Source organism: Passer montanus, unplaced genomic scaffold (genome assembly GCF_014805655.1).
Source record: "Passer montanus isolate IOZ18808 unplaced genomic scaffold, ASM1480565v1 scaffold53, whole genome shotgun sequence".
In the NCBI taxonomy this organism is placed as follows: Eukaryota; Metazoa; Chordata; class Aves; order Passeriformes; family Passeridae; genus Passer; species Passer montanus.
The window spans coordinates 8,571,807-8,643,558 of NW_024370263.1; the positions used below are offsets into that span (position 1 = coordinate 8,571,807).

General features: G+C 39.3%; 1 protein-coding gene and 3 long non-coding RNA genes across 6 annotated transcripts in view; 3 read left to right on the forward strand and 1 right to left on the reverse strand.

Moving 5' to 3' along the window:
- Nucleotides 1-12,613: 12,613 nt before the first annotated feature.
- LOC120509769 lies at nt 12,614-14,686 on the forward strand. The gene is made up of 3 exons (XR_005629334.1): nt 12,614-12,702; nt 12,809-12,878; nt 14,305-14,686. It is a non-coding gene; the product is annotated as an uncharacterized LOC120509769 (long non-coding RNA).
- Nucleotides 14,687-20,231: 5,545 nt separating this feature from the next.
- LOC120509597 (splicing factor SWAP) lies at nt 20,232-53,584 on the forward strand. 3 transcript variants are annotated; one of them, XR_005629297.1, is made up of 19 exons: nt 20,232-20,596; nt 23,041-23,210; nt 23,724-23,861; nt 25,247-25,332; nt 28,072-28,297; nt 28,733-28,848; nt 29,265-29,400; nt 31,229-31,466; nt 31,788-31,919; nt 32,286-32,379; nt 34,584-34,758; nt 36,597-36,830; nt 38,372-38,562; nt 44,892-45,157; nt 48,041-48,327; nt 49,218-49,343; nt 50,490-50,660; nt 51,230-51,302; nt 53,170-53,577. XR_005629297.1 is itself a non-coding variant. In XM_039724423.1 (19 exons), exons 1-19 carry the CDS (start codon nt 20,343-20,345, stop codon nt 53,233-53,235), a joined length of 3,048 nt encoding a protein of 1,015 aa, XP_039580357.1. In that variant the 5' UTR covers nt 20,232-20,342; the 3' UTR covers nt 53,236-53,584. The 3 variants fall into 3 exon arrangements, 2 of the variants coding, with proteins under 2 accessions (XP_039580357.1, XP_039580356.1); XM_039724423.1 differs by having other exon boundaries at nt 48,172-48,327; nt 53,170-53,584; XM_039724422.1 differs by lacking the exon at nt 48,041-48,327 and having other exon boundaries at nt 53,170-53,584.
- Nucleotides 53,585-63,114: 9,530 nt separating this feature from the next.
- On the forward strand, nt 63,115-65,828 carry LOC120509659. The gene is made up of 3 exons (XR_005629314.1): nt 63,115-63,281; nt 64,034-64,200; nt 65,714-65,828. It is a non-coding gene; the product is annotated as an uncharacterized LOC120509659 (long non-coding RNA).
- The window catches only part of LOC120509660, a 7,995-nt gene continuing 214 nt past the window's right edge, over nt 63,972-71,752 (reverse strand). Inside the window, exon 2 of the long non-coding RNA XR_005629315.1 lies at nt 63,972-64,354. This is a non-coding gene — a long non-coding RNA (uncharacterized LOC120509660). The remainder of the gene's footprint in view (nt 64,355-71,752) is intronic.

The window sequence follows — 71,752 nt, forward strand, 5'->3', positions numbered from 1 at the left end:
GCTCTGAGCTTTGAGCTGTTTTCTCTATGCCCAACATTTGCAGGTAAATCCCTTCATCAATACAAGATCACAATGACCTTTCAATTTCCTACATACCTTTACACATTCCTAACTTTCTTGTTCAGCTCAGCTTGTTTCTGTTTCATCTTCACCACCAAAGATAGAAATCACAGAGAGGTGGAGGAACAGAGCCTTGGTGTCAGTTTTCAGGGGTTTAGTCCAGCCAGATACCAAACACTCAGGAGCTGCTCCATGTCTTGCAGACACAGCTTTGAGTCCTTTGGCTCTGCCCACACATTGTTATTTTTGGACTTGCTCCTGCCTGGCTGCTGCAGTGTCATAACGATGCAGTCTCTAAAGGCTCTCTCTCTTCAATCACTGCCCTGACACTCATAAGAAAAGAAGCATTTTTAATCATCTTTTGATTCTGAGCTGTCTTTTTGCTTGTTAATGTTGCCTATTTCTGTGTGACTAGGGGAAAAGAAAATTATATATGCATATGTACCAACAGTCATGTGGAAAACTGCCCATACAAGTCACATTTCTTACATGTCACTGACAAGAATATTAACTGGCTAATTTTCAGCTGTATCAAAACTTTAAATTACAATGGCCATGACTTCATTGATTTTCAAGGCAATTTTTTCCCCCCAGAGGCTTGGTTTTCATTCAACAAACCATGAACATTCATGTATTACACAAACAAATCTAATGATTGATATCTTCCAATTGTCACCTTGCAGTTGGAGGTCTGTGGTTTACTCCTTCCTATTTGAATAATGATTAACATAATAATTAGATTTTTACCTAAAGCCATGATATTCCCAAAGGAACTGCAGATATTCTGTTGAATATAAGCTATTCAATTCTCCTTTAAACAAAGGGCAGAGTTTGCAATTAGCCGTAATAGACCAGCTGATTTGTTGGACAATTTAGAAGAGCATCTCGTTATTCTTCTTAATATTCTTTCTACAGACAAATTTTTGGGTATAAAAGGCTAATTTTTCCCACTTCATCACCTGATCTATTAAAAGTTTTTGTATCTGTATACATCATTTTTTCTTCATATATTCTTAAATAAACAAAATGTCTAGTGCTATCACTAAATAAAAGCATAACCTGAAAATCAGACTCCAGACTCTTCAAAGAAGATATTCTACATATTTACTTCATGTGATTGCTCAGTCTTTAAAAACACTTTAAAAAAATGCATGATGATGCAGGGAATTGTGGAGAAAGTATTAGCAGCACACAGCCAGATTGCAGCAGAGCAATGTCACTACCTCGTGCACAGCTCTCAACAAAGAGAGGTTTTAGATAGGTGTGTGAAGGGTTCTGGAAATCCAGGATTTCAGAAAGATTATGAAAATCCACCCAAGATAGATTTTAGGGGATAAGGGCAGACACCACCTCCCCAAAGTCTCATCATTTGCAGTGATGTAAACTTTATGGAGGATTTGGAAATGTCTTGTTTGACATCATCTGTCCTGTTTGACAGACAGGGTGAATGTTGGACACCTAAGAAATAGTGGGAAAGATTTAATTGTTGTCCTTTTACAGCACAACACCAAAAAGCAGAGGAAAATGGAAGAAAAAAATTTAGCAAAGCTACTATACTCATCTGAATTTGTACTGCAACTAATAACACTTTCTTAGCTTTCTTTCAAGTTATAAGGAATTACCTTGAACATTTGGTCAAATGAGTACTTTGGAGGACAATTTTGGTAGGAATTAATTAATCAGAATCTTGCTCCTGGGTAGCTATTAATTACTTTTGGTAATTAGAAAGGAAAGCTTGAATGCCTGCTGCAGTTGCCCTGTGATAGCTCAAAATATGTCTAACTACATCATCCCAGTGTTAGTAATTGTTTCTGTCTTTCCCAGTCTCATGGAATCACAGCAAAAGAAGCCAAAGCTGAAGGACAGGGTACCATAGGGGCAAGGACACAAAAAATTGGAAAGTCTGGCAGATGAAGGAGAGATTAAAGATTTGCAGAGACTCATATTTAGTCTGTTGGTGTTGCTGTAGATCTTCACGTGACAAAACAGAAGACATAGATAATTTAAGTGACTTTTAAAGAGATGGAATTAATCTTCCCAGGCTGTCTTTGTATGGGGTGGATTCAGCATGGAACCTCATCAAGGCTGGTGGCAGCATCATATCCCCTGGCACAAAATGCCTCACCATGGGGCACAAGCAGTATTCTTGAAGAAGAAAACAAGCACCATCTATAAAATGCTTTACTAGCTGACAGGTTATCTTCACATGGAAACTGAAATAAAACCAGTTATAAGAGTACCCTAAAGAAACGTGGTTGATATTGTTGGAAACATAGGAAGGAGGTTTAATAAGACTGAAAAAAACTGCAGTTCGCCCCGGAAAACCATGTCAAATGTAAAACTCAATGGAAGAGATGCAGGGAAAGCTGTACCAGTGAAAGAAATGAAAAAACATAAAAAAGACAGAAAATTAGGCACAACATTCTATTATACAGAAATGGAAAACACTGGAGAATTTAGGGCCACAGAGAGGGATTTCAATCACAGTTTCCTCTCTCTCCAGCCTGCTACAAGCCCTCCATTTTATTATCATCATTACTATCTTTCATTACCACCGAAGTGGAGAAAGACTGTAAGTAAGTTGAAAGTACTTCTGACGGGCTAAAAGACTTATCTAATTGAAAGTAGACATCAAAGAGAACAAAAAGTTGTTCACTATGAAGCACAAAGCAAAATGGATCAGTTAGAGCATGGGAAGTACAGGGTGAATGCGTCTACTCCCCTCAAGAATTTGTAGAAACTTTAATCTGGGATACCACAGATCTTCACTGCTCCCTTGATGGACAGGAGAGGCTCAGACGCGCTTCACTCAGTGGGCTGTGCCAAGCTTCACAGCAGTGTGGTCCTGGACAGAAGGCAAAAGTGCTACTGGGCAGCATTCATGGAAAAATATACCACTTCATATGAGGGTGGGAATGGCACTTTAGTTTCCCTGAAGCTATAGGCCATTTGGAAAATGTACAAAGCACTGATTGGTGTTTGTGTACCTGCTCCTCTTCACTGCTCCACAAAGTCAAACAGATGGCATTTAAATTGATTTTTTTTTTTTTAACATCAATAGAAGTTGTTCAGTCATTTTCTGGTTAATGTTCAGGGATTTTGTTTTAAAGGGATTAGGATCTTAGATTTGATGTAGCTTTCACTTGAAACTAAATCCCATCTCTATGTATGATTAAGCTATTTAATAACTTCTGCACAGGACCCAGTTTCCTTTGTTTTCCCCAGCTCTATACTGATTTACAAACATCTGTTCAGCTTCCTGCCCTGCCATTTATTATGCTCACATTTTCATTAAAATTTAATTAAGTTTTAATATCAAATATATTTGTGTTGTGTGTCATCTCTTTTATCTTTAAAATCCTGTGCCCATCAGTGTATCTTTGGAATCAATTCTCCTAAACTCAGCTTTAGTGAGCTGGAGAATCTGAAGCTGTAGTCATTTCCTAGCAGCTCAGTCTTCAGGGTCTTTTACTGGGATGAAGCCTGTGAGTTTTGTTAATTCTCTTCTATGCCAGAGACTTCTGACTAGGAAGAACTGTCACTAAAATATCCCAGATGTGGAGCCGGGATTCTCTTGAAGAAGTTCCAGGCCAAATTTGGCTCTCCTGCCTTGCTAGCAGTTTTGTGGTATACCTTTCCACCCATGAATCCTCAAGGAATAATTAGCAAAGAGAAAGAAGATCCACAAGGACAAAACAGCTGTTGTTTTCAGAGAACAGAGGGACAGCCCCTCACCAGGGCTCCAGGAAAATACAACACGCACTAATGGAGCCTGTAGCAGCTGGATTACAGGTAAGACTTCACAGGTTAAAACCTGTAACAAGCACATATCTTTAATGTGAGATAGGAAGTAACCAGCTTTTTATCCTTTCCTCTGGGACTAGACTACTGAGAGCCATGAACAAGCTTTCTTCACTGTGAAACTAAATGGGTTTCTATGGGGAATAAATCATTAATGTAACAGAAAGGAAAAGAATTATTCCCCAATTAATCCAAATTAGAAGCCTGGAGGTATTTTGTGGAATTTAAAAAACACCTCCTAACCTTCTACAACAAATCCAGTTGACCCTGATCTTGAAAACACCTCCTTGCCTTTGGCAATTGATTTTATATAGACTAACAATGTCCCTCTTGTTCATGCAGAAGTAATTGGCGTTTATTTTCATGATGACGTTAGAGCAGCACAACATTCCGCTACTGACATTGCTTTTTGAAAGATCAGAAATAGCTGAATGCAGAAAAAGCCTCAAGAGAAGTGGTAGTGGCTAAGCTGACTCTCATTCCAGGGTCCACAGGCAAAGTGAATCAAATGTCTGAGATGTTCACAGCTCTCTGGGTCAGGTTGAGGATGAATGTGAGAAGTTCTCCTGCACATACAGTTGTCCAAAGTCTCCTTCTCTCCCCTTGGGGTGCTTTACAATGTTTTGACATAGCATCCACAGTAAAAACAAGAGCTGATTCACACTGCAACATGAAAATAAACCTTCTGATAAAGTGACACTGCCATACAGTCCCCAGCTGGCTGCCTTCCCACTTGCACACCTTGATGATGTCCCCAAAACTGGCCAGGAGGTCAGGGGAAGAAGGTCAAGTCACCATCCAGAATTCCCGATATGTTCCATCTAGACCATGAGAGTCCGGATCTTTTGTGCACACTTGGTGACGAAGGCAAAGGGTGGGCTTTGCCCTCCTGTTCAGTCTCCTACCTTCTATCCATTGTTGTCGTCAGCAGAGATACCCCCTTACAGAGAAGGCACTAAAACAGAGAGACAGCAGGACCTGCCAGTAAAGTGGAGCATTTTTAGCTGAAGAGTTAGAGAGCAAAACACAGGAGATCAGTAGACTGCTAACTCTATGTATTAAAGAGAGACTTATAGATGTGTTTTAACATTATCCCTCTTCCCTCCCCAAAATGGGAAATCCCATTAGCAGCATAATTAGCCCTCCTTTAAGTAGCTAATTACACCTAACTCAGCCATAATATCTAATTACTGGTTTATTCACTCTGAGTGGTTTATAACATGAGAAATTACTGAGATGAAATTAGATCAAAGGGTAACATAAAAGTATTTGCCTTTCAAACTGCCTTTGAAGGCAGAGGTAGAGCTGGAAGGGAGCTGAGGCGGTGGAAGAGAAACTGCAACTTGAAAGTAAAGCTACATTTCCACGGTGGTCAACATCCATATCCATGTGGAGATGTGTGCTCTGCACCACAAAAGAACAGGCCAGACCAAAGCTGTGAGAGTGTTTGTTACAGCTTCTTCAAGTGCCAAGAGATGGATGCAATTACTCTCACTGCCTTTGGAAGATCATGGGAGGAAACCTGAAGCAAAAAGCTCCAGGAGAATCATAGGGAGCTTCACTAAGACAAACCTGCAAATTCTAAGGACCTCTGTGGTGTTACCATAATAAAAATATATTACTTTAAATGTCTGAACAATGGGTGAGAAACAAGATTTACCTCATTATCTCACAGCAAAATAATGTGGGGTTTTTGATTATTATTTAAAATTTTCCTTATAAATTACAAATGCAGCAACTAACACTCCCAGTATGGGAACTGATGTTGAGATAAGGATGGAAATGGTGTTATGCCAGGAGATGGGTGGGGTGGAGGGGCTTTACTAGATGCTAGTCTAAAAGTCTGAGGAGTGCTGAAATGATAGAAAAAAAGCATTCCCGAGAATGCTCTGCTTCCTTTCTCACATTCTTTTCATTTGTAGTCATAAACAGCAACAAGTTTTCCTTTTTACGCTTACCAAAGTTGCATAAAAGGCATGTCAGTACCAAGGAAGTATTTCAGAGAGGGATGCAACACTCATTCATGTCACTAAATTCTATGAGAATTCTGTGGTCAAATCAAGAGTGATAACATCATGGAGGCAATAGCTTATGCAAGCAGTATCTCTTTTGCTCATTATTTAAATCAGGGAGGCATTGCACAATAGTTAAAGAACATTTTGCCCATCTCACTTCTGTCACAGCATACAATATCCTCATCCTTCATCACTCTGTCCTTTCAGAGATGCATCAGTACAGAGTTTCAATGACTGCTAGGAACCAGGTGAGTTGAACTTCATGCATGACAGAATCAAATTAGTAGAGACAAGTCATAAATTATGCAGATAGTTTGTCACCCATTTCCTATCGTCTGTACAGCTAATTATGGATTCTGCAATTACTGTGGCATATGCTAAGCAAGCATCCCATCCCTCACTAGTGTTATGCTCCATTACAGAAAGTTAAAGATGGCTTGTGGTTCTGAACCACATAAACTAATAGCTGAAAACTGGTGTGATTCAGGATCCCCTCCCACAGTCTCTTGCTTGCATTTGTTAAAAACAGACATCTTGCTTCCTGAGAAAGACTAAATTCATTTGAAAGGTAGCCTCATCTTATGGTTAGTTATTAACATTATCAACATGATTCAAATACAGTCATTGAAGAAAAATGTTTCTCTTTTGTGTGTTCATGGTTTCTGGAAACTCTACACATTACCAGTACACAAACAATGAGAAAGTACAAAACCCAGAAAGCTGATGGACAAGATGGACATACAAAGTCAGATGAAAACTCGGCTTAAACTGTAGTTTTGTTTCCTATGTTAGTGGAATTCTTCAAATAAAACCATAAACGTCAATCTAAATGTATATATTCAACAGTTAGTGAGAAATTCAAGGAGATTAAAGAGCAGAATTTGGCCATTGAACTGTCTGTCATTGTTAGACTCCCGGAACAAGTAGCCCACCGTGACTGCTTAGTCTTAATATTAGAAGACAGGCAATCAGAAAAAGAAAATTATAGGTACACACGGTTCATCTGTAAGCTGAGCTTTCAAGTGAAGTTATTTTACATCTAATTCTGTGCTTCCTTTTGTGTTTTGAAGAGGTGAGAGGAATGCAATTTTATTCAGTACTTGAAAAACACATTTTTTTGGGGCAACTTCTGAAACAACTGAGAAGGGGACACCAAAATTTTCTTGGAATATGTATTCTCTTCTGCAGTGAATACTTGCATAGACTTCAATTTTGACAGCTAAAGTTGTATTTCAGCAGCAGGTACCCATCTGGATAGTAATCTGAAATAACATTAAATCTATTACAACATTTCTGAATATACTGATGCACTCATTATCTAATGTTCTGCTGCTTTATACCTCACCATAACAGTTGAGAAATAATGGAGAAAATCTTTGCCTATATTATGAAAAATGAAGTACCGAGATCAAGAAAAATGCTCCATATATCCTTGACTCATAGATCAGATGGGCTTAATAAAAACTGAAATTAGGTGGTTATCAATAATTTGAGGATGTGATCTTCTTAGTTTAATTTTCCAAGCTGTTGCTTTTTGATCCTTCCCTTCTCCCCTTCTGCTTCTCCTTCTCATTAGGAGGTTGAGGTTCTGGTCAAGCTCTTGAAGAATTTGTTGCTCTGAAACAAAGGAAACCATGTAATAATCATCTTCTGAAAAAATATTTCCTGCAGAAACAGCCACTTTTGAGTATTATATGAAGCTGGGCATTTTAAGACATTAATTTAATTGCTAGTACACATTTTAATTAGCAAGAGTTATGTTCCTACCACAATGAGCAATTGCATAGAATAACACAGTGGAAAATTTCAAGAGGATTTTTTCCACTTTGTTGAAAGCACTGAAGATATATGGTGTGTCTTCAAGAGCTGAACACTTAACCCAGGGCCGTGACAACAAATTACAGCATGGTATCAACCCAAATGCCCCATCACAACCCCCTGCTTATTTCCTGTACAGCAACACCGAGTCCTCTGGGACAGAAACTTCATCTGCAATGCCCTTAGTGACACAGATTTAATCTCAAGTGCAATGTATAGGACTAAATTTACAGTAATACATCTGCAACTTTTCTATAGTTTTCCCATGTTCATGTTAGGCTTAGCACAATGATAAAGGATCAAGCATAATAAACAAACAAACAAACAAATAAATAAATAAATGAAAATATAAAAGAGAAATATAAGAAATTGTATAAGAAAATGTGGAGAGAATGAAAGCAATTAATCACTGGATATGTACAGCATATAAGCAGTAGCAGCAGGTACTTCAAAATGAACAGCACAGAGCTGAATTTTCATGGAAGGATGTTCCTGCTGTTTCATACATCAGGGCTCTTTAATGTTAAGTTTTACATTTCATGCAGGCATGACACAGTCTGATCTTCACCACTTTCCAGCTCTTTTCAGCAATCCTAAATGTGGATTTGGATAGCCTGCATAGACCCTGGGAATATCCAGTCCTAGGCTCTGAGGGAGCTGATCCCTCCGGCCTGCTCTCAGACCTTTTTTCAAGGACCTTTAAAAGTTTTCTGGAAGTCTGAGGACAGGGACATGGGCTACACAGGCCAGATGAGCAAACTGCAGAGAGTTAATTTTATTGTCCTTTGCCCATAGGCTGAGGAAACACACCAGAATTGGAAAGTGTCTGTTCAAGTCAGTGGACTAACATTCAGAGAGCTGCCATCCAACTGCAATCCAACTTTTCATGCTTTCAGTAGTCAGCCAAATGGGCCTGGGGAGGAGGATTTGACCCTTTCAGAGCAGGAAGAATGCTGTAATTACTGTGAAAGTAGAAAGAACTTGTCCTTTAGGTTACATAACCCATGTTCCTGCTGTCTTACATAACTATGGGGTACTAAATAACATGTAATTGAATGAAAGCTGCAACACTGAGCTTGAAAATTTGCTGAAATAATTAATATCACCAGTCATTATATTGATTTATACAGTCGGTATTCCAGACAGAGCCAACCATGGTAGGTTATTATCCTTGGGAATAAATGTATTCAACTGCTGTGCACAAACAAAGGGAAAAGTCAAAGAATATAATTTGTAACATTTGCAGCTGAAAAAACGGAGATGCTGAATGCATTGTGTGTGCTGCACGAGGAAAAGTCATGCTGAAAAATGAATGGAGAAAGAAAGAGAGGCAGACATGAAGGATTGCTTAGCACCCAGCCTAAAGTATAAAGTGATACTGACAGCTTGAATATATTGTTATTTGCACAACCCTTTTATTTTGCCTCTCTGGTATTACTCACAGTCCAAAAGTAGAGTTTCTGCTGTGTATGACTGTGTCAATACATATAAAAACACACATACATGTACACATGTAAAATAACTTTACAAGAATGGATATTGGTTGTCGGAGGACTTCAAAGTATGAAGTGATACAACTTCTGTATGTAACTTTATCGTGGTAACAATATTGCCAGCTAAGAATAAAGTTACAATTTGTATTATTATCCATTGTAATGAAACTGTTATTTTTTACCTGCAAATACAAGGCTGGCTTTAGCTCAAGTGCAGGATGAATGCTAAACCAGAGTTAATGAATAATTCATAAATGTTACATAATGCAGTGGCTCATTCTGGGATTCATGTTTGAAGAATGGCTTCTGCTGGTTAGACGCTGTTTAGATTCTGGACTAGTGACACCTTGGCGTGACCTGCCTGCAACGAGATAATGATGAAAGGGTTGGTTTGCTGTCTGGGGTTTTTTTTCACCATTAAAATTTTATTGAGTTTTCATTACACAGACGTATCTACAGAAGACTGAAAAAAGCATATACGCAAATTCTGCAAGCGTGATCCAGTCCCCGAGTTGACTGCAGAGCCAGCAACTGCCTGGAGTAAACCAAGGGCCTGTTCCCACCACGTCCTGTGCAAAACACAGAACAGCAGGGAGAATACCATGCTTGGCATTGGGAAATCTGGGTCCATCCAGATGCCTAGGACATGACAGAAGCACGGGTGTGATTTCCCTCCATGGCCTTGAGCGGGGAAGAGGAAAGGAAGGAAGACTTTAACGCTCACAGGACAGGGACTGAGCCTGTTACAACTCGACCATATACTTGTCTGATGTCCTCTCCAAGGCACTCAAACAAAGATACACAGAGTTCACTAAGGGCTCTTCAGCTGCATAGTTCCAGCATTATGAGAGAGTTTTATCCACAAATATAGAAGGAGCAGGAATCAGAGGGTTTAGGGAAACTTTGTATAGTAGTTTTGGAGACAAAATCGGTTCATATATCTCAGAGAAAAAAAACCCAAAATCATAACTGCTGTGGGCTGAAGGGTTGTACTTGATCCAAGTTAGTCCATGCTGAGCTGCTGTACTCAGTTTTAGTGCCTCTCCTTCCATTTCATCTGCTATTGAACACAATATTAATCTAAAGGTCAAAACAATAAAACAGTTCAACTGTTTGTTTTGTTTTTTTCTTTTGATGGCCTGTATCTATCAATGGGATATAGCAAGAACACTACACAGAACTCTGCTTTCCATGCAGGTGAAGGTGCAGTTCAGCATCCTGGCTCTAATTCAATATGGGCTCATGACTCTCACTCTCCTTTTCCCATGACCACAAAACAGTATATTTTCTATCTCTCTTCCATACCTGCTATTTAAGGGGTCAGCGTTGAAGTGACTGGTTTTCTCATTTGAAGTGATTACACAGAACAGGAGAAGTAATTTCTTTCCCATCTCCTTGATGACCATGAAAATGTATATGATTCTTAGAGCTCCTGCATTTCTCTGATTCAAAATAATTAGAAAAGAGATACACACAGCACAAAACTAATTTACACATACCTCACACCTCTTGGAATGCATTTATAACCATCGCTGGCTTTAATAAATTCTGCCTCCCTGTAGTTGTTACTTGCCAAGAGAACTTGATAAAAGCCAAAGTGTCAAAAGGAAGACTAACAACTCACTGCCTGTGTCACTCCAACTGCTCCTAAAAATGAGGATAAATGCGAATTATTCTATTAAATTTAAAATTTATTTGCTACTCTGAGATTTAGTAAAAACCTCTGTTCCTCTGAGGGCCATCCCTGTCTGCTTCTGCAACGACCACTGAGAAGCCAGCCTACACAGTCCAGAACAGCAGCGTGCACAAACACTGCTCTGACTCCCAAAACCATCACCACGGTGTTCGTAGGTGGGAATAGGGAGCTCACAGCAGGAGTCATACACCCAAAAGCAGCAGATTTTGTGCTATTGCTCTGAACCAGTTCCCCAGCATCCACACAACCTTCAGACATGCAAGCACTGAGAGCAAGACTGAGTAAGCAGGGCTGCAGGGTGGAAGCGTCCCTGGGTCCTCCCATTAACACTGCTCAAACACCATTGGGAGGGTGCAACTACTGTCCAGATAAATATCACAGCAGGTGCAGACAGCACATGCACTGGTGCAAGCTGCTGCCTGGAGTTATTCCCACAGTATTTTCACTGGATACTGACTAAACTATTGTTAGATCAAGTACATCACATGTGTTGCTGCAGTTTGATCAGTGCTCTCTGAGGTCAGAGCTGTGACAATTGAAATCACAACAGGGATTAAGCATTTCTAGTTTAACCTGTTCCATTTGAGAAAAGCCCTTAAACAACTACATGCATTCTTGCAAGTCTCTTAGTTTTGTAAAGAATCACGATTAGCTGATGGCATGTTTTTATTCAGCTATGCTGCCATCTAAGAATATGCAAGGCACAAGTGTAAAATGACTAATCAAAAAAATAAATCCAATTAAAATTTTCTATTGTTGCATTGCTGTCTCCAGTCACACGAGAACCTGCAAGCAAACCTTCAGCCTAGGGAGCCTTTTGCTTTCTAAGGAGCACATAATTTCTTGATTTGAATACAAGGTAGAGGACTTAAAATATGATCTCTACATCTGAGCAAGCAGCTGCTCTGTGGTGTTGCTCCAGCGACAGGGCAGAGAAGGGATGATTACAGTTGGATATGGATATGAGACAAAAAAGCATATTGTTTAGGTTCAGCAATACTGAAATATACTTAGCGCTGTCATTTGAATGCAATGCTCTTTTCCATTTAACCACAATGACAAAATGGTAATTGCCTGGCTACAAATTCTATACCATTTAAAAAGGTATAGAAACTGACAAACAGGCAGAATTCTCTCCAAAAGTCAGAGACTAACCTGTCTAAACTGTGCAGCTTACTGCTGAGGGTAACAAATCACTCAGAACACCCCACCCCACCCCACCCCACCGAGCAGTTAGACAATACCACTGAGTGAGTAGGAGACTCCTCTACTACGTGTAAAGCACTTTCTGGAACTGTTAACTCACTGGTTATCTGCATGTTCCTGTATGTTGTGCTAATAATGCTGTTTCCCAATGAATGAGATATTTGAGATGTCCATTAAAGATCTTACATTACTTTAAAAATAGTAGATCTATCAAGCAAAGTATTCAATGAAAAGATTTAAATAGTTGTATGCAACAGCTCATACACTTAAGTTCGTCGTAATGTACAACTGCATTCTAACAAGATCTTAAATTTCTAATTAAGAATTATCTGCTATTTATCTGCCCACTTTTCCTTTGAGTATAAGCAGCTGTGCTGGCTGCTACACGGCACTTTTATAATACTGCTAATAGCAGCTAAGCAGCTGTCAAGCTTTGCTTGACAGGTGACAACAGTTTGATATCAAAGTCACACTACCATATTCTTAAAGTGCACAAAGTGTTTTGCAAATCCTCAGGAAGAAAACAGGCTGGTACAGAGCACAGAGCCTGTGACAGAATAACCTCCTAGCAGTGATGAAGGCAGTGCTTTTTCCAAGTCTGTTCTATCTGTTTGTAAGTTTGCGTAGGTGTCAGTGTAGAGAGTGATGACATATCCCTATCTCTCCTCTTGGCATTAATACAGCAACAACTGGAACTCATCTGTATATTTTGTTCACAGGAATTCAGTTACAAATGCTGCAGCAAAGAAGTGGGGAACTGTGATGTTCAAGTGCCTTAATGAATTTCAGGTTTGTTCCTATTTGTGTTAGTCTGTGACAGTGTGTGCCTGTTCAGTAGCTCTCTCTTCTGCAGTTAGTAATAGGCTAGGTACAAATCTAGCTAAACTGAGTTTCTATAAGACAGCAAAATTAATAGTTTAAAAATTCAATTAATTTCTGTCCATATCTTGAGATTTTACTGCAAGATTTTAACATTCTTGTTTCCTGAATGCTGACAGGAACAACTTACACTGATTTGCAGTATTCACCCTCTATATGACATCACTGACAGCTTCATTACAAGGGATGACAATTTTTTTTCCATGTGGTTATCCTTAATGCAATTAAATACACTTTGTATTTTCAAGCTATTTATTTGGAAGGGATTGTGATTGGATTGTTATCACATCAAGGTTATTTAACCTAATATATAGTACGAGTCACAAAACAACCAATATGCTTCTGAAAGAGAGGTTATCAACTGATACTATTTAGAATAATTTTTGTGAGATATTAAAGAGGTATTTTATTTGCAATCCTATGCCATTTGAGTTATCCAGAGGTGCTTATAATATGCCCCCTTAGGACAACTCATTTCCTACTTGGAAATGCAATTCAGGTCCCACTTTTTTCAATGAGAATTTTGCCATCAACTTTAATGAAATCAGGATTTTGTTCTTACTATATACAACTCAGCTTCAAACTACTCCAAAATGCTGGCATGAATTATCACTGTCTTCTGCTCCTGCTGTAGAATTGCAAACACAATAATCAGGCTGGAGGTGTAAAAGTAGCAACAGAGAGAGAGAGAGAGACACAAGAATTGAGGGAGAGGGTCACAGCAGCACCACACACCATGTAAACACTGTCACCCATGTTGTCATGTAAATCTGCATGAGTTTCCAGATTAATCCATCTTCTCTAATTAAAGTCGTTTAATATGTAACCCACAGGCATAGAACAATGCTTAGTTTCAGCCAGACATACTGCTATAATCAGCATATTTTCAGAAAATTCATGCATAATAAATGTCAGTGTTATATGAATTTATAATGTATACACAGAAAGAGATTATACCTATTGCAAAAGCTTTTCTCTAAGATAGCATAAAATTCTGTACCTCAACTGGTACTTCAAATAATGAAATCTTTTCCTGATCCACTGCATAAAGCAATTATGCAAATTTCTGCTAGTGCTCTATTTCTATAATGCTTATGATTGAGACTTTGACATGATCATAATTCATCTGGCTGGAAGATTGTACAAGAGGCACAAATAAAGCATAATTTTAAAGAAAAAATCCATAGATAGTAAGCATTTCAATGTCCAATAGTAGCTTTTTCCTCTGAAAAGATTCCACCAGCCATCAAAGACTCTCAAGCTCCTGTTTCAAAGGAGTTATGTGTGGCTGATGCAGACTCACGCTAACTACCTCAGTTAATTCTGTTTCCCACAGCTCAAGCATTTGAGGCTTTGCTGAAACCCTGCAAAGGCAGAGATTCTGTGGAGCCAGTCTCGTTCAGCATGGACACCTCCACAAGCTGCTGCGTGACTGGCAGACCTGCAGCAAGGCACAGTGACCAGCAGCAGTGATGGCACAAGTGGGTGACATCACCAGCTTTTGATCTCCGGTCCAGTGATTGAGTCACAGGTCAGGCTATCTTCTATTGACCATGCCAGCATCTACGGAGCTCCTTAGCAGTACAGACTAATGGAAGTGGGTATCTGTGCTTGCAATTGTGGCTACAGAGGTTATTACTTTGCTCATCAGAAGAGCCTTGTAAACAGTGCTACAAGTCGCTGATGCGTGCTTCATTTTAAGTCAGCTCACAGTAATGCCACACGTGTGTGGCAAGAATGAAGGAGCCTAGAGTGAGTAGATTAGCTTTTAGATTTGTTTTTTTTTTATCCCAAAACTAGATAATTAAAAAAGGAAATAAGCAGGTTCTCAGTAAATTTGGATGGTTCACACCTGTTATGAGAAGCAGCATTACCTCAGTGGAGAACTCCCTGCTTTGTGAAGTTCAAATGAAAAATCTCTCACAAGCTCTGGTGTGTCTGCTTCTCCACTGGTGCATTAGAAACAAAGTGTCAAAATGAACTGACAGCTTTTCATTTCTTTCTCCAATTAACAATCCCAGCAGCTGCTTGGTGGAAGAATAATAAGCTTCCTTCTTATTTTTTATCTCATTTAAGCAAAATGTTATTCTTGTTTGATGCAAATTTCTGTGGTTTTTTTTTTCTTATGACACTACACTTGCTGCAGTCAAGAGCTGGTTTTGTGTTCTTGTTTTAGCTGAGGCAGTGCAGAAAACAGATAATTTGATACATCAGTGCAGACACAAAATTAAATACTAGGTGTCAAGAAATCTCCCCTTTTCATGTGACATTAGCTTTTCACTGCAAAAAAAGGATCAAGACAAAATGATCACAAAATATTTTTTGTATTTTTGTATAATTTAACCTTGAACAGAAGCCAAGTTTTATCACTCAGCTTCAGCTCACAGTTACATTAATTACATTAATTTCTGTGCTCTTTCTTCAGCAAATTCAGTGTTTGACATATTCTTAAACTTAGTAGTAATCAACGTAGCTCAAAATCTTCCTAGGAAAAAACCTTTATGTGGACTTCAAAGAGGGACAACTAGCTTTAAGTAGCTTAAAAATTTGTGCTTGCGCTCAAAAGACTAGACTAGGGCTTAAAATCTGTAGCTCCTTTCTGGTTTTACTACACACTTCATGCATTACTCAACATAATCATCTGACCAAGGAAGACAATAAAAGTCCCCCTTGAGTCATCAGTACATTTTTACAAGAGCCTAATTTCCACAAGTTGTGCAGTATAAATGAAACAAACCTTAAAAGAAATTATATGCTTCAACTATTGGGAAATTTGGGGTTTGTAGATGGCCACAACATGTTCTTAAGCGACTCAAATGATACATTTCTCCTACAGGAAGAACAAAACAGCACACAACCACAGATGCATGTGTCCATGCAGTAAGGCTGCTTCTATGTATCACTTAAATAGATGAGAAAAGTTGCCAGTAAGTATGGCCAACTGTTCCTCTAATAAACAATATTTCTCTCAACAGAAAGCCAGCACCATGTGCCAATTCATAGGAAATGTGCCATTCTTTCCCTGTGCTATCACCACTGAAGATAATCAAGAGTAGCTCAGAGCACAAAAATACATTTTTATAAAAATGAAACCATGGGTGTTGGCATAGCACCTTATCTGCTCTGTGTGAGTATGGAAGCATTTGGATTGCTGCAGTGGACACTTTAAGAGCCTTTATTTCTTTTACGCTGTTGGCTTCTTGAGTACAACTTTGAGAATGCAGCCCAATAAATCAGTGAATGGTGCTCAGTGATATATTTGATGTGTTTGCATCCATGGACATGAAAGTCAAATCAAAGGTTGTGAGGAGGCAGCAGAGGTTAGGCCCTGTTTCAAAGGTGAGCGATCTATATACTCTGAGTCAGCCTGAACACAACACCAGCAGAAGTCAACAATTGAACAAATGCTCTGGATGGCACATAAACCTGTACAAATTTCTTCTGTGTCTTCTGAATGCCTGCCATTCAATTACTGCAACTCGTAAAGGGAAAAGGAGTCTCAGGAACAGTACGATTCCTCTTCACCATTAATGGCTGATGGGGAAGCATCCTGTTTTGGAGACTGAATTAGTTGATACATGTGCAGCTGCAATGTTCCTATCACCTTCAAGATGTTTTCACAGCAGGTTATTAGTCTGGTAGCTGTGCTCACATTATTTCTGCATGGCGTGCAAAATATACATTGCTCAGCCTCCCCAAAATGTTCATTGATTAGCTACTTCCGAACACACAATATTGTCTTGGGGCCCATCACTTCTTCCACTCACGCTTTACTCAAATCTAATACGAAACCTGCTTTCCATTCAGAATTGTGCAGGTGCCTGACACCTCTCCGGCCCTCTTGGAGGCAGACACGCTCCTGGAGCCAGCTACACAGAAGGTCAAATCAAATGGCTTAATGGGTAAGTATCACTCTTTGACTTGGTGTAATTATTTACATTTGACTAAAGCCTAACACGTACTTTGCCAAAGTTAATATCCTAAAAAGATACTCAAGCTTAGCTCAAAGGCATTTCAGGACATCAAAATATAGATCTATTGCAGCAGTTGTTACGTATCTTCAATCTTTCTGAACAGGCATATGTCTTGCTTCAGTTTCCATCTGCTGATCCTTACAAAAATACTGTTTAGGACACAATGCATCCTTTCCCATGAAAACACTACTTCATTGCAATTGAAACCTCTTTCAATATTTTTAATAAGCACATACACTAAAAATCAAGAAGCGGAGCCCATTTCATATTACACTTGCAATCCTGGCTGCTCTCATTTCCAAATTATACTCCTGATCCAAACTGGGATTAGGCAAATATGTTTTTTGTTTTGCTTTAATTCCCTCAAACAACAACTTTCCAACTGATGCCTAGCAGCATTCACAGCAACCCTGCAGCAAGTATTTTTGTGATTGTAATCCCCTCTGGCAGACACTGCTGGAAATTTTAGGGAAACCTTCAATTTTTTATCTTTAAAGCTATGCAGAGACAGAGTGGCTGCAAAATAACTACTGATTATTTCACTCTTTTTCAGTGACAAATACCCAGGGTGAGTAAGAGAACGTTAAAAGTATTTTGAAGAGAGATATTTTGTCCTACAGATTCCCATGGAGAGAAGGGGGTAGATTACTGTAGACAACTGGACAGACAGGGCCACTTTCAGCAACATGGTAAGTGCTGAACACTAGCATTTGCGTGAGCTCAGGTCCCAAGCTGTAAGCATCAGCTGCAGTGTGGTAGATGGGAACCCCCTTATCACAGAACAGATCCCGCTGGAAGGGACCAGCACCCTCAGGTCCTTCTCTGCAGAGATGCTCTCCAGCAGGTCATCCACAGCCCGAGCTGGTGCCTGGGGTAGTTCCTCCCCAGAGGAAGGACCGTGCATCTGCCTTTGTAGAATTCCAGACTGTTCCTCCCTGCCCATGGCTCTGACCTGTTGAGATCCATCTGTAGGGCTGCCCAGCACCCAAGGGTACTGGCCACTCCTGCCACCTCTGTCCAAAAGCTCTGTATTGTGGGTTTGTGCATAATGGCCACTACTCCCATTGCCAGCTGACAGTAAAAAGGAGGCTTTCAGAGAGACAAGGAAGAATAATTTTCACATATTACTTTTAAAAGGAACTGCTTCTAACAACAGAAGCTTTTTACATTACATTGTCAGGAGAGAGGTTTCTGCATTTTTAGCAAAGGCTTTTTTATTGCTCAAACATGAAGAAGCATTTAATTAATGAAATAACATGTTAAGGATGAAATCCAGTTCTATTCATCCAAAATCAAAAAAGGCCATGTCAGGCTAATAAGCTACTTCTTCCTAGTTGGGAATTTTATCTGGTGTTTTAAAAATTATAAGCTGAAATTTGAGTCTATAAATGTATACATTGAAGCATAATCATGAAAACATTCACTATACAAATGTTAATTTGTTTGAAAACACAATTGATTCTGTCCTTAAATTTACATTTAATGGAAAAAAAATCAATTAATTACAGGGACACATGTTTGTATGGGACCTACCCAAATAGCTAACAATAGCTAATTTCCCTGCCTATAGCAAAATGAAACTAAATATAGTGAGTGGATAGAGATTAATTTTGTAAATTTTCCTCATTACACCTTCCCTCTCTGCAACACAGTCAGAACAGCTGGGACTAATCAAGGGTCTGAATGAAATAACATGGTCCTAACATCCTATCATATAAAGATTTTACAATCTATAGTAAGCTCAGTGTGGTTTTTTCTAACTTGTATATATTAAAACTGGTTGTATTGCTAAATGTGGTAAAAAAGCACACCATGTGCTATCATCAGCACCACATTTTCTTCCCAGAGTTGGTGTAGAGTTAAAAAAAGGGGAAAATGTTTAATTTTTTATTCATGCTGGGCAAATAAAGGAAGGGATGGGTGCTTTTTCTATGTTTTTCTCCTAGTTTTTTTTTTTTTTTTTTGACTCCAGGTGTTTTCCAGATGGTATCAAATTGCTCCATAAAATGATCAAGTGTGTTCCCACCTGTACACTTGGTATCCTCTGATAAGTTCACACGGTAGGATGTATTTCCAAATGCTGATACAAACTATCCAGTGCTCCTGCATTTCTTCCCTCGCTATTTTACATATTTTAGCCCTTTCTATACAATGATGCCAAGAGTTTTTCACACATTCCACCAGGTCTACCAGCATTTATGGGCACTCAGAAACAAAGGATGTGGAATAATTCCCACCGTGAATCACAAAACACCATGTGCTTCCTTACAGAATTTTATTATAAAATATATAAAATAACACGTTTCTTCATACTTCTTGAAAAGTGTGAAAAATGTGTATTTTATGATTGGCTTTTCGCAAGTATTAAAATGAATATTGTATTATGCTAGAAAGTTATGCTATATTAATTTTCTTAAGTAGTGTATTAAATATAGTTTTAGGTTATAACATAATGTTAAAATAGAAACTATGCTATTCAAGATATTTGTTTAAAAAAGGACTCGCACCAAGACAGGAGCCACAGGACACCTAAATCTTTCAGAGAAAGGGAATTTATTGCTCCCTTATCAGCAGAAAACTGCTTCCCATCTCGCTCTGACTGGAAGACGGCATGAGGATTAAGAGGAAGAAGTTGACAGTGACCAGACAGAATCCTGTGTTTGAATGGAATTTATGCATCATGCATGAGATGTATGAATACGCATCAGGCGATTGTTTTTAAGGGTTAATCCTCTGTTAATGGGTGTCCTTTTTCGGGCTTGTGTTGCCCAGAAAAAGGTACCCGGACGTCCGTATCTCTTTGTTTTTATTGTCTCATATTGTCCTAATCTCAAAGGTTCAAATTTTATTATTCTAATTATATTACTATTTTCATAACCATTTTATTACTATTAAGCTTTTAAAATTTCAAAAACAAGTGATTGTCGTTTTTCACAGTGGACACTGGGAGGGCGGGCACGCGTTTCGGGGCTGTTTTTAAGCCCGCCGAGCCCGGCGCCCGCCCGCCTCGGGCGGCCCTCAGAGCGCCCGGCGGCACCGCCCCGTCCTCCGCCGCGCCGCGCTTTCGTCACGGCTGTGCCCGCGGCTCCACCGCCCCGCCGGGCCTCCACCGTTGTCACCGAACGCGCGGTGTCCCCGCCGGTGCCGCGCAGTCACGTTATCCTCGGATCCAACACTCGGGCTGCCGGAGCTCGGCTCGAATCTGCGGCCGCCAAAAGGCGGCCCGCGCCTGCCCCTGTGCCTCCAGCGGAACCGGAAGCATCGCCATTTTGTTTCGGGTGATGGCGGCTGTGGTGCTCCACGGCCGGGGGCTTTAGCGCGGGCCTGGCCGTGTGGGGACTCGCTGCTCGGACAGTCGGTGCTCCTGCGAGCTGCCTCCGCCTCGCTGCGCTCCCCGGTGATGTACGGAGGGCTCGGAGGGTCTCGACGGACTGCAGAAGAAGCAGGCCCGCCGCCCCTAATGTTGTTGTCAGGCGGGGGAGCGGTGCCCGGCCCCCCCGGAGGAGGTGGAGGTGGAGGCGGGAGTAGCCGTGTGGAGCTGCTGGTGTTCGGCTATGCCTGCAAGCTGTTTCGGGATGATGAGAAGGCTCAGTACCAGGAGCAGGGGCGACACCTTATTCCTTGGATGGGAGACCCCAAGATCATGATCGATAGGTCGGTGTAACACAACCCCCAGACTGTGCTGCGAGCTCTCCTGTGATAGCCTCTTTCTGTTCCCCCCCTTGTGCTGTGGGCAGTGCGGGCGGGGGTTGAGCAGGCGGCTCGCTCTGGCAGGCGCGGCGGGATCTTGGTGACGAGGCTGGAGGCAGCTCCTCCCGGCACGGCGCTCCGAGGGCGCTCTGGGAACGCTGCAGGCCCCCCCCGTCCGCGGGAACTTGGGGTTCCCCGCTCTGGCAGCGCTGGGAGCTCCCTCCTGGCACTCAGCGTGTGCTGGGTCTTTCTGCTCCACTTGTCCAGGCAGGGTGGAGAGTGGGAATGATCTGTTCCTTTTCAGTGCAAACCACAAACACCCTCTTTTTTCACTTGGAATCCAAGGGTGCCTGTTTCTGGGAGTATTTATTAGGCACATTGTATGTTCTGTAGGTGAGAACGGGGCTGTGTTGGGAGTGCAGAGGTGTTTATCCACCTTAAAGGAAATGGGAATTTCCTGTTTGTCCTACATAATCTGGCTGCAGGCTGTTGATGGGACACCCCAAAATCAGTTCTTCGTCTCTTTACTTTTCCCGCTGCTATGATTTACTGTATTAGACAGAATGGTTTTGATTTTGGGTGCTTGTTCTTGAAATTTTATGTCAGGGCTGGCTTCTTTTGGTTGTTCTGCCATAGGTCCAGGTTTGTGGCCACAGAGAGTAATAGAATCTGCTTTGATGTTCCTTCTGATCTCTTGAGTTGTTTCAGCACTGCAGGGTGGGATTTGGAAAGAAACTCGTTTAGAAAGGGTTACCTGAGTGTTTTGTTGGACAAAGTGAAGATGAGAGATCAGGTTGGTTATGTTTGAGTGGAGCACTGAAAGAATAATTAGGAGTTGTCGCTGACCCTGAAAACCTCAGTGCGAAAGACGGGAGGATTTTGGTTTGAAAAGGGTCACATAACATACTATAGATATTTGTTCCCTCAGTTTCATCACTGCTTTGGTGCTAGGCAGAATTTTCTTATTTTGACTTAAAAGCTGTATTTCTCTTGGAAAAATGTCAGTAGGGGAAGGTCTTTTGATTGCCTTCCATAGGACTGGAGAAAAAAGAAATGCCTTTGCACTGTTTTGGTGCTTACACCATTAATGATCATTGTCATTGAAATAAATTTGTTAAATTGGAGTAGACATGAAGGCAGGACAGAACAGCCATAAAAATATTTGTAGTTTTGTTTAATATCTGACACAATAATAGAAGTGCTGTGTTGCACACTTCTAATTAAAATAATTCCTGTGATTGATCTCATTCAGAGGTAGAGGCTGGTTTTGGGGTGCTCTGCAGCAGAGCCCCATTCACAGGTGTTACGGAAATTGTAGGGAGCAAACACTAAGTATGTGCATGTCTGTGCACATGTGCTGTAATGCCAAATAACATAGATTTGTGAGTTAAGATAGATTGAAATTGCTAATCTTATAAACTCCATTGGAAGCTTAGATTCCTTTTATCTCCAGCAGCAGGAAGTCTTCATTTTCACCATTTTGAGAAAAGCACATTGCTATGAGAAGACTTGGGTTCAAGTTTGCCTGTGGACAGAGCTTGATTAACCAGACCTATGTTTCATTTGCTTTCTGCTATAAGAATATTTACTTTCTTTGTTTTTGGTCTAGCAAGTTGCCACAAGTCAAGAGTTGTGTGTGGGAAGACACCTCAGCGGAGTCGAGCTTACTGTCACTTTACTTTCCAATCAGTTTCTCTTACTGATGCATAAACATTATCCCAATGCAGTGCTTTTCCTGCAAATAAAGTGGTTTCTTAGTAGAAAGGAACTGTACATCTTTGATCTTTGCCGATTTTGCGGTGAACCTCCTTAAATTGCATGTTTATGTTACTGTTCCTATGTATGTGTGTCTCTCTATCACATAACCCAGAACTTATTTCCTCAGCCAAATGGCTAGGGGCCGAGCCTAGCCATGATTTTACCTCCAATGGACGCAAGTTTCTATGGTGAAGATTTCTCCTGAGAGTTCGGGACTAGCAGAAAGAAGCGAGGAAATTTCGACCGTTTGGTTCTTACGGATAGGTATTTATGTACTCGGGTTTGTGTGAATGTAAGCTATTTGACTTTCCAGAAAAACGTATTTTGCAAGTGGCATTGATTGGTTGGTTGAAGCACGTACGGTAAGAGCTGTTAAGGAAGTGGATCCCACTTAAACTATTAAAGGATACCTTTGCCTTTAATTGTAATAATTTATTAGTTTCTTTGAGAGGAATTTAGACTATTAAACAAATTTTCGATAGTTGGTGACAAATGATTAGCAAAATTAATTGTAACTTCTAAAAGGAAGTATGCATTAACATATAAGTTGTTGTTTTGGTTTTTTTTCATTTTTATTGGGTAAGTATTTAAGTAGTCGCATAAACCCAAGCCCTAAGTTCTTTGCATTGACCAGTTGTTTCATCCTGCAGGTATGATGGGCGTGGTCACCTGCATGACCTTTCTGAATATGATGCTGAGTATTCCACCTGGAACAGAGATTATCAATTGTCCGAAGAGGAGGCTAGAATAGAAGCCCTCTGTGATGAAGAGAGGTATTTAGCCTTGCATACGGACTTGCTTGAGGAGGAGGCAAGGCAAGGTATTGCTCAAGGAATAACATGTTTTTTTAAGAAAGCAGGTTTAAATAAATTATTATGAAACTAAATTTACTCCTAATTTTATACTCTCTTTTTCTGATGTTATCTTGACAGTACCCAATGGATTTGAAAAGCAGCAGTCTTTGTGTATATGAGAGGACCTCAGGATAGTTTAACTGTAGATCCACACAGAAGTTGCCTAGATTCTGAAGGCAGACTGGGATTTCAGACCCCCCAGAATAAACACATTCTGCTTCATTTTTAGTGTTGTTTAAAGGAAATTCTGTGCTTTTATATGCATGATTACATTAAAGTGTCTTAATCCACAGCCTGTGTCTCTTCGAGAAGAAATAAATAGTCAGCATGTGTACATGCTGTGTTTTTTCAGTTTTTAATGAAAGCTAAAATCAGGACAAAACTTCTTTTTTAAAAACTAAAGTAAGAAATATTACTTCTTTTTTAATAAATTACCTTCTGAATATGTTCTAATGTTAGCAATTGCATTTTTGTTCAAGAGGAGGAATATAAAAGACTCAGTGAAGCTTTGGCAGAGGATGGTACCTATAATGCAGTGGGATTCCGTTATGGCAGTGATTATTATGACCCTTCAGAACCCACTGAAGAGGAGGAGCATCAGCCTTCAAGACAAAGAGGTAAGGGGTTAAAATAACAGGGGTTAATTGAGAGGGAAGGCCAAAGCATTTCTGTCTTGCAGTTGAGGGTTTAAAACATATGTGCTATTAAAGAGCAGTAAGAATTCTGAGAGCATGTCATCAAACTCCTTTACTGAGTTTTTGCAGACTTTGTTCTTGATGAGCTTAAAAATGTTTTCCTGCTATGGCACAATCAATACTGCAGTAGTCAAGGAATTTAATTCTGCTGTTGTGCAGATTCTTAATCAGAAAAAAATAGTAATTCCTTACATTGGCTGTCTGCTAACACTGTGTTTCTCAGTCAAGATGAAAAATATCATTGTAAGCATAAAATAGTAATTAATAAGAATCTATATTTTGAAGTTCAGATTTTTCATCTTAACTGCTATAAATGAGTCTGTTTTAAGCTTAGTGTGCCCTGCTCCATGACCTCAAAAATACAGAATTCAGTTGTCATATTCTCATCTATAGTTGCAGTAACTTCATATTTTTATCATACATTCTTAAGGAAGGTTTCAAATGTTGTTGAACTATGTCTTAGTATAGTGAAAATTGTTAATTAACGATTGGATTACCTAACTACATCTTGGTGGGTTATTGTGGTATGAAATGTGGGTTTTTTCCCCCAAGTTGTTGTGTTGCAGTGCAAGATCATTTTAGGTATTAAAGTTTATTTGGTGTTTTTTGCTGTGTCAGAGAGATTGTGTACTTTTGTACTGAAGCAGAATTGATTGTCTTTTGTGGGGCTTAATTCATTTGCTTAAGATCCTGTAATCAAATACTGCTAGCTGGAGCTGCTGCCAAAAGAAACAGTGTATTCTTCTTGTCTGCTGCTCTTTCCTTCTTTCTTTGCTGCTAAAATTTCTCTGTACCTTTGTGGAGTTACACTATTTGAGTTTATTACAAAACCAAACCCACTAGAAAGTAACTAAACAAGTGAATTCCCTTTGTTGCATGGTTTGTCCTCAATAATCACTGCAACATCTCATTCCTTACGAGGTTGTTCTGCTGTTTTCACAGCTCCCGTGGTCAGGTGTTCCTGCACTTGTTCTAATCTGTCAGGGGAAAAGGGGAATACAATTTCTCTTAAGGCTAATGGAATAGATAATACTATAAGTTACTTTAAAAAGTAAACTTTTGACTTCAATTATTATAAAAGTCTGTAAAGCAGAACATTTTCGGAGAAACATTTCTGCTATAGCAAATAATGGAATGTAATACAAATGATTCTTTTTAACCATATTTAAATGTCTTCAGTATAAATGCTGTTTATATAGCTGCATTTGATTGCATATCATTTTAGAAATACTTTATTTCTATATTTTTTAAACATTTGTGTACTTTGGTTTTTTTTCCTAAATACTCTGTTCTGGCATTTCTTGCAGAAACAGTTCAAACAGAAAGTACGGAGGAAAATGAGGAACCTTTTGTTGCCCCCCCAGGGCTGAATGTACCTTCTGATGTGGAACTGGTATGTGTACATGTCATGCAGCCTACACTTCTGTCAGCTTTTGAGCAGTTGATGGTGCTCTGTTTGGTGGTTGGGTTTGGTTTCCTTTTTTTCCAATTAACTTTTATTGTGGTGCATTTTAAATTATTCTGATATAGTAAGTTAATTTCAAATGTTGTGCCTTGAACTCTTTGAATTCTATGAACACCCTTGAATCTTCTTTTCCACACTGAAATGATTGCTTATGCTAAGTGCATTTGGTATCACTTGTGATATTAGTTTAGCTACTGCAGACAAGCGGCAGTTGTTCTTGGAATGGATACTTGCTGAGATGTAAGGTTCAACATTCCAAACATATAAGGACTATTAAACCAAACATCTGCTTCTGTTCAAGAATTCTTTTCTAGAGTCTCTTTAATTGGATCCCAGTCTGAACAGGATGGGAACTGATCAAGTATTAATGCTGTATATAAAACTAGCATATTCAAGGAGAAAAACAGTAATTTATTTCTAGCAAAGACTGAAATACCTTCAGAGCATTAGTACATAGAAGCTTCTTCCTTCATGTGATGTGGCTAGAATTTGCTAAGTGTTCTGTAGACTTAATTGGACTTGTGAATTGTTCTTGAAGGGAGCTGAACAGACACCTGCTTGTGTACAGGTCTAACTGTAAGGGTTTCCAGTGTATTTCAAGTTTCATAAAAAGTGCTGGAAAATCAGGTGATTTTCTTTCTTGTATAACTGTGGTCATGAAAGTGTTAATTTAGCTGTGGGCTCAACTTGGTATTCTCACCTTGGTAACCTTGGCCAGTGAAGATTCAGAACACTCCATTAGAATAAGTAATAGTGAGTGCAGAGTATTTGTGTAACTGTTTCTATTCTTCATTAGCTTTATTTAAAGAACCTTGAGTTTTCAGAGAAAAGCTTCTTTTTTTTGCATTTTGATACTGTTTCCAAAATGTACCTGCTGGTGAAAGAGTCTTGGTTTAGATAGCTGCCTGGCTTGAGTTTTTTCTGAAATTTAGGTTATATTTCCTATGTGCGTTGCATAGCACAGCGTGGGGCTTACTGAAGGAATTTCTCAGTCAGCTGTTGGACTCCAGTGTATTCACATAAACAGAAAGCAAATATAGGTGTATTTGGTTTTGATTAAAACAAAAATAAACCCAGTAAACATGAAAATGTCTAGACAGCAGCTCTGAAAGCAGTGTATGCTTAACCTTGGATTGGGAATTGTGAGAATTTTTTTGTAATCCTTGATTTGTTGTTGCTGTTCTGTTCTAGTCATTCAGCTTTACCATGGAAGATACTTATTCTGTTTAAATTTAAGAAATTTGAGAATCAGCTTGCTAGACTGGGGGAGTGCTCCCGGTCTGCAAGGTGTAGTTCAATAAAGACAGATATTTTATATCTCCTGTAATACAGATCAGTGCAAAGTGGAAGTATTTGATGAAGACAGGTCAGCCAGCAAAAAAAACGCCATCCAGAACTATGGAATGTTCAGAGTATGGCAGCTCCAATTGCAGCACTAATGTCATTCTGGAACTTAGAATAAAAGAACTGTGAGAAGCAGGCCAAAGGTCTTCCACTGTTTAAAACTGATTATGGGCAAAGATGATTGTTCTTCACCCGGGCACTTTAAGAAGTCTGTGGATGCTCTTGAAGTGGGCTGTTAGAGGAAATTTTCACTTAATAACTTCTGAGGAGAGATAGAAACAGAAAAACTTGATACATGATGTGAAACTAATAATGCACAAAATACTATCGGTTTAAGAACCTCATTGCCTCTCATTAAAATAATCTTTGCTGGGGTTTTAGTGGGAGAAGTAAAACTTGAAACAGCTAGTTATTTTTCATATTGACCATGTCCTGGTAGAGGGTCCAATTGGCAGAAAACAGCTTTTAAAATTGGGCTGTTTGATAGTATTCAGGCTTTTTTCCCCCTATTTGGAGCACCATTGTTCAAGTGTTTCCAATCTTCTGAGAAACATTTTTTAAGATTTGCAACATAGCTGTGTATCTGTGCAGTAGGTTTTTTTTTTTTTCAATTTACTGAATACAAGACAAAACAGCTGAGTATGAAATTAAAAGCAATGAATAATGTTCATTTATTCTTTAACTGTACTCTTGTTCCCTTCACATCTTGGGGTTGATACTGCACTGCTCCCTAGGGATTTCTAGAGTGAAAAAGGATGGATGCTGCTAAACTTTATTTATTTTATCTTTTGCTTTATTGCTGAAATGTTCAATGACCCTTCAAGGGAATGGACGTGGAAATTGTAGTTTGTATGTTGGTCTTGAGAGGCAACATGTTCTTCCTAAGCAAATAAGAAGTAAGACATTTCTAGATAGGGAGCAATATTTGCGCATTCAGAGATAACAGAATTAAGGACAGCTTTTGGGAAGGAAGTGATACATGTTGAGTCTTCAGAGCACCTTGAGATATTGTAACCCCAAGGTCATCCATGAGGCATCATGTTGCCCTCTTCAGTTTGGTGTTCAATGCAGAAACAGCTGTGCTGGTAAAGGAAGAGGATGTTGCAAAAGGAATGGAATGAGCAGCTGAGGAATTTGGGGACTGTTTTGGTTATTTTTTAGAGCTGATGCACTTTCACTAGTTTTAAGTAATTATGAAACTTAAATTGCTAAAGAAAGCCAGGAAGAACAGGAAACTACTATTCATTCTGATTCCTTTGGAGTTCTAACACACTGTACAAGCTGCTTATGAAAATACAAATATGTGTTATTTTACTCCCACAGCCACCAACGGCAAAAATGCACGCGATCATTGAGCGAACTGCAAACTTTGTGTGCAAGCAGGGAGCCCAGTTCGAGATTATGCTGAAAGCCAAGCAAGCACGCAACTCCCAGTTTGACTTTCTGCGCTTTGATCACTACCTCAATCCCTACTACAAGTTCATCCAGAAGGCCATGAAAGAAGGACGCTATGCGGCTCCTTCAGAAAGTAAAGCTGACGAGAAAAAACGTGAGTTATTCCTTGGCAAATGCTGGCTTCAGGATGGGAATCATCCTGAAACAGATGCTGGTTGTTTTGTTAAAATAGCCACATTTTTCTGGAATTCCACTGCAGCTGAGATTGATATGATGATTCAAACTTTTGCTTAAATTGGAGATTTAAAAGAAAAAATACTGTTTGTGGAAACTTTCAGCTACAGGAGCTGCTATGATGTGGAAGTTTTAGAAACAGTCATATAGCTCAAGTCCAACAGAAGGTTGGTCTCTCCATTTAGGATTTAGTTTTATTGATGTTGGGCAATATCTTGGATCTGTGCTTTAGTGACTAAGTTGATTTATATGAATGATGCTTTCCTGAGAATTCATGCTTGTCTTGTATCATAATTCTCCCCAAAAGCAAAACCATAGCAAACCCAAATAAAATTCAGACATTGCTTTTATTTAGACTCGAGAGTCAAATCTGAGGAAGATGATGATGACGATGATGACGATGATGGAAATTATCTTCATCCAAGTCTTTTTGCATCTAAAAAATGCAGTAGGCTTGAAGAGCTCATGAAGGTACTTGACATTATTAAAATTACCTTTTTACACTGGGCAGTGATGGAATAATGGGAGTAACAGTTGTATGTATTTGAGGCTTTCAGAGGAATGGCTGTAGTGCTGTCTGATATTTAGACAAGGCAAGTTTTGTGCCTTATCCCAGACATGGCAGTCATTAGCTAATGGTAATAGCCACTTTTTTTTTTCTGTCATTAATTTCTGTTTACCTGAAAGTGGGTTTTGTCTTGTTTTTCACTTATTTTCAAATACATTGTTTCTGATGTGAGAGCTATAAAAACAGTAACTTCAGTGTTTGCACATAATTATTGATGTCTAACATAGATAAATTTGCTTTCCCAAATATGTTGATGCTACTGTTCTTAAAATATGTACTTCCAATTTTAATCTTTTTTCCTACTTCAAAATATTTTCAGCCTTTGAAGGTAGTAGACCCTGATCATCCCCTTGCAGCGCTAGTGCGCAAAGCACAGTCAGATAATAATTCATCTACGCCACAGTCAACAGACGGGGCAGCTGTGCAGACATCACAGGCAGAATACTCCTCTGATTGTAAGTGCTTTGTGAGGAGGCAGCTGGTGGTGTGTTTTGATGAATTGTGTGTGGATGCTGGTGGGAAGAGAATATGTTGGCTTCATGCTTCATCCTGTGTATTTGTTCTTTTGCAATCTCCTGAATCTTTGAAGGTCTGTTCTGAGTATCTGTTGAATTGCAGCTCAGGAAAACCAGAAATGGGGGGTGGGTGGGGAGGATGGGCAGGCAGGAGGCCAAGCCTCCAGTCTGTGAGTACATTTAGCACAATACCCTTATATTATTTTGTTCCTGCAGATTTTGTAAATTCGGATACTTAAAAAGATAGTCAAGCTTAAATGAGTTTATGTGCCTCTTAATTCTTTTCAGCTTTCAGAATTCTGAAAGTCCTTGATTCCTTAAATATAGAAATACAACTTCCCTTTCATTTATGGGGCTGACAATGTAACACTACTGAGATATAAGAAAATTTGTAGTGAACTTCGCTACAGTAGAGTTTCATGTTATTATACATCTGTAAGTAACAGTAGTGTGGTGCTGATTGAGTTCTTGGGTTTTTCAGGAACGTTGCTGCAGATCAGTTATCACCATAATAATCTGAGTTGATTTTTATGCATTATAGATTCAGAACCCCCAAAGAATTACAGGTGTTGTCAGTGTAATGTGTGGGGAGAAATATGCATGGAAGTAATTTGTATTTAAAACTGTGTACCATAAGGGAGTCTTAAAATTGAAGTAAGATTTCTATGAAGAAATTAAAAATGACTGGTTATTTCAAGAAAGACAAAAATAAGAATAAGTATCTTGATAGAACAGAGCTAGTCAGTTTTTTGATTACTTTCATGTCAGGTTTGAACCTGAATGTATGTGATAGAAATTGGGAGATTATAATTTAGTATACCAAAACAAGGTCAGTTTGCAACTCCTCTCCCTGCTTTTAAAACTTAAGAGAACTTTATTCTGTTCTCGTTACAGACAATTTCTTCTTTGAAGAAAGTAAATACTGCCGCATGAGAATGTTTATGAAACTTTTAAGAGAATAATTAATTGAAATCTAATGCATTGATTAAACCTTGCTTCCAGAAATGCAAACTCTTACTGTAATTAACTTTAAATATTTTACATTAATATTCTCTTTTTATACATAGTTCTTCTGCAGGAAACACATTTATATGGTGGATACTTCTTGTAAATCTATTAAGCTGATTAGAACATTATAAAATACTGTCCTTAAAGGAAGATAGAAAGACATAATATGCCTTTGCACTCTCAAGAAATATTTAGAATCAGAGAAGCCTTTACTGCGAAAAATGTGTTCAAATGCATGGTTCATTATGTTGCTGTTGATTTGCAAAAGCTGGCTACTTTTTGAGGTTTAAGTAAGTAGGTGTGTCTCTATATATAGTAATATAAGGGTTTAATATGTATATAGTGATTCTAGTGGTTTAGTTTGTAAATGCTAATTTTGAATATATCCATATTTCTTTCTTAATGAAAACATAGTTTTAATGGAGTTAAATTGCCAGACACGAATTAGATTAGGAAGTGTGATTTCATACTAGCTCCTTTTTGAATATGCTTGCTCTAGTTCACTTCTTTATTCACATCTATGATGTTCAGTACATTTGTATTCTGTCCCTTAATCTACATATTTCTTACTCACCCTAAATCTGTTAATATGAGCCTTTCCCTTTTTGCTTTGGGTTTGGTTTTGGGTTTTTTTTTGACACAAGAAATGAGATTTCGTTTCCTAGTGTGTTGCGTGAATCCAGATTCTCGGTGTGTTTGTATTGATGTAATAATGCATCTTCGTCTAATTAGAAGTTTGTTCTTAAATGTGTCTTTGTAGCAACTGTGGCAGCCATGTATTACAGCTACTACATGCTCCCTGATGGGACCTATTGCCTGGCGCCTCCACCTCCGGGGATCGATGTTGCTGCCTACTACAACGCCCTGCCCCCAGGGGTGACTGTGTCCAGCGCTACTGGAGTGGCAACTGTTCCTCCCCCTCCTGGTACCACACCCCCGCCTCCCCCCGACACAACTGACAGCACCAGTGGGTTGGCTTCTGCCACAACGTCTACAAGGTACCTCGGACCGATTTGCTTGTTGTTTGGGGGAGTCTTGTTCCTGCACTTCAGTACGGAGTGTTTAATAAGTGTTCTGTTATTGAATCAAGCTATATTAACTGTGTGATGAACACAGAGAACAAACCTCTCTGTATTTTTTGTTTGTTTTTGGGAGTTTTCTTGTTGGTGGTTTTTTGTTTTGGTTTTTTGTTTGTGTTGTGGTTGTTTGGTTTTGGGTGGGCTTTTGGGTTTGTTTGTTTTCCTTTTTTTTGTTAAACCAAGAGTCTGAAAGATTTTTGTGTTCTGTTTTAAAAAACCATTTACTCTTGACATTTTCAGCACAATTGCTCCAGTGGTTGCCATTATACCTCCACCACCAGATATCCAACCTGTCATTGACAAGCTAGCTGAGTATGTTGCTAGGAATGGGGTAAAATTTGAAACTAGTGTTCGTGCCAAGAATGATCTCAGGTAAGAGAAAATGTTATTTAAACTGCTACTTCAAAAGTTAAAGTTTTAATTTTTTAAGATATTAAATTACAGCACATGCAGTTTTGAAAAGAAAAGTACTATTGTTTGTTTGCTTGTTTTTTAAATTGAGATTTAGGGACCTACTTAATGGCAATGGGAAAGCATTATGGCTCAGATTATCAAAACAACCAACCTGTCAAAAATCTCTCTAGTAAGCATGCTCTAAATTTGTATCCTCTGAAGTTTAGGCTTAAGTAAGAGTGCTTCCAAACATCAAATAACATTCCATTTGCTAGAGATGATAAGGGATTGTTAGTATTAGCTATGTTCATGTGCATCTTCACATGCTCAATTTTCTTTCAAAAGGTTTGAATTCCTGCAACCATGGCACCAGTATAATGCATATTATGAATTTAAAAAACAGTTCTTCCTTCAAAAAGAGAGCGGTGACAACTGCCAGGTACGTGTATTTTTATATATACTTCTATTAAAAATGCAGTAAGTGTGAGAAAAGGACTTGCCAGTTGTCTTACCATGAGACATTTAAAAAATGGAACTCTGAATTAGGGAGAAATTGATCAGCAAAGGATGTGAATGAATTTTTTGTTTTTTAGTTTTGTACAGCATTAAAGTAAGGATCTGTGAGATGGTATGATATTTAATTCTTGCTTTTTACTATCTGCCACTCCACTGTGGCTGTAATGTAACATAACAACCTGAAAATCTTCTGGCTTTATATATGGGCAAAATATGCTTTGTGTGGGTTTTGAGCTTTGTAGGATTGTGATTAGTGTTCTGCTGTCAGAAAGGTTACGTCTGGCTTTTTAACCCCCATACCTTCCCATATGCCTCGTCCTTCTTTGTACAGCAGTAGCACAGAGGCTGGAGGAGCTTCCTGATGTCCTTTTTCTGAGGGAGGTTTTGTTAGAGTCCAGTCATGACTGCAACAGTACTGGAGCTTCAGAATCTCACAGCAGTTTCCTACTTGCTTTGCTTCTTCTAGTCTGTGTTATTAGAAGGTGGTAGCCAGACTTGGCATCCATGTTTTTAACTATTCTCATGTTAGCTAATTAGATTGTTCTCTTACTGAAAAGAAAATTGCAAATAATATCAGAACTACATTATCTGATGTTAACTTTTCATGGGAAAGAGCTATTTTTTTTTTAGGCCCTATGTCATTTGTCATCTCAAGGCTTAGATTGGGGAGCCTTAAACTGAAGAAGGTAGGCCTGTGGGTAAACTCCTCGGAATTGCTTTGTGGAAAATGAAGAAATTCAATACTGGTTGCTGTTTGGAACACTTGTGTCTGATGTTTTGTTTTAATAGTGAAAAAATGTTTTGGAAACACTATTTATAAAGATAAGCTGTGGTAAATATGATCTTATTCAGCTGATAAATTACAACCAAAATTGTCCTGTGCTACAATGCTGACTGTTGTTCTAGAAAGTGTAATTTGCAAACCAGTGGGTTGAATTCATAATACTTACATAATTAATAAGGACTTGTTAACGTGTAGCTGGGGGGAAATTGTACACTAACCAAAGCGTAATAGTAAAGGGATTCATTTTAAATGTTCAAATGAGTACAGCTAAGAAGGAACTGAAGCCAGTTTAAGTCCCTTGAGGTCAAGCGTAGCAATGCATATTTTTGTACTGCATGGCTTTCTAGATAATGCAGTTCTCTTAAGTTTCTTAAAATAATGATTTTAATATTATCTTGATGCTGTAGTAATATATATATATAGGCAACTAATGCAACTGATGCTTTTCCTTTTGGCCATTAAAATTAATAAGAAACCATACTATTGACTTCAGTAAATACAGATTTGATGTCATTGTGCTTTTCCCCTTTGAGGACTTCCAGAAATCAATTCTGCTGGTCAGGGAATGGCTGCAGGGAAGATCTGCTAAATGCCTCGATTTCAATGTCATGTATGCTTAACAGCCAGAACAACCAAACTCTTGGTTCGCTATGTTAAATTACTTAACATTAATACATGACTCACCATGTAAATACTTTCAATGTTCTATAATATCCTTCTTGAATTTTTTTTGCTGTGAGTTCAGAAATCACGCTGAATGAGTCAGTCGTGTAATGGTAGAACCAGTAATTCTTACTTCCTTGAAAGTCTCAGCACATCTATTGCAACAAATACTTTGCTAGGGCCAGTGTTCTTCAGCAGAATGTTGGAACAAATCAAACATTATTCCTGTGAAATCTGATTATGTGAAAAATTTACATGCAGTTGTACATGAGGAAAAAATGTCATAAGCTTTCACTCTCTCCCTTGGAGTGAACTTTATGGATTTGTTTTGGGACCCTGGAAATCAAGACCTAAATAAATAGACAAAAGAAGTACATGCTTTTAGGGTCTAATTTTAAAATATAATTTTAAAGCAGTTTTTGGCAAAGTGTATGAGCTGATGAAATTTTTTTTGGCTGTAAAATAACACGTTTTTACTGTAGGTCTGTAGGTTTTACACCTTATGGGCTTACATGAGGCAGAATTATGGTCATGAGTGCTGAGTGATGTAAAATCAGCTGTTGTGTGATTTGCTGATAATGTGATTTTTCAAATGGCTGACAAAACTGCAGCTCCACAGACGTTGTATTAATGATTTCATAAGTATGCTGTTAGTAATTCTGCTCATTTCTTTTGAAAAGGGAGTGTCTTCTTCTGAAGATGTTCCAGCAGACACTGCCAATGATACACCAAGTGAGACTCAATTTGCAGATGAACATGCACCTGAAGATGCATCTGAGCCGAGTGCTAAGGGAGTTCCAGGAACTAAAAAGGATATTCCTCCTAAAGCTGTCAGTGATGGTAAACTGGTGAAAGGTATGGTAACATAATTTATTTGGCATGAAAATATTTCATAACTTATATATAAAGAAAGAAAAGAAGGCAGGGGAAAGTAGGGAAAAGAATTTAATCGTGTGAAAAATAAGTTTTTACTGAAGGCATCAAAAAATGTCTGCAATAAGTAATTTGATTATTTTTATATTTCTTTCTTATCGGACTATCAGGTATTTATGGTCTGACACAATAAATTGTTTTACTTCAGTTTTGTGCAAAGTTGAAGACTTTTATCAGAGATGCTAGTAAAATCTTTGTCATTTTCAACTTGACAGTTACAAGTTTTGTGCAAGAATGAAATCATTCTGAAGAAAAGCAGCGGCCTTATTGAAAGGATACACGTGGAGGAAGTAGTCTAGGCTTGTTGCTCTTTCTTTTCATGTTGGACATTAGTTATGCTGGAAGAAAAGGCCCCTTTCATTTCTAAATGAAATGTTTTTACTCTTGCAGTTACGGCAGCAGAGGGGCAGAATGGGAAGATCTCTCTGCAAGCCATTCAGAGCTAGCTAGCACACTGTTAGTGTCATGAATTGGAGAAATTATTGTTTATATCTGGGAGATGATTTATTGTCCTGTCAGGAGAAGATATGTTAAAAATTCTTATTTTCAGTAAAACCTAAAGATGTGCACATTTTAACTAGAACTGAAAGCTACTGAAAAAAAACAAACAAAACAAAACCAGAAAAAGCACTCTTTAACTGGGCTTCAATGGATGGAAACTTCCTTCCTGCCACCTGAGTGGCTTACCTAATTACTGATAATTTTATCTACTCCCTGTGGTTCCTTGGAATTCTCTCTTCCCATTTCTCAGTGCGATCCCATTTCCTTCACAACCAGCAAACACTGGGCTCTTTGCTGTGGCTGTCTGACTGTCCAGACTCTGCAGGTTCTTTGAACAGCACGAGTAGTTTCCCTGGTGCAGGAACAATCTTCCCTGCTTTCAAAGATGACTTATTAAGAGCTGCAATGTACACCAAGAAATATGTATTGTTTCAGTTGTCCTGCTATTAGTAAGTGGCAAACTGGAGCCTGTACTTTAATGGTAGTAATCTGTTCAAATTTACATAATGGAATATAACCAACGAGTCATTTCATGGTAACCTGATTCCTATAAACTTATTGTTATTTCCTTTAATATGGTACAAATCCCAATTTATTATAACCTAAATGCAATACTTGCCTCCAAGACAGACATAACATCCATACTAGACTTTTCTTCTGCCTCTGAAGAAGTAAAATCCCATTTTAGGATTTGTTCTATCCCATGAAAAAATTGGAAATCACGGTTACCTCTTCTCTTGGAATTCTGGAGTTCTTTGTTTCTGAGCATATTTCCTTACCCCAGGATTACCAAAATCAAAGCTTATCTTTTATGAACCATGGTATGTAATTTAATTACTGTATTTCAATTTCCCTAATTGCAGTCTCATAGGACATATATGCAAAAGGCATCTTGAGAAACATAAGTATTGCAGCAGACTGTATGGTACTGTGGTGTAGTGAGAAATTCTATTCTTCCGTTCTTTTTTCTTAAAAGTGTCATTTTGGATAAATGGGTTAGATATTAATGCTGAGGTTTTGGATTTTTTTTTTTTTTTTGAGATTTTTTTCTTTACACAGCAAATGAAGTTTCCAATGTTTGTTTAAGAACACGGAGTAAAAAAATAATTATGTTGTCCTTTTCACCAAAATAATTAGCATAATAGGATGATGACTTTTTTTGTGGTGTAGTTTGCCGGAGTAATAGGTAAAGTCAGGAAATTGAACATGCCTTCTACTGTAGTCTAATGATGTGTGAAATCTTACCCATTCATTCACAGCATCCTTTGCTCCAATAAGCTTTGCAATCAAGGCCAAAGAAAACGACCTTCTTCCTTTGGAGAAAAACCGTGTTAAATTAGATGATGACAGTGATGAGGAGGAAGAGGAGGGAAAGGAAGGCCAAGAGAATGCTAACAGTGCATCAAACCATACTCCAGCAATTACTGCTCCTTGTACTGCTCCTGAAGAGAAAAAGCCTCAGCTTACACAGGAGGAGTTGGAAGCTAAACAAGGTATTCCCTGCAGCACTGAAAACAAAATGTATTGAGTCCTTCACACAAACTGTGAAATTGCCATGTGTGACATTTTGGGTGTTTTGAATATTTTCTATGTCATGTTAATAAGAATCAGAATTTTGTTCCCACAATTTCCTCCTTATTTTTAACAATGAAGTCTTCATTCGTTGCTCAGACAAAATCAAACTTAGAGGACACAGGGGTGGTTGAATGCTTTCTCCTAATGCCTGATCTTTCAGAATTTTATTTTGGTTTTTCATTACGGCCTTCTGGTAAAGCACTGACTGTGTAGTTTCCAGATTGCATTAACAAAGCCCAGCAAAGACATACCTGTTTGTCATTTTCTTCAGTGAACAGTGAATTGCTGCAAGCTGTTTTTCATTTATATAGCACTCCCATATAGACTCATATCGCCTTGTTGATGTTTTGTTGCTCTTATAATGCAATGCCATTAAATCTTTGTATGGGTTTTTCCTGTTACTGTGTGAATGTGCATTAGGGCAGAAGGGCATGCTGTGTGAATTTGAATGAAATGATGTTTTAAAAGAATCCAGTTTCACCCATTCCTCCCCAAGGCTGTTTCACAGCAAAGTGTGGTTATTAAAGTGGATGTTCTGTCAGTATTTACCAGCTTAAAAACTCAGTATTTCTCACAACTATGAGTATGCCACAGGTATTTAGTTTCTCATTTTCAAAATGGCATTTTTTTGCTTCTAGTAGTAGCAGTTGCTTTGTAAACTGTAGTAGCACAAAGTATGCTGTGGCGTTACATATCTAAAGCAAATATGAAGTATTTTGTATAATAATAAAAATGAAGTGTAAAACACACTTAGATCTGTGTGTTGAAAAACCTGTGAACAAAACAATCCGGTTGCCTTGTACATATACAAAACACAAAAATGAAAGCATAAGATGAAAAATATTACACAAAGTAGCTGTTAGATGCATAGTTAAATCAATTAGCTTATTCTCTTCATGTAATCACATACAATGTGTAATCACACACAACAAAATCTGCTGGTTGTTACAATGATGAAACAGTTTCTGAAAATTTGTGGAGCAGCTCTTTCTATAAACCTATTAACATATATTTAAATAGGGCTGGAAACTGTGAAGATTACATCAATGGAAAGAGCAAACTGGAGAGTTAGCATCACTTTAAGACTTAAAAGAAGAAGCTTCTGAATTTGCAGAGCTACTTTCTTTAGGTAGCTTTTATAAATAGAAAAGGACAAGTATCCTGAATAATCAGGATTGGATTTTCTTGTAATTTTAAATTAGAAGTTTTTGCTTCACCTACACTTCTTTACATCTGCTTTACATTAAGCAGATGATGTATCTATTAATTAAGATGCCTGGAGTTTCTTAATTTCAAGCTGATGTTCTTATGTCATTGAATAGCTATATTGGAAAGGCTTGAGAACGGCTGGAGGGGGGCTGTTTGCTCATTTGTGATGGGGACAGGTGTTTGTTTTAAGGAAGCCTGAGTTCCCCAAGCATGACTCACGCTAAACTTAATGGTTAATTGTATTTTTTAGCAAAGCAGAAACTAGAGGATAGATTAGCAGCTGCAGCAAGGGAGAAACTTGCACAGGCCTCCAAAGAATCAAAGGAGAAGCAGCTACAAGCAGAACGCAAAAGGAAAGCTGCCTTGTTCTTGCAGACCCTCAAAAACCCTCTGGCAGAGGCAGAAGCTGAGAAGATTGAGGAGAATTCCTTCAGTAGTGAGGTAAGCAAGAAATAAATTTCTCTTTCCCGTAAAGCTAGTAGAAAACTGACCTCTGGAATGTGACTCTGACAGTGTGTTATAAACTTGACTGATGAAATAAAAGCTTTTCTAAATGGGGAGAAATTTGAATTTTAAACACTGTTAAGCTTTTCCCATTATCTTACATATGTCTCTCATCTGTCATTAAAGAATTGGTAGAGAAGTAGGCTGCACAATTCCTAGGTCGGTTAGACAGGAAAGGAAAAGGAGCTTCCATGTTTTAACTATGTACTAGTGATCCAAATGTTGGAATACTCACCTTGCAAGAGTATTGGGATGCCTTACTTAAGCTGTGATACTTTCTTACTTGATGTGTATATTGATGGTTTTGTTGTACATTACAAATACAAATATTATTGAAGTAGAATCTTGGGTTCCTGGATTTGGAATTACATTGTTTTCAGAAAAGCCAGTAAAATCACTCTTGTTTGCACTAGTCAAGCAAAATGTAATCTCTGGATAGTGATAGAAAATTTAAGATATTGATTGTGACAGACTGGCTACAAGAAAGAATGACATGGCTTCCATTGTTTACTTTCCCTCAGAAAGAATTCCACTACCTAGCAAGTAATTCATTGCCCAGTTCTTTATTTTTTCCAAATAAATAATGGATTACTCCTCAAAACACTTTGAAGAGAACAGCTGAAAGAGACATACCTGCAGTTTAGGTGATCCATACCAGGAGAGAGTAGCAGATATGTGAATTAAGTGTGGTCACATCCCAAAAGAGATCCTGTTTGGGTTTTTCATTGCTGCTGCTAACAGATTTTCCCTGAAACAAGTGTTCAGTACTTCTCTTTTCAGTTATATATTGAAGAGTGAATGAATAGAGACAATGACAATGCCAAACACCCCATATTTGCAATTCTACTCTTTTCCCAAGGGAATTTGTCAAGGACACGGATATTTCTAAGCTAAGGTTCCTTTGATATTTTTCTTTAAGAGAACGCCTGAAATAACCAGTGACAGCTGACTTTTTCAGAAGAGCAGATGAATGTTCTTGCTCACATCTGAACATACTGAAGTTCTAAGCTGAACTTGCTAGTGAGCTTCTCAAGAAAAAACTACACCCTATCCCACTTCTCAGAAAACTGATTTTCTAGAAATGTTTTTTTCTTCCACGGAAGTACAGTCTCAGAGAAGGCATCTATTTTTTCTTACACAAAAAATTCCAGTGTATTTGAGAATTTTAAAGTAACCAGTTTCACTGTTTCTTACCAGTAGAAACGGTTTGGAGGTGCTTTCATTATTAAAGGGTTTATTTAGAATTTTGGATGTGTATTTAAATGTTTTCTGATGGGACCTTGCTTTTTAAAAATAAAATTGGCTATTGTATTGGGAGTGCTTGTACTGTTTTAATGAACAGTCAAAAATGCCATAATGTCTTTGGAAGTTATATTCCTGCTAAATGTGGTTTGCTTAGTGACACACTTATATAGATACATGTATATAGACTTCTGTAGATAAAAGCTTATTTTGAAACATAAATGTTTTTCAGGCTTGTTTTTCCATTTGCCATATTCAAAAAAGCATCCATTTCCATTCATTCCAAATAATCTGCCTTTTACTCCCCTTGCCTGTTTTACCTATTTGTAACAGCCCATTTGAGCCAAGAAATTGTATTGAAGAAAGAGGAGTGAAATAATATTGCAGATTTGTTTAACCTCTGTTCTATTTACCCTGAGAACCCAGTATGCTGCATTATGATGTCTAAATCAGCTTGTAAATAAATAAGTAGCATTGGTTTGGTTTCTTAAGCTTTTTCAGTAGCGTTTCAGACTTTCAGCCATGTTTCAGACTAAAGATGCATTTAAAGACACTGATTGCAAATGCAACAGGAGATAACTACAGTGGCTGTAATATAAAGAAAGTATGTTAAAAAAATGAGTGAGAAAGATATGTAAAATTTTGTGGTTTGGTCAATGGAACTAATTGGCATAAATCAGAAAACAAAGAAAAAAAAATAATACTTGTGTCCACCTGAAACATTACTAAATGTATTTCATTTCCTGTTTTGGGGGTAGGAACATACAATGAGGAGTCCAGGAATCAAAGACCTGATATACACTGGTTATAGTTAATTTAGTGACATGACTTTTGTAGCTTAAAATTTGTCTCAAAAATGGAGTAATGACTGAGTTGTGTAATAAAGCTTGAAGAGGAGTTGAGAATATCTATGGGAGATGCATAATCTTCATTACATTGCCCCAGCCTAATAAGTATATAAAAAAACAGTAATGCTATTTATGTGTACATACAGCATACATTTCTGCTGAAAATCTGTTTATCACAATGTGCAGAAATACATTAAATGCACAAAGCTTTTGTGACCTCTGTCAGATTTTCCTGATACCTTGTATTTGTTGAAAGGATCACTAGTACGAAGTGTACATTACATCTTAGAATGAAATCGATTCTGCTAACTGCAGGTAAAGGACAGTCAGTACCACAGAACAGAGCGCTTCTAAGCTGTTTTGGCTTCAGCTGAATCTTAAAAATAGTTCTGTGTTTTCCATAGCTGAATTATTTCTTTTATATGGCTTCCTGTTTTTCTTTAAAGTGAAATCAAGCAAGAGAAACAAAAGGCTGAAAAAGCTTGAGCAGTGAAGCAGCACAGCTTTTCACAAATGGCTCCTTACCATCCTTGCATGCATTACAACAGTACAGTTTTGCATAATACTTCCTCAAACCTGTACTTGGAAAGCATGGAGCTTATCTCCGTTTGCAAAACTGATGAGCTTCCAGTGATGCTGTGGCCAGTGAAGTCTGTGCCCTTGTTCAGGACATGGACAAACAGTAACAGGATGATGTTTTCCCTTCTTGTGCTTACATGTATAATTAATGTAGACTCTTGGTCTTGGTGCATGTAGACTCTTTGGCACATCTGTCAGCATCACTGAGAAGTTGCCTTCATTCTGCAATGAATATATGTTCCTTGTCCTGGAGCAGCAAACAACTGCAGTTCTTCCATGCTGAGCTGAAATACATCAGGTTATATGGAGTGCTTCACTGAACTGCCTTTTTTACTTTAGAACAATAAAGTAAGGTGTTTTATGATCTGAAATGCAAATCTCATTCCAAAATTATTTGACTTAATTCAAATTTTAAGAAATAAGATTATATATCCTCAGTAGTGGGACGTGGCATGTTTTCTTCTGCATGTTCAAATGTCATATTTTACTCTGTGTCAGAAATGTTTTAGTGGTGATGGTGCTTTGATGACCATGTAAAAGCCAGTTGGTTATACCCAAACTGTTACCTGTATAAACCTTAGTATCTGATTTAGACAGAAGAGAAATCCACAATCATTATGCTGCAAAATCAGACAAACACATGATTTGAAAGTGATGCTGTTTTAATAGCTTGTCCCAAATGTCATCTGCTGTTACACTTCTGAATATATAGATTCTGTGGCACAAAGCAAGACTTTCCTTCCATTGAACTGAAAGAATTGTTGATTAACTCTTTACAGTTCTGACATTCTTCACTCTTTGCAGTTGTGATCTAATATAGGATTCCAATTTCTGTAAAAGACATATAAGCTGTTTGTAATATTATTGATAATGTCCTTTGCTAGTTGATTTTGTTTGGCCAGACACAGTGCTAAGGTTTTGTTTTGTTGCAATAAGCACATTCTGGTTAATTTCTAATTTTGACTTTATGTATTGATTAAGTCGTGTAACCCCAGAATAACTAACATGTGTTCTGGGCTTATGAATACTGCAAATATGCAAATGCACTGAGGTACTCATTTCTGTTCTCATATGGCTATAAATTCTCCCTATTTACAGAGCTCTTTCCTAATCCATTCCTGCTAAACAAGAGTTGTCAAATCATTTTTTGGCATTTCTTTTGTCAGATTTGCTTCAGTCATGCAAATAAAATGCTGAAGAATAACTCTGCCAGAGAATTTGTGTGACAGTGCAGCATTTAGTAAAGGCCAAAATAATAGACAAAGAAGTGATATTCAGTGAATGCTATCTGAATGTTTACAGTTTAACTTCTTAGAAGAGCTCTTAGACAATGTAAATCTCTCAGTCCTTGAGATATATAATACATTTCATCAGGTAACACGTTTGTTTCCATGCTTTCCAAAACTGTTCTGCTGGCCTGCATATTGGCAGAGCCTGATCAGTTAAAGCAGAATGCTTTGTAATCTCCCAGTTCTGTGTTTACTGTGATTTTTTTTTTTTTATTTTATTGTTTTTATTCTTTTCTGCACTCATGCCTCCAGTTTCAGTTCCCATGACCTTATTTTCCAAGACAGTTTATTTGTTTCCAAGTATTTATACAGCTAGAAATTTTATTTGTGGCCTAGCAATTTGCTGACTGCTTTCACTGAGCTCTGTCTTCTGCTGTGGTGAATCAAGTCATTTTGCTGGTGCTGTGTTTCTTAAAGGCAGCTGGAGTTGCCACTGAGGGAAGTGGCCTCAGGTGATTTGTTTCAGGTGATTGTCATAAGGACATGACATCTGTCACCAGAGCATTTGGGCACAGTGGCAGATTGGTGACTTCTCCCTGTGTGTTACCTGTTGTATTTCATTGAAGAGCCTGCATATTTCATCTGGGGGTAGCTAAAGTTAACTTCCTGTGGCTCTCCAGATGTGATTCGTCAGTAGCCTGAAGCAGTGCTGTTCCAGTCCACCAGGCAGCCAGCCTGCATCTGAGCTTCCCAGAGAGCTGGACAACACTGTCACTCCTTAGTGTCAGCTTCCTGCAAGTCAAGGAGAGCTCAGTGGCAGCAGTAGATGCTTTTAGTGGAAATATAGTTGGCCTTAGCATTGTGTGGTTCTTTGTTCAGGTGGCTGAGAAAATCTCTGCGTGTGAAGTAAAAGTAAATGTGTCATTCATTTATTAACTTCCTTCTTGGCAGTGATAGGAGAGCTTGTGTTTTATGTGGCCAAATGAACCTGAGCAGTGAAAACCATTGGGTTTTTCTCCTCTCTCATTTTCCTCTTAACACTACTTTGCCTACAGCTTTTTCGTTTGAAGCTACTAGAGATGTTTACTTCAAGGCAGACTGGGCTATTCCATATTCAGTAGTGTTCAAAGCAAAAGCTCAGGTACCATATCAAGAGGTGAATAATGTTGTCAAAGGAATAAAAGTCAACTCTGGTAGCCTTTTATGAAACTGGAGATGAGGTGTCTGCAGTTACATATGGAGTTCCTGAAATTTGAAATAGGCCTCTGGTAGACCACTCAAATGATCATGCTGTAAAATGTTGATAATCTTTAAAACAAGCTACTTTAGTACTGCTTTGTTGCTGGTTTTGTATATATTGTGATAGCAATTATCAGTAAAACATGAAAAAATGTCATGTCTCTAACTTGAAGCAGAGCTGCCTTTTTTATTATTCAAATGTGATTGTTCAGTTACTGTCTGTATGTATTAATGGTTGGAGAAGGGTAAAAAGAAAGAAAAAGATCACTTGTTTCTAATTTGGTTATTTCAGGTTTTAATGTATTACTTTTTATTCCAGTCATGGTAAGCATCCTTGTATCAAACAGTGAAACTCAGATGAGGTGGAGCAGAAATTATGACAGGGAAACTGATTTCTCCAGTTGCCTTGAAATGACAGCTAGGGGAATGACAGGTTTTGAAATGAGGAGCATATCTATGGTGCCTGACTTGAATTGTTCTAAAGAAGGCATTGAGCTGAATTCTCTGAGGTTCAAGCTGATAATTTGAAAATGTTGTGGTATGATTTGCTTAATCTCCTTCAGCTGGAATTACTCACTGAACATTAACTGTGCATGGACCTGTTCTTTCTTTGAGATTAATAAATTTTGTGATCTTCCCAATCCTTTACATTTCAAATATATTTTTTGAAAAGTTCAGACATAATTTCTATCAGCACTGGTTCATTTTGCTGTTGAAGTTGGTCATCAAAACAGCACAGTTCAGGGAGGAAAGAGACACTAAGACTTAGCTTTGAATGTCAGTAGTTCCTGATTGTATTTCCAGGTTTATCCTGTTTAAAGTAAAACATGTAAATAGACTAAAAGATACCTGAATAGTACCCATTCTTTTAGAACACATTTCTTCTAAAAACTAAAGATGAAAACTTCAGAACTATGTCCTGGTTAAGCTGACAGTCTTAGTATGCATATACCAACTTGCTTGTGTCTCTCTGGGGAGCTGTACAGGCCTCCATTAAATTTTGCTGGATGCATGTGTTTGAAGATGTCAGCCGTACTTCTGCACACTTTACATAATCCCAATGCAGCACTAACTAACTTCGACTAACTTTGGAAACTGATCACTGTTCTTTGTTTATCTTTGATTTCAGAGCATCAGTAGTATACCATGTCCTGTGACTGCAGTCAGAACTTTACCCACCTTAGAAGTTAAACAAGCAGAAAAGCCTTCAAGCAGAAGCAGAGATCTTCCTAGAGATGAAGAAAAGGAAAAGAAAAGGAAAAAACACAAGAAAAGATCTCAGTCAAGATCTCGATCACCATTCAAGTATCATTCATCATCTAAGTCCAGGTCTAGATCACATTCAAAAGCAAAACATTCACTTCCCACTGCCTATAGGACTGTCAGGCATTCAAGGTGGGTTTGGAAACCAAACACATTCTTTGGCATTCTGTGTGGGTTAACACGTAAAACATCTGCGCGCTTCTTCCATTACATAGGTGATTTTATACCCATTGCAAAGGTCACAGTCACCTTGAAGGCAGTATGTGGCACATACAGATCAAATGTGGCAAGTCTTTTGAAAAAATCCTTTTAGTAAAATAATGAATCATTAATTTCTAATTACTTAGTGCAAAACTTTTACCAGTAAATGCTTTTTCCTGATCTTCTTTGAAGTACCTAGTAATAGTACATAGGAATGTGATGACAGCAGGAAGAGAGCTTGCTAGTAAATCTGTGGCTCTTACTGGAGCAAAGTAACTTAGACAATATAAGAAATAGAGGTAGAGTACTAGGTGATTGAGCAGCAAAGCTCAGAAGAAAACAAAGCAGAGCAACAAGTGAAAAAATATGATGAAGAGATATGGTAGGAATCCAAGAAGAGTGAAAACAGAGGGGAAAGAGAGAGATACTACAGAAGAATGTAGCCCAGTACTGTTAACTCTGTACTTAATCATTAATGAGATTAAATACACTATGCTAATTATCCAGCTATAAGATGATGTATATTGTGTTTTACTGATACTGTTAATTCCTTCAAAGATATTTGGGTTAGGCACCTTCAAAGTTTACTGTCTGTAAAATTTGTCATATCATGTTCTACCGCTGTGGTCAGTAGGAAGGACTTTGAGGGTACATTCTGTGGATCAGCATACAGAACAGTGTAGCTACTTATGAAGCTTGTAGTTCAAGCAAACTGCGTATAGATACTGCCACAGCTGTGTAAGTACGTGATGCATGTGAATCCGTACAGTACTTCCTCTTTGTGTCTCTTGTCTGCCTGAAAAGAGCTGCTAGCCCCAGATGACAGTGTGCCAAAACTTCTTTTAGTTTTCTTGTGCTTTTTTTGTTTAATGAAGTGTCTTAACTACACTAGCAGGAGTGTTAACATGTTACAACTTACCAGTTTATACTTGATTTTTAAGAACAATACTTTGCTGCAGAAATCTCTGCTACTCAGAGATGCCAGGAATTAAGTGAGCACAACTTGGACTGAAATGATCAGTCTGACACGCTGCTTATTTGATGACCTTTGACAGTAAGTTGTCATGACATGCTGTGTCTTAACCAAAAGTCATCAAGAATAGGTAATCTACAGGAGCTAATCTGTGTTTGCTGTCTTGAGTTTGCCTCCTGGCGCAAATCAAATGACAAGCACACAACAGCATGAAAATCATGAATCACCACAACACCTGATTAAATCTAGCTAGATATTTCCTTGATGAGCTGTTGAATTCTGAAATCTCAGAACTCCAATAAACTTGATGTTGGCTGGCTGAATTTTAAAATTATGTAGAAAAACAGCACCAGATTTTGCACTGAAAACATTTTGAATATTTTAACTTCATAAAAGTTAAAGGTGAACAGGAAAGGCCTTGTAGAAGAAAGGGTGGTGATTGAAGGTGTGCTTTATTTTCTTTTGCATCTTCAGAAGTAATAAAGTTGAAAAATTCTGTTCCAATAACAAGAAGTTAATTCAGAGCATGTTTTGCATATTCATTTTTCTGGTTAAATGCCATACCTATGTTACAGAAACAAGTTTAAAAAAATTGTAGCTACATAGAGAACCCAGATAGTACTGGCTTAATTGTGGCATGTGGTGTGCTAACAGCAATTCTCTGTATAAATGCTTGTTATTTTCTGGAACAAAATTAGTCCTATAAAGCTCGGTATCATACAGTTTTAATGCTAGACCTACATGACAGATTAAACAAGCCATGTACACAGTAAACAGTGTCCCAGAGTTCTGTAAGGTACTGCAGAACAAACCTGTCATTCCCAGAGAGGTAATTAGTTATTACAAGTACTTGATATAAAAAATAGAGCACATTTATTAAATCTGTCTTGAAAAACAAAGGTTTTGGTATCTTAGTAGTAAATGTAGTAAATACTGAAGCACTGTTTTTATTTCTCAGGGGCTTCAAAGCATGGTTAAAGAATTGGGTCTGAGCTGTTTCTGGCAGTGATGCTGGGTGTCAGAGCTGGGGTGGGCAGTGGGCTCTTCCAGCTCATGTGTGTAACTGTAAAGAAGAGTGATGTTCACCTCAATCTCTATTTCCTACCCGTAGATAAATCTACTGGTTTGTGAGTGTGAGAGGAGATTAAGGGAAGCAGAAGCACTTGTTATATACCGAATGATTTAGTGATTTGATTCGGGGAAATTTGGATGTTCATTTTGAACTAGAGATGGAAAGTCTAAGCTTCTTTTCAGTATTGCTGCTTTACTTTATACTGTTTAGTAATAGAGTAGTACTAAAGCACATAATATATCCAGTTAATGAATATTAGCAGTAATTAGCTGTATATTTTATTAACAGGTTACTTTGCGGTAAGTTTGGATAGGGTGCACCTGTGTGGGAGTTTGTGTGAGACTTTTTGCCTCAGTTTCAGGAATTCATTAGACTTGGAAGTAGCTGTTCTTTGTTAAAAAAGATTGTTTGGTGTTAGGGTTTTTTCCTCCTACAAAAGTGATTTTCTTATTGCTGAGGCAGTGTCTAGTTACATAATTTTAATTCCAGTTTTGTAATGAGACATGCCAAGCTTCATAACCCTTTGAACTTTTGGGACCCTTCTAAGCATAAGTCATAAAGGAATAAAATACCTTCTGGAATTACAGTCTAATGAAAGTTACAATTTACATATTGCAGTAAAACTGAGTGGCTGTTTTCTAATTGTTTGAAGCAAATGGCCAAAGTTCTTAATATTTGATGATTGGAAGAATGCTGTAGAACCACAAATGCCAGTTCATAAAAATAAAGCTAATGTCTTTTTCTTTCTGATTGTTTGGACTTTTTTTAGGCTGGTCCATACAGGCGTGTTTCACTAAGGTTCAGCTTTTGGTTAAGGGACTAAGCCTTTTCAGGATTCTAGTTAATACCAAAACTAGGACATTTTAGTCTGGATGTGAAGTGTGTGCCTCCATATCACAGACTCACAGCATCCACAGCGACACTGAGCATGGAGCCGAGTCTGAGCAGCTCATCAGTGGCAGCAGCAGCAGAGTGGAAAAATTATCAGGCAACTTGGGCAATGAAAAGATTTGACTGCTGGAGCTCTTTTGAGGGAAATCCTGGTAAAATGTCAAGGTGTCTGACTGAACCCAAGTTTTATAATCTGTTGTTTTTTTCCTTTTTTTTTTTTAATCCTTCTCAATGGCTTGGTAAAGATCAGATTTTATAAGTGTCAAAGCAGTTAATTTGCAACAGTTATCTGCCATTGTGATAATTTCTTTTCAGTTGGGCTTTTTTGTTGTAGGTGTAACAGAAATGGCTCAGGACTTTGTAGGTGTGTATATATTATCTGTATTGTGTGAACCTGAAGATCTCTGATCTTAACTGGGCACGCTTTCTATTTTCTCTTCTTGATCTCCTCCTCACTTTTCTAGGAAGAATATTTCAATCAAAGTGCTAGTGCCAGAGAACATTGATAATGTGTTATTGGTCACTTGCACTGGTGAAAATATTGTCTGTGCTAGGATTGTTCTGCAACATCCAGGACATTTCCGGGACTTGTCGGTGTTAGACAAGCCACTGCATCAAGAATGTGCATTTATCTCTATGAGACATCAGTTCTAAAAGCACACCACTAATTTGAGAAGACAAGGTCAGGCCTGCCAATCCCAGGCTTCGCGCAAATTGGATTTCTGCATACCAATTTTAGCAAACTGTTGCCACAAAAGGTGGCTGGACTAAAAGAAAGTTTTTCCATCAAATAATACAGAAGTGGTCATAGCAGACAAGACCAAAAAATATTTCATTTTTTTAGCCCCCTATTGGGCGTGAAAAGCAATGGATAACTTCATCTCAAATGTTTTGGGTAGGCAGGAAATTTTTATGTAGCTGACAATCTTGGAGCCTAAATGCACCATGTTGGTATAAAATAGGTATTTGCATTTGGTGAAGTACAATTCCACTGAAGTAAAAGTTTTGAAATAAGTAAAAAAAAGCAAACTTTTGAATGTTTTTTCTCTCCTCAGGTCCCGATCAAGGTCACCCCGGAGAAGGGCTCACACACCAGAACGGCGGAGAGACGAGAGAAGCGTTCCCACAGCGTATCGCATCAGCAATAGTCCTGGGAACAGCAGGAAGCGGCCCCGCTCCAAGTAAGGGCTCCTGGACCTGGACCCTGGGGTCTTGGCATCCTAACAGTCTGATGTCTTGTAGACTCCTTAGCTAGAACTTAACCTTTGTATGTTCTGGAGATTAATTTTGATAGAAAAATACTTTTTCGGAAAAAAAAAAATTATGGACGCATTTGTCATTCTTCCCCGTTCTTGCATATGTTTGAACAGCAGCTGTCCAGTCAAATTGGTGGATGTTAATATACTGCTGTTTGCTGGCCATCAGAGTTCAGATTTCACTGGGAGTTTTGCATTACACTCATGTTGGATTATTTTCTCAAGCTGTGATTGTGCAAGCTGTATGACCTCTGTACAAGTCATAGCACAACTATGATGTCAACTTTCTTGACATCACATCATATCTGCATAAGGGCAACGCTGATTTAGCAAACAGTTATTTTACAGTTATTTTACTGGCAGACTGGAATGTGAAGTGTGAATTGTGGTATAGCTATATACCCAGCATGGAGCACATCAGGTACCCCTAAGTCCTTTGTTTCAGCTTTCATACTGACAGACATTTGTGGATCTAATTTCTAGGTCTGAAACAGTTTGCACTTAGGCACACTGTTAGGTCCAGATTAGTCTGAGTGCAATACAACATCTCATTTAAAATTTTGATCCTGTGATTTGATGCATTGCAGGTTGGATCACAAGGGAAGAGGCTTTTTTTTGTTTTAAAAACTGTGGGTTTGCCTTGTAGATATTTTGCATAGCCATAATTCCAGATTTTGTTTACTTTATGAGCTAGGAAAATTGTAAAGGGATATCAACTTACATTTCTTACTGCATCCTTAGTGTCTAGTCTTGTTTGGGAAGGAACTTCCCTCTAGCACAATTATTCTGCAAATCTCCAGTGAAAGGCTTTTTGTTGTTGTCCTGCATTCCGAGTGAGAACCTCAGGAACCAGTAGTTACCTAAGGTAATATATTAAAAAGAGCTTCTGAGAAAGTATTTTGTACAACCATAAACATGCAGTATTGGGTAAGACTAATGCTTGCTGAGTGCAAGAGAAACATCCTGAGGAAGAGGGTATATAAGCTTTCAGAAGTGTGCAAAGTAACTTCAGCTTAGCTAGTGTAATATTCTTCTTTAAATATTCTTCAATGCAATATTTTCTTCTCACAGAAGTCCCCATGAAAAGAAGAAGAAGAGGCGGTCTAGATCACGTACTAAATCCAGAGCTAGGTCTCCCTCACCATCCATGTCGCCAGGCAAACCATCCACACACAAAAATTCTGTACATTCAACTAGTGTCTCTCCCGTGGAGAGCAGGGAATCCAGCCAGGAACGCTCCAGGTACTGTGCTCTGTTACTGTCTTACTGCAGTGCTGCTGCCTCTTGACTGTCAGGGTGTCTGACCAGAGTCATGGGGTGAGGAGTTTTGTGTCTGTGCAATGTGTGCTTATCAAAAGTAAAAGTCACTGGGAGCACAGCACTATCTGCATCAGTGTGATAAATGTGTTGGATCTCTTTTGCTGTCTGGAGTAAATATCTCAACCTTACAGGAAAACAGGTGCAGATAATTCTGCAACCTCTTTCTAAGTTGGAAATTGGAAGCTTTCATGAAATGAGAACTCTTTGAAGTAGAACTTTAATATTGTGGTTTGAATTGTAACATGTGTCAAGATTTGTGATTAAATTATTTCTAGAATATAGAACAGGCTGTTAAAAATTTTCAAGCTGCTGTTCAGATTTGTCTGAGCAGTTGTACAAGTGATTTTTCTGACCCTGACTTATATCCTCCGGTTGACTGAGAGAGCTCTTGACTAACACAGGAGAGACATGTACAATAAAACCCAAATCAAGATGGTGAGTGAAATGCATTTTCAAAATTTTTACTATAAATTTATAATTTTATTTTTTAGGGGAGTTTCTCAGGAAAAAGATGGCCAAATCTCTTCAGCAATTGTGTCGTCAGTGCAGAGTAAAATCACTCAGGTACAAATAGGCAAATTCAGAGTATATTGCCTAAATCAGTATGTCCAACATATTGTTTTCTTCTCTTATCACCTTGGACAATTGTGAACTTCACGTATGATGTAGAGACATGTTCACTGTCTTTATTAATCTGTTTGCTTACAGGAGCAGCAGTTTTGTTGCTTCTCTAGGTGCTGTCCTTTCAATTTTAATCAAGCCTCTAAAGACCAAGCTAAATTCATTAGGCTGCAGTTGTATCCACTGTAAAGATGCTGAAGTCCACGTTACACTGCAATACTCCCTTTATCAACAGCCCATCTTACCATGTAGAGCTCTTAACAAGTTTCATGGAAGAAAGAAATATTTAACTCCTTTCAGTTGGTTAAGCCAACTTTAATGGAAAAGTTGTCTTGATTATGATTTGAAAAATTTACAGTAGAAAATCAGAGCTGCTTTTTATATGCTGATGTTTTTTCAGTTGATAAGTTATTCTTTCAAGAAATAAATATTGTTCAAAAATCTAGTTCTGCCATGGAAATAGTGGTAGTTGGAAATGAATACTAGTGGTCTAGTACATTACATACAAAATTTGATCTATTTCTTATGACAAGCCTTAAACGAGATTATTCAGGAAAAATAGCAAGTATAGGCAGCAGAGAAAGAAAAAGGAGTGTTAATGTCACAGCACTTCTTATGCTACCAAACAAATGCATGGGAATTCCTGGTATGAGAAATGAGGTACAAACTACAGCATGGTCTTTAAAGGAGAGTAAAGATCCCACCCTTCAAATACATACACCCTTCAAAGGTCATTGGTTTCTGCATTTTTGGGTTAAATGTTGCTTATAGCACAGCATTTCCTAGTTTAATATTAGACTGCTTATTTGAAATACAGCTGTAAGAGGCGGAATAATTACTGAATCAAAATACAGTTCTTGGTTGCTATTTGCAAAAAGTAAAAAGTAGGATTGAAACTTGTGTGGATCTGCAAGATATTTTCCAATACAGATGAGTTTATCATCTCTTTATCATTAAGGGCTCCAAAAATGGAATTTAACTAATTATTAGATTGTTGTCCTGGCTGACCCGAACCAAGTCAGTACTTTTTCTTATTCAGATCCTTCCATCTGTAAAGCAGAGGGAATAATGTTGCTAAATTCCCCTCTGGTGTGTTTTGAGAACTTCAGATTCAAAATGCTTTAAAAGCGCTAAGGAATTTATTTATGTTGCATTTGTGAACAAACGTTTCAGTAACTCTGATTTGTTAGTGATACACGCTTTTTATTTTGTCATCATTTTTTGCAACCCAGTTATTCAATGTTGTTTACATGAAATTTCATTTCTTTTTGTAATGCTGTTCCAACTGGATGCTCAGACATGACTGAGCAGTCACTTGGACATATGAGAAAAGGCCTCTGCTGTGTAAATTTTTGGTTCAGATTTACAAAGCAAGGAAAAAACATTTCTGCTTTAGAGTCTTACCAGTTCTCTCTCTTTTTCTCTTTCTCTTTTCTTTTTTTCCTATTATAAACCTCTAGTGGTTAGTAATTGTGTGTTTATTACAGGGTTTCTTTGAAGATATGGTGATAGTTTTTCCATTTCAATTGATGCGATTTCTGTGCTTTGTTGTATAGAAACTGCTCAAAATATTTATGCAGAGCACTTTGTTGCATTTTGGTAAAACCAGAATTCCGTTGCTGTCGTAGGAACTTTCTCCAAATTTTTTGACTCATTTAGCCTAGGAGCTAAACATTTGATAGTCATGACTCCAAGTATCCCACATGACTGGAATACACACTAACCCTTTCATGTGGATTTTTGCAGTCATGTGTTTTATCTCTGTTCAAAGCTCAGACATGTTGGATCATTTTCCTTTTATTTGCTACAGGATCTTATGGCCAAAGTGAGAGCAATGCTTGCAGCTTCCAAAAACATCCAAACCAGTGCCTCCTGAGACCTGTTGGAACTGACCATCAGAAAAATAAAAGAACAATTGGAAAAGAACTGCCTCATCTCAAATGTACAGCTGAGCTTGGCTCACTTGGTTCACAACTCGCCTAATTTACCAGAACTCAAGAAGCTAAAACCTATCTTTCTGTACAGAAGCATCTCCTTGAAATTTCATTAAATTTTTTCAGCCAGAATATCTTTGAAAAGTTTTTGGGTTTTGTAAATTGATTTTTTTGGACTAATTCTTCAATAACATTTTATGATCAGCAGTCTGTATGTGTATATTTGTAAATACTATGTTTCTGTGAAAAGTATTACACAATAATAAAGAAGGAAACATCTTTCATTAGCTAGAGTTTGAGTCCTTAATTGTTTGCAGTTGGGTTTTGTTACAATTTTTTTGTTGTTTATTATTTTCTGCTTTTTAATTTGACAGCTGTCTTGCCTGCTGACCACCTTAAGCTGAGAAATGCTTCATGCACAGGATGATCTCGGAAAAATGCTTGTATACTTGGATGTCAGTAGTAGACAGTAGCTTTTGAATAAGGGATGCGATTTTCTGCCCATGAGTTAGAATGATCTCGGAGCCTCCATGTGAGGGGTTGGCCCTTTAAAGTCAATAACTAATGGTCAGTAGCCTCATTGTCTTAGTGTACCTTATTCTCTCTGCTTAGATACAGAAAGAGGGTATTTCTGGACATTCATCAGGCATCCTGTATAGAAATGGAGTTAAAAGTTATTTAACCACCATGGTTAAATAATTGGCAGATTGGATGCAAATTGTTTGCTTAGTAATAGGAAAAAATCCCAGATCTTTGATAAAATAGACTGGACAGCTTGTTTGGCTGCTGCTTTGCGGATTCATTGTCTTTGGGAAGGTTGTTGCTTTTATGATTTCTTAGAATGTTTTCTCATTCTATGAGCAAGTCTTCTAGTCTTCTGTTTTTTCTTTTCCTTAATCCCTTCTGTGATATGTCTGGAGATTGAGTGTTTAGCTCCAGAAAAATTTAGTATAAACTGCATTTTTACACAGTCTTTATTTTTTTACTGAGGTTTGTTTGCACTTAGCAGTCTCATGGGGAGCTGTATTCTCTAAAAAGTAGTAGTGTTTTCATTATGCTATTTTTTTCTAAAAAAATAAAGGGCTTTTAAAAGGGATGGAACTGCTTTACCAGAATAATTTCACATTTGGAAATCAGTGCAGCTTTTTTTGATCTCTTCACTGGCACTGGCTGTATTGTAACTACTTGTAAATACAGCATGGAACTTGTGATACAGTGAGTGCAATTTCAGGTGTCTGGTATATCAGAAGAATGTGTGACCAGTATCAGGAAAGTGTCTTAAACGCTTTAAATTGGGAAATTTTCAAATGTCTGTTTTCCAGATATGAATTTGCAGTACAGTCCCTAAGCGTCTGGGACCACGGGTCTGGTTCTGGATCAGATGGCGCCTCCCAGTCCCTCTCCCATCCACAAAACTGTATGTACTCAATTCCTTGCCATGTTTCCATGCACCAGCAGGCCTAAAAAGGCCCTGGCTGTATTGCCAGAATCATTTTTCTGGTGAGAAATACACAAGAGTGCTGCAACAGGGAGTTAAAAAGTCAGGAACACTTTGGCTGGAGGAAAGCAGGCTCTTGGTAGCCATGAAGAAAGCACTGTGGCAGCTCTGGAGTTGTCAGTAAGTAGTTTTGGTTTTCTATGTTTCTCAGTTGTATGAAAGCTACATACTGTGAGATTGCTTTGCTTTAAATTCGGTGAAATACAGTAAGTCAGGCAAGTCTTGAGCTGTAGGCACTTTATTTCCTCTGCATGAGTGTAACGAACTAGGACGTTGAATGTTAATATTGCATTTCCAAACAATTTTGGAAGGGTGTTTTTGTCTGTAATGTGCTAGCCTCTCTTTCTCTTAGAAGGATCGTAGTTTGGAAGATTTAAAAAAAAAAAAAAACTTTTAAAAATGGTCAGGTTATCTAACAGACCTTTATTCTCTGTATTGATGCAGAGTAGCCTCTTAAAACAAAGAAATGCCACTGACAGACAGGAGGAGCTGTCCAAGAGGTATTTTCCTCTGGAGATTCACATTCAAGTAATATATCAAAACTACTTGAAATTGATTTGAATCACTTAAGTTATTTGCAGGCATATTTGTAGATATTACAGACATTATCAGGGAAGGGTGATAGGTTTATGTCGCAAAACTAATGGCACAAAGGCATCGCTGCAGCAAAGATTGTGTGTAGCCTTAGGTTCCTCACCTTTCTTTGTTAAATGGCAGTGAAATAGGTGAGGGGTAGGTGCTTGTGTACATCTGTCCACCAATCCCTGCTACCAGTTTCCTTCTGAGCAGATTTCTCAGTACAGGCTGCCACTTCCACAGCTTTGCTTAATCTGCCCACCCAGGTCCAATCTTGATAGTTGAAGCGGTGAATTCAGAACAATTTTTATTAAAGTTGCTCTGATTTGAATTAATCAGATGTGTTCAACAGCCTCTTTCCTGGCTCTTCAGTCTGGTAGGTAACCTGTTAGTAGTAAAACAGTAAACATCATTTGGCCATCTCGGGATGTACTTTTTGTTTTGCCATAGGTGAGGAGACCTGGCTTCCACTTGTTGATGGTTCGGCTTTCAGCAGTTTGGCTCTGTCAAGAAGCTGACAGCCACTGAGATGTATCTGTGGTCTCTTGGTATTATTCATGATTTCATACCTATTGCCCCTTTTAAGTCTTTGTATCACAACATTTTGTTTGACACCAATTATTTTGGAACATACACGTTCTCACTCGTAAGCTTAATGCATTTGAAACATCAAAATTATATTTTTCAGTGGGGCAACAAATGATGACATTTATTCTAAATGTTTTCTTGGATTTAAGGCAATGACTATTATCTTTTGTGAAGACATTTTATTAAGAAATCCTATTTAATTAAATTTCTGCTTAATTAAATTGCATTTATTATCTATTCTTCTTCCACCCCTAGCCTGCAACTGATTATATTAAACAAAGAAATAAAAGACCCGTAGATTGAGGTTAGTAAACTGCTAAGGCATCTTCTTTGCTAGTTTTCCTTTTGCCATTATGATCTGAAAGCATAAAATACAGCATTGCACTAATTTAACATTGTTAATTTAAAAGATTAAAATAACTTGGCTATGACATGAAAATTTGTTTGAAATTCTATAAATGCAGATCTTAAAAGTTTCTTTGTTTTTCCATTTGTGATTTAAATACAAATATGTTCTGAATATCTTGTTTTGCTTTTAGACAGATCCTTTCAGCACAGAATTGTAGTTCAGTGAAGTATTACTTGTAAAAGGAAAGGCTTTATTTGGAGCATTTGGTTGGAAACTAAAATCTGCCTGCACGCTGATGAGCTTTTGGTCTTTCTGGTAGCAGCTGGAGTGGTATTGCTGTTGTTACTCTGTTTGACCCATCGAAGGATTCCTGATAAATCTTGATGCAAAACATGTCTTTGCTTTTTGCCTTAATTTTCCCTGCTCTGGATTACAGAGGAGGTATATTCACCCTACTGCATTTTGTGAAATCTTAAAGCAAGTTGTGAGCATTTATAACAAATCCATTTTTACCTTTCGGGGCACTTGAAACTTCCCTGGTATTAACTTAATATCTTTAATTTGGATGAAGATTATAATCTCTTGGCAACAATTAATCCTGAACACGCAGCATGGCAAACACTATAAAAAGCTCTGCCAGACCATTTTAAAAGTGATGGTGATAATCTGCTGTCTCTGGCTCGCTGCCACACTTTCCTCGGTAGACGTGCTAGGACTTTTCTCTGATAAGGACAAAATGGCTTCCCATGCAATGGTTGCCTGCTGACAAACTAATTTTTCTCTTTACACTGAGTGTTAAACTGATGATCTCTGCATAGGAAGTAAGATGAGTTCTTTTTGATATTTGACGGTGTTACAGATACAGCTGCCTGCTTGGGTAAAAGCAATCCCAGTATGCAAGGCTGGAGGAGGGCGGGTGCTGATCTCCCCAGACAGCACATGTGCTGAGTGGCAGATGTGATGCCTCACTGCAGGGAAACTGCTGTTATCTGGGGATCTCAGATTTTTCTTTTCCCATTTCCTGTAAAATAATCCTAGGGATGTCTTTCTCCAGAGAGAAGTTCCATACATGCTTATTTTTCCTCTATTAAAATGTAGGAGGATTTGGGGTTTCTCATGAAAATGCAATCCAGAGATGAGTATGTGCAACATTATTTATTAGGATATGGCACCTGGGGTGATTGTGGCATTTTCAGTTAAATTACTGCTCTGGCTTGTTATAACAGTTTTACTCCTCCAAAAATGCTGAAGCTTGAAAAAAACCTACCCTTAACTGATCAAGAAATGGGTCAGAGGGTTTGCTATAATAAGAAAAGAAACAAAATCTGTAACCTTAGCTCCTCCTTTCTGAAATTCTAATTAATTTTCTAAGATAAAATGGAAAGGAAATTGTCTGTTCAAAACCAGTAAACTTAAGTAGCTTTTATTGAACTCATTCCCCTTCATAAAAGTTACCTTTAAAAATAATATCCAGTGTAATCTGGGAAATATCTTGGCTGAACACTAGCAGCTTTGTGATCCAATTAAAACACTCCCTGAATCCACACATCCCATTGCAAAAAAAAAAAATTTCTTATGCTTTAAACCTTTGTACATCACGTGAAAAAATTGTCTTCGGTTGCATCTTCTATTTGTACTTCTGAAATAGGTGCAAGCTTGTCTGATTTTTTTAGTCAGGAAATGGTGTAAATTGACAGCCTTAAGCTGTTAATGCACACAGAAACACTGAGATGTGTATCTATTAATTCTACAGAAGGAACACGTTAAATTCCCACTGTTCATAATCTCCTGTTGGAACCAATATTGGCTAATGACTTTAATGGTATCACACTTGGCAGAAATTAAGCACATCTTTCATCCTTTCCTAAAGCTATTTCTGTTTTAAAGCATTGTAGACAAGGAGACAAATTGGACAAAGAGTGATATTATGTGTTGAATTTAAGACAATGCAGTAAAAATGAGTGAGCTACACTGGCAAATCTGATGGAGGTTGTCCAGTGTTTCCTCACTGGCAAAAAGTCATTCACTCAAGTCTGACAACCTATTTGATGATACTGTGGTAGTTTTTTGAGCTTGGGCACAGTAAGGGGTGCTGAAAAGCTGTTGTTCTCCTACTGTGACAGTGAAAATTTGCTGGATTTTAAGGCCAGTGCAACTTTGCCAACAAATGAAGTCTTGTATCTTCAGAGGCAGAAGCAATTCTGTTTTTTTCCCAGAATAATGACTACTTTACATGGAGCCGTGGATAACAGGCAGTATGCAATCAGACTTTCTTTTCAGAAATTATGGAACTACTGGCCTTCATTGCACTTGCTTCCTCTTTCTGACAGTCCTCCCAGCTTAAGGCAGAGGTTCTGATTTAGGAAAGCTAGGAATATGCTTTCTGTAACATCTGAATTAGGTATATCAATTTTTGGCAAGGGCAAATAATTTGAATGCCATTTAGTAGGCAGGGGGTTGGTTTAATTGTCTGTGTCTTGATTTGAAGCAAGAAGCAGCTTAACCTTGCTATGGGTAAGTGGTGCCATCTCACAGAGAGACAGAAATAGAAACAGCTATTGAGGATGTGCATGGGTGAGAGACCCATGCTCTCTGGACTGCCTGCTTACCAGGAGAAAGGGCAATACTTGGATTCCCCAGCTGCACAGTTTCAACTCACTCTTAACTGCGTCCAGTGTGCTGAAATGTCCCTGAAATTTAGGCTTTCTATCTTGCTAACCTCAGCATTCCCCTATGACAGTGCAAAAGAGCACTAATGTGGTAGTCTTATTCAAGCCACAAGCAAACACTAGATATTAACTATTTTATAAAGAAAGAATTTTTTTTGCCTTTATGCTTTAAGAATATGCATACAGTAAATATTACTATTTATCCATAAATAAGATTTACGTTGTGGAAAATTTCCTTCTGTAAGTGGCCTGCCTGCACGGATACTGTTTGCCAGTGTTCTGTAGCTGTGCCTCAACGTAATGCACTTGGCTGCTGTTTTTCATGCTTTGGAGTTGTCCCTTCCCATTTCACCTTGCTGAGGATTCTCAAAAACATCTTGCCAAGTGTGGAAAAAGCAACAAGTTTGGGCAGCCACCAATTGATTTGATGCTCAGGAAAATACATTCTTGCTCCTTTAACACGCTGATCTCCATAGTCTCTGATTTGTTGTTCTGTTTGTGAGTGGAGCTCTGATGGATGAAAGCAGCAAGTCCCCAGAAGCCTTTAAGTACTTTTTTACTTGTGGTATGTGCATTCTGCTTGGCTGCTGACTCACTCATGACTGGTCCAGCTTGTTCCATTTAAAGTAGTACCCTGTCCTGGATTTCTGTGTTTCTAATGAGTACTTCAAAGCTCAGTTCTAACTCTGAACCTGACAGCTCTTTCAAAATACAGTTTTCAAGGTCTTTTATCATCTGAACACTAGAACTTTCAGGACCAAAGTTTTACAGCTTTTAGCCCTTTGCTAGTAATGAGTTTTACACCTTAATAAATACTTCAGCAAAGTAGGTTCTATATGCAGTTTCTGTAAAGTCACTGAAGAGTCTCTGATTTCATTTGGGCATTGTCAGCAGCACAAAAGCATCTTCTCAACAGTCTTCTCTAAATGACCTGTTACCTTAAGAAACAGCTTCTATTACTTATTCTTACATAGTTTGAGTTCAGCCAAAATCTTGTTCAGTCTGTTGTACAAATCTCTCCACACACTGTCTAGTGCCTCGACAGAAATTAATAGTGGGGAAGTTGTGCAGAACCTCCTTGAAAATGCTTGATCTTTGCAGAAGAGGGTCTTTCAAAAAAGCCTTCCAAATCCTTCTGCCTACACCACAGTGCCCAGGACTGTGAGTGATCTGCCAATAAATAATAATGACATACAAATCACACTTCCTTTTCTCCACCTTGTTCGAGGGGTGTTTCAGTGTTCAGCACGTAGCTGAACTCTCTGGAAAGCATTACGGATGATCGCTTGACTTATCAAAAGACGTTGTGTAGAGGTGGCTGCTTGCTGGAAGGCAGCTGTAATTTGAGTTCCATATGTGGGTTTGTTAGGCATGGCTTCAGACAGTGGCAGGAAAACAGGGAAATATTCCGCATTTGCCTCTGGGAATGACACTTGAATGGCTGAGCCAGGGGTGCTTGAAATGAATTAGGCTGTATCATTTCAAGTTGCCTGTGAGTCAAAGAAAGTTTTTGGAAATTCATTCTTTATTGATGTGTTTTCTCTTGCTTCAGAGACAGAAAAGGAAATTTCCTGAAAGATGGGAAAAAAAAATCAACTATTTTTCATCTTGCTTGTAAAAAGTGCCTCAAGATTTTTATGAATTCTTTGTTACAGATTGCCAACAAAGTTAATTGAAAGACTGGACAAAAACCCAGATTTTTTTTATCTGAATTCTTGCCTGTGCTTTGCCTAAGAGCACTCAGTGCCTGCACTATTGAATGTGTCCATGTGCAAAATGAAAATGGATTGCTGCTGGAAAGTTATAGAAAAAAGCAACAAAAACTAACCTTGAATCGCTCAAAATAATTCTTGCATGATATCTTGTTGGCTTAAGGCTGACAGTACCTCAGATGTACAAAACCAACAATGCCCCCTTCTTTCTCGGATAAATTGGATAAGTAAGTGAAGAGAAGCTTTTGTTGTGCCCTCAGCCCCGGCTGGCACTGAACATGCCCAATGTTCTGTGCTTTCCTGTTGCTAATTGGGGTGGCCTCTTCCTGCTGGGGATCTGTTCCACACCAGCGACAGGAAGTCCTGAAGCCTTTGAGAGCCTTTGATGCCAGTTTGTGCCTGCATCTCCTCACAGCAGAGTGGTAAATTTATGAAACACCTCTGCTGGGAAACCACTGGCTTTTCTTTTGGTCTGGCTCTCACAGTGTTGGAAGGAGCAATGATCCATGTTGAGAACAAACAGGAGGGAGCAGCTTCCAACATGCTTTACTGCATGGGAATGACAATGGCACAGCAGCTATTATCATTCACTGAAGGCACAGAGGCTGGCTCTGTGGGGGGATACCGCTGAGGTGAAATCTGCTCCATTATTCTCAATAAGAGATGTGCAGAGCATAAACAGGTCGGTATCTTTAACATGATCAGCAGAACAGCGCTGGATTAACTCCTGTGTAATGCTCTGCTTTACTTACAGCAGCTCTGGATGTGTGCTTATGTAACAGATGTCCCTACATCTAACAGGTGTCCCTGCCAGTGGCCAGTGGCCCTGACCTGCTCACACTATGGCAGGAGAGTTGCAGGTTCGGCAGTAAATCGGCGTCATTCCTCAGGCTCGTCTCTTGGCGCAGCTCAAGGTTTGTACAACTGATGTCATCCTTTGTCAAACAGCTTCCACACCAACAAACCAGAGCAAAAATAACTCCTGTCTCCTACCTGCTACCTGATTAAGGTTTTTAAGGTCAGGATTCTTTCTTAGTAGCTGTCCTGTAACTGCTACAGTACAGTCTGGTCTCAGTCAAGCCCTTTCAGGGCTGTTTTTGTACCAGTGAGTACAGTCCAGGTTGCATTGGGGCTGGATGCTACCATTACATCCCAGTCACACTCCTGAATGGCAGCCAAGGTTCCCTGCCCGGTAAAGAAAATATATAGCAGCAAGTTTTATGACTTACTGAGGCTACAGATAGAATGCAAGGTAGCATGTCTTTCTTAAGGCACATTCATTTTCATCAGAGTGAATTGCATTTTGAAGTAAAATTTGTCAATTTTCTTTATGTGCTGGAAAGCAGAAAGAATCAGATGATATCTGCATTGGAAGGGACCCATCAGGATCACTGAGTCCTACTCCTGGGCTTACACAGGATACCTCAAAAATCCCACCATGTGCCTGAGAGCATTGTCCAAATGCTTCTTGAGCTCAGGCTTGATGCTTTGACCACTTATCTGGGCACCCTGTTCCAGAGGCTTTACCTCCCAGAGAGGCTGTATTTTGTAGCATGAGGGGACTCTCTCATCTGCTGCTGTGTCACTGCTGGCCTGACAGCTCACTGACTCAGACCTGAGTCCAGTAGCCAGACCTGATAATGTGCCCAGCACAGCCCAAGCTGCTCCTGCTCCCCCCCAGGCAGCAATGCTGCTGGCCTGGATGGGAGCCTGGCCATGGAAAAATGCATTTGGGGAGAGAGGCAGAAGAAAAGGAGGACACGTGGAAGGTGGAGGGCTCAGTATCACAGTCCAGCAGCCTCAGGATTAATGCTCAGATGCTTTTTGTCTTGCATGAAATACCAGAGAGATGGGAGTTAAGAGAACTAAACAGTGACTGTGAGTGAGTGGTACTGGCACAGTGAAATCAATTGTGTCAATGGTTTTTGGGCACAACTGGAGCCATCAGCTGGGTGCTGGGGGAAGGGAAGGGGAAGAAACATGGGTCTGATCATGCCCCTGGGGACATTTCCCTGAGCCCTATGCTGATGTGCAGGGGACAGGGCGGCAGTGGGATGGGCACAGCCTGCCAGCACAGTGGCTTCAGAGCATAGGGACACCAGTGTGCAAGGGCTGAAAGCCTCATGGTGGAACAAGAGCAAGCCTGGATCCTACTCAGTCTGGAGAGAGCAGATACCACTGCCCTCTGTTATGGATTTGCTGCTTTATCTCTGGGCTCATGGTTTTGAGACAGGTTGGCCTGAACTGGACACACCACATGAGCTGAAGTGTTTTGTTTGATATTAACAGAGTTGGGTCTTGAAATAACTTCTGCCAGACATTTATCATCTGTGTGCTGACTGCTGATATTCACCTTCCTTAGACCCAAGCGAGGCGCAAGAAGCCTGTAATCCTTTTCTCTCAGAACATTAGTGTAAAGCTTCATGAATCTCTATTAAATTTGAGAGAGAACATGAAGCTGGGTTGCAGCTGTCTTGTTGATTTTGTATTTCCTCTCATTTCAGTGCCTTGCCGTGGAGCCGAGAATTAAATGGCTAATAAGGCATCTGCTCCAAGCAGGAGTCTCAAGATTGTGACAAAAGCATCTTACATCAGGGTTTGTGTTATTGTTTTTTCTTGCCATCACATATTATGTTATTAAAATCATTAGGGATACCTGACTAGGGGAAGTGACTGTCAAAGGCAGCTTAGCTGGCAGAGCAGGTAAGTGGACTCTCCTGGACTTAGCTGGGTGCTGGAGCTGTCTGGGAAGTGGCTGGAGCCGTGGGGCTGGGCAGCATCCACAGGAAGAGGATGGTGGAGGCACAGGAGCCTGTCTGGCTGCTGCTCTCTGCATAACCTGTGATGGATAAGCTGAAATCCTTGAAGAAATAGACACTGAAAGAAACACAGGTGTGCTCTGTTTTGGGGTGGCAGATGGAAAATGCAGTAAAACATCTCCCAGTTTCCATCTGGAAGAGCAGTGCTCAAAGGGAAAGGAACCCTCTCTCGGAGTAGGAGGCAGGGTCAGGGTCAGACTTAGTGTCAGAGAGGGAGTTGGCTGTGGGCCTGTGGGAAGTGGCAGCAGTCCTGTGGCATTCTGCAGTCATCCCATAAGGACCCCATAGCTCTGCACAGGCCTGAGCCTGTCTGCTCATGGGCAGGAGATAAGGCTGAGCCAGCTGAACTGGGGACAGAGAGACTTGTTGGCAAAACAGAGGTGATGGGGCAGGAATTACAAAGCCTCAGAGACTGCTCCAGTGATGGGCCTAAGAAAAATAAAATGTTTTTCTTATTAATGAAATATTGAATATTTTCATTAAAACATTAATTTTCTCTTTTTTTTTTCTTTATGGAAATTTGTTGTAGGCTGATAACACACATTTTTAAAGATGAGGTGGAGGCACTGATACACTCAACTGCCATTACAGGCCAAATGGACCTTGGCTCATGGCTGTCAGAAATGGGGATGCTTTGGCTGTGTGTTGAAAAACCCATTAGCAACAGAGCAACGATCATCCCATATGTGAAAAACGGTTGGTTCCATTCTGCACTGTGGGTGGTTTTGTACAAAGATTTGTCTGCTGGGGACTTCCAAACTTGGATGTTCCTTGTAAAGTTCAACTCTCTTCCCAATTTCTCAGCTGTGGTACCCAGAGATACAGAAATGTCCCTGCTGCTGCAGAGGCCCTCCAGACAAAGAACTTCACAGTCATTCTAGTGATTAAACCTTCATTAAAGTTCACCTTTACCATCTTCAGCCCCTAAGTTTTTCAGTGCTGTTATAATTAACTTTTAAATGAAGGCTTATCTCTAATAAGCAACTGTGTTTGCTGGGTCTTTGGCTGAATTGGAATGAAATAGCAGCATATGGATATTTTTATTCTTTGCTTTTCCACCTCCTCAGGCTTAGCAGGCAGGCTCATTTCAAGTGTAATGTCACCAATTTCAGGGATTAATTAGATTCACATCTTGTGGTATAGTTAAAATACTATTCAAAAATAAAAACAAAACAACCAAAACAAAAAAACTCCACAAGAGGTTTTCTGCTCTGCCCTAAACGTCTAGCATTGTGTGAATGAGAGAGACACATTTGTACCATCAAAGACAATTATGACTGATGGATTGGTGTGATTTGGCGCTTACTTGTTTGGTTTTTTTTCTTCCCTGTAGATGAAGTTCACTATTAAAATTGGGATTTGCTGTGTTAGAAATCATTCCAAGGCACAACCTTAGTCCCTGCTTTTGAATTTTTCCACCTAAACACCAGTAGGAGGAGACTGGTGGTGATTGATTTTGGGGAGGACTTGTCTGCCTTCTGGGTCCTGCAGAAGGGTCCAATTCCTTCTGCTCTGTAAGTTCCTACTCCTTCTTCTCCCCTACTAGCAGTTACCACAGGCTGATGTAAGTGCTGTCCAGCCTTGGGTGCATTATACATTTCACCCCTATAAAATGCTCAGGATGGAAAGAACAGTGTGCTTGTCCTCTCTCAGCTACTCAAACACTCCTGCCTCTGTTTGCTGAATGCTCCAACTCTTCCTCTGGGCTTTTTTTCCCCCTCTCCTTGGAAAGGGGGATCCTTGTTTCCAGCAAGTAGGACATTGTAGGATCATTTCCAGCACACTTCAGGGCAGGGGCTTCAGGTGAATTTGTTTCAAGAACCTTGGCATCAGCATCAGGCTGAGAGCTTCTACATGCAGGGCTGGTCCACCCTTCATCCTCACTTGAGACAGTCCCGCCACAGCCTGACCCTCAAATGCTGCTTATGCAAATCCTCCTTTGCACAGCTAATGGCTTTTTATTGATGCTAACCTGACAAAAAGAAGTCACTGTTTATTAAAACTGCATTGCCTTCCCCTGGCCTTGAATTTATCCTTGAAGTCTAACTTAAAAAGATGCTAAGAGTCCCTGAGTGACTGTTGTCTTGACTCAAAGTGGCTACAAAGAGTTTTCCCGGTGACCTGACAGTACTGTGCAAGCCTCTTTTGCTGGGTTTTTACTCTGAATCTCCCAGTTTTACCTATGTGAACATGTTGCCATGTTTTTCAGGCTGCTGTTAACTCCACCAGACCAGTGGCTGTCCATGTGTTCTCAGTCAAGAGTCTATGTGCCGCAGTTGTGTTCTGGGATATGGAGGCAAGTACCACATGTCTAAGACAGGTACTCACTTCACTTCCATTTTAAACATCTAATTCTACCTTCAGCGAGGTTGGTCTTCACCCTTCCCCTTTGCTCCCATCAAGTTATTGCTAAACACCTTCCACGTCTTGTCCCTTTTGGTTTTAACATGCTCAGATTAACAATGACCATGTTCAGTGGGTAGGAAAGAAGATATATATTCCACTTGACTTTGCTGGTGCTCTTCAGGTCAATAGGAAGAAATTTTTCTGGTGATAAAGGGAAAGGCCATTTAAAAATAAAGCTGTGACAGCCTGTGCTGCTTACACATGAACTGAAAGGATGAGTTCATTTGGGGAATGTTACCTCCCCTCCTGAAATACTTCACTATCTGTTTCTAATCACAGCAGGTACATTTGGCCCCAGCAAGCCTCAGAGAGCAGGTTGATGTTGATGGCCAAGATGAAGAGCAATGGAGAGGCTCAAAAGAACAGAAGAATTCAGTTTCCAGCTCTGCCACACAACCCTGGGTTGGTACCTCAGTTTTGAGGAGTCTTGTGTTCTGCAGGTAACGGCCCCCAGAAGGGAACATCTGGCTCAGAGGAACACAGAGACTCCCAGAGCTGACCCTGCTGTGTGGGCAGCCAAGACAAGTCTGGGGCTGCAAAGGCTACAGGACACCTGTGCTGGGGCAAAGAGCTGAGCTGCTTTACCCTGGTAAAGATACAGCTGCTGCTTCTAAGCCTGCTATATCTCCTTCTAAATCTGCCATAAAGACAGGTGACAGATGATCTCCTCACAGAGTTTGGGATCCCTCCTTGTAGACATTTCTCTTTTTTCTTCCCCTCTCCACACTTATATTATAAAGTTAAGCTCCACTTTTGCCCCACTGCCAGTGCTCAAGTTTAGCACAGTAATTTCCCCCAGTTCCACACCCCTTGCTCACATTGAGAGCAGAGCTATTGCAGTACCTGGAAGATGCTCAGGATAACTGAAGATAGAAGAAGGTACTTTAGTATGGGGCCAGCTAAGAGTCCTGGAGTCATCACAAAATTAAATGAGACTTGGACCTTAAGCACCTGAAAGTCTCATCAAACAGAACCTGCTCATGAAGGATTTGCAATTTATGTTGAAGACTCTGAATGTAGCCCTTACACTGTTGGGGGATCAGCCTGATGTGCCCACTCTGAGGATATCTAAACCTGTCACATACCAGCTTTACTCGCTGCATTACAATAGCATTCAACAGGATTTAAATTAGCTTCAGCACTCTAATCGTGTTGCTACTATAACAGCAGCAAGATAACTCCCAGGCGTTGGTTATGTAGCCTCTGAGGGAAAGAGATTTCAGATGTGTTCAGCAGAAATGCACCGTGTGAGCCATGGTTATAATTTCATTAACAGGATGCTACTCGGCTCCTACTGGGAGTTGGAGGAGATTAGCATTATAATGGGGATCAGGCGCCTTTCCTTGTGTTCACAGGGATCTCCAGCCTGCAGGAGAATGAGCTGTCAGAAGACGTGATCCTCAGACCTCTAGCCCTGTATTTGACACAAACTTGAACCTTTTAGGACATGCTGAGCTCTGCACAACCCCTGCTTGGAGAGGCAGTGCTGCTGGGGATTGGGACATTTGCTGTGCTACCCTACAGGCTCTGGCATCCCATGCTCCATGAAGGGTTGTTCCCATCCTCATGGACCTCTGGCAGCGAGGCCAGGCTTACAGTGATGATCAGGGCAGCTGGGGACTGGTTTCAGTGGGACATAGTGGGATGCTGGGTGGGAGGTGAGGAGCCAAGCACCAGCATGATGTGCCTGCCATCCCTCATTTCCTTGGAACTGCCTGTCCCATGGCAGGGATATGCTTCTCAAAGCCCAGGCCACATCCCTTGGAGGACAAACCTTGACTAAGGTTTGACTTAACACTCAGGCACATCCAGCTAGATTTGAGCTGCTTACAGAGCCAAGAAGCCTAGAGTGACTGCCCAAGTGCCTCCAGCATCCTGGAAACCTTCAAGTTGCCTCCTCCTTCCTAAGCATGAGGACTGCAGTGTCCACTTTAGGGAAGAACAGGTGGGTATCCATGCACTGAAAGGTCTGGATGCTTGCCAAGGAAGACTTACAAGTACTGACCTTTAACTCCCTACCTGCTCTGCAGACAGGAAAATGCAGCCCCAGCATGCCTGAGCTGTACAAGGCTGACATTTCCAAGAGCCCTGAACACCTCCTGCTCAGATTATTGTGCCATGCCTGGCTGTGAACATCATGTTGAGCACTCAGTGTGCATCCTGTGGGAAACCCAAATAGCAGCTGGATGCATTGGCATCACTGACTATGCACGTGGGAAAGACGTGCATAGCCCATGCTCAGCAGGCAGGAGAACTGGGACAGCCCAGCCAGGGTGGCCCCTTCCCATGGCCACCAGACTGACAGCTTCGCACAGCCAAGGTCCCAGCCTTGCCACCAGCCTGGGGATACTGTAGACAGCAGTGGGAAGAATAGGCCTAGATGTCTCCTCTAACAGAACTGCACCAAAACTCACACACACCCAGCACAGGTTTCCACAGGTGCATTTAGCCTTTGTAACACAGCAGTGACAGGCACCTACCACACAACTGCAGCCAGAATGGAGGCAGGAGCTTTCCAGGAGCTTTCAAGCAGTTCCTGAGCATTTTAGCATTTTTAGATATCACAGCATCCCAGTCCCAGCACAGGCTGTGGACATGTTTACACACACACAACCCCCATGGGAGCAGCAGGACCCTGGGAGGGGACAGAGACCTGTAAGAATAGCAGGAGGCCCAGGGCACAAAGCTCTCTGTACTACTTGTCCTATTGCTTTTTAAAGTACACCAAGTTTAAACAAGGTTTCTCTGGGATTTCTCCTGGAACTCCACTGTTTCTCCATCGCTATGGCATCATCTCAAGTCCTTTCATGTGAAGGAGACCCCCGAGGCAGTTGGTTTTGCTGAGCATGTTTCTCACCTTATCACTTACTCCCAAGGTTCATTTTCCTCAGCTCCTTTTATACATTCCAGCTCAAAACTCATGATTTAATTCAATCTGTCAGGATCAGACCCAGCAGGTTCACCCCAGCTTGGGACTCTCACTGGGAGTCATTACCCCAGGAAAAAGCTGCCACAACCAACTGGAACACCAGGGCTGAGATGTCTTTGGAGGCATTTCCTATATTTCAGCAGTGCTGGACAAAATGTGGTTCTTGAATTGGTCTTTGCATTTGAGACATTCAACTTTTTTTCCCAGCTGCCTCTGCCACTGGCTGCTCTGCATCTGATGGATGGGATCCCATCACAGCTGATGCCCCAGGTGCTGATGTCTCCAGCCTTCCTCCCTCAGGAGGTGCTTCTTTCCTCTCCCAAATGAAATCGTTTAGAAAGCCAAACTTTAAAAGAAAAGAGATAAAGCTCTATTCAACTCCCTTATTTTGAAAAAAAATTAAATTAAAACTATTTTAAAAATATTAAAAAAAATGCTCAGCATCCCAGATTTTGTGTGCTCTTGCCGTACCTTTTTTACCTTTAAAGTCTGCAGATTCCCCTGTGATCCTTGGCTCTTGAAGCAAATATGAGAGTAAAAGAGGCAGGACATGACTAAGTTTGAGAATATTTTTATTTGTTCTGAAGTATCTGTCTTTATGCATGTCTCTGGATCAGGAGGTGAGATGGTGTGTTGAATTTTAAATCAGCCCTCCACATGTCTCCTGTTTTGCTAATAGTTTCGGGTGGGGTTTTTTGAAGCCTAAGGAAATAGTCTAATTTTTTTCCAAATGGAAAGCTTGTGAGAGGGATAGAATATTATCTGTGTGCAGAGCAAAGGATGCAAAAGATGTCAGGAGATTTTATTTAGCCAAGAACTAGTACCTAAGATGTTCCTGATCCCACAAGACATAAAAAGAGTCACCTGAGTCTTGTAGGCCAGCAAACCTCCTGGGTGGGGGCCCCTGGGCAGGTTGCCATGGCGTTGTCTGTGTCAGGCTTCTTTTGTCAGCTTTTCCCAGTTTTTTATTATTCCTTTGACTTTTCTCCAGTCTTTCTTGCCACCCGCCTCTAACTGGCCCTTGCCTCTGCCCTTGAAGCAAGAGCAACCAGAGGGCTCCTGGCTGTGACCTCAGATGTCATGGAGGGTCCTGCCTTGTCCCAATACTCTGAGCAGACTCCCCTAGGGCAGGACTGTAGTAGTTTCTGTCTCCCTGGCTGATAGGGCAGAAAATTCTCATTTCTGAACCCAAAATACAAGCATCTGCAGTAATGTAACAGGGCAGGAAAAGTTGTATAGTATCTACTGCTAAGAACTCCTGCATATTTAATGCAAAGTGTATTTTTTGTATAACTGTGTAATTGGGAAATTAAATTGTCTGGATGTTGTCATACATGCTAATTTTGCTAAAGACACAGAAGAAAAATCTTCATCTTCCATATGGCGTGTACAGCTAGAAGATAATGACATTTTAGATTCATACTTGTCATCTTGGTGCACAAAGGTGAAAATATTTTAAGTATGTGCATTTGGCTGGAATGTCTGTGGAAGGAAAACAAACTGTGTACTTGTTTACAGGATTTTCCAAACACTGACAACAATAGGCAGATCAGGGAAGTGTGAACGTGCAAATCAGCTTTACTAGCATTTCTCGTTTAGCATGGAAGTTTTGTCTAAAACAGACCATAGGCATCACCACAAAGAGCTTTCTGCTCTGGGTGCCTATTTGCTTGCTCTTACTTACAGCTTGCAGTTATCTCTATTGTATTCTTATGAGAAGCAAATATTTTGGCTAAAATGTGTTGAAATGCTGTTTTAACTGAGTCATTCATTTGCAATAAATGAAATATAAAGAATGCATTTTGGAAACTATGCTGAACAGAATTGAAATCGTCATGCTGTTCCTTACTTAAATAAATTACATTCAGCAAATCACCTGGGTAATGAATGATGTGAAAACTCCATCGACCCTCATATAGGTCTTATGACATAAATGCAGATTTAAACTTGTGCCATTGAAGTGGGGTTTTTTGTTTAGTGAAAAGGAAAGAGAGGAAAACTATTCACAGTTCAGTTTGTTATAACCAGGCCCTTTTTACTGCCCAGCTCTGCTCTCTGTATCTGTAAGGAGCTGATGGCATCCATACAATGCGTCTCATTATTTTGGGCACAGCTTCCACTTTCCCAGGGAGAGCTGCTCTTCTATTACATTCATTATGGTAAAATGAAGTTAGTGTGATTACTTAAGTTCTTAAATTTGATGCTTAACTTTGAGTATATATACTATATACATTCAAATACAGTGTTTAGAGCCCCTCTGATATTTCTTTGGGTCTTGATGGTCAAGCAGTCTTTCATTAAAGGAGGAAGACTCATGCCATAAAATTAAACTCTTAAAGATTATTTCCTGACTCTTTGCACCTGGCATGGCTGTGGACTCTTTTGGTCTTGTAATTTATGGCAGAAATCTGTCATCTTGTCTCTTGTAAGTGCTTGCTAAAAATGTTTATCAATACGTTGGGAATTACTTTCAACAGAGTACGGACAAAGTTACTATTCATCCACCATAAGTAATCATTCACATTGCAGGTTCTTCTGGTGCAAAACAGATTGAGGTGCTGACACTGCACAGGTGCTAATAACTAATACCTGAGCAGACAGGGATACAGGGCATTGAGATCTACAGAGGTCAGAGGTTGGGAAATTCATTGACATTTGGCCCCCTAAAAACTCTGAGGCTTTTGTGGGGTGAGAAACAAACGTAGAAATAATATTCTCTTGCAATATGCAAGTTCAGCACATTCTACATTTGTTGAAAATGGGTATGCTCTTGCATTTAATGACACAGGAAATAATCTAAAAAGATTAAAGCACATTTGACATGGACCAGTATCCTTAGTTTGGCCTGCTGTCAATCGGCTTAAAACAACTGCCCTGACAGAAACTGAAGATTTTTGTCCCTGATGCCCCTTA

Bases quoted from the DNA above. Each gene is read 5' to 3' on its own strand.
- LOC120509597 (XM_039724423.1), top strand. From the start codon at position 20,343: ATGTACGGAGGGCTCGGAGGGTCTCGACGGACTGCAGAAGAAGCAGGC. The intron at 31,920-32,285 runs GTAAGAGAAAAT...TTCTTTCAAAAG, and splicing joins CGTGCCAAGAATGATCTCAG to GTTTGAATTCCTGCAACCAT. The intron at 34,759-36,596 runs GTATGGTAACAT...ATTCATTCACAG, and splicing joins TGATGGTAAACTGGTGAAAG to CATCCTTTGCTCCAATAAGC.